Source organism: Parus major, chromosome 1A (assembly GCF_001522545.3).
Source record: "Parus major isolate Abel chromosome 1A, Parus_major1.1, whole genome shotgun sequence".
Lineage (NCBI taxonomy): Eukaryota > Metazoa > Chordata > Aves > Passeriformes > Paridae > Parus > Parus major.
In genome coordinates this window covers 20,691,744-20,763,832 of record NC_031773.1, presented here as the reverse complement: position 1 = coordinate 20,763,832, position 72,089 = coordinate 20,691,744, and the positions used below count along the sequence as shown (strand labels likewise).

The following is a 72,089-nucleotide window of genomic DNA, read 5'->3' as shown; positions in this document are numbered from 1 at the left end:
TTCAAACATATCACATCAGTTTCTATTGTTAAGTTTAGCATTTCAGCACTATGGAACCTGATGAGACAAAATTGCATTTTCAGTGTAAAATCAGATTTAGCTTTTTGAATGATGAACTGGTGAGTGATTGTATTTCATTATGTATATTGCAAAGATAAGAACATGCTCTGCCACATGATAATAACTTCCATGCAACCAGTTTTGGGTAAGTTTTTTGGTTTTATTTTTCCTCCTTGTTCTTTTAATATATGTTTGTGTGTGAGAGGTATTTGGGTCAGAAATTGCCAGGTCCTCTAAGTTTTAAGACCCCAAACTTTGCCAGTGATCTTGAATTTACAAATTTTTTAGGATGTTCCTTTAAAGTGTAATGTTGTTTCCATAACCTTGGACTTTCTGATACTGTGCAGCTGAATATTGTTGTTTGTTTAAGTGCAGTGTGATTAGCTATCCTTGAAAATATCATCTGTGGCAGTTTGATCACATAACAAAATGCCAGGAGCCGAAGGACACAAGAGCTTCCTCTACCCCCACCAGATATACTTACACATTCTGCAGCAGGTATATATTATTTTAGGCTTTGATTTGGGAAAATATTCCTAAGAAAGACAACTGAGAAAGATCTATCTAGTTAAAAGACACTGCCCTGAGGATATCTATGACTTTATATCTTGGCATTTGCAGAAAAAGACATTTAACTGTGTATATTTTCCAGTCATGGCCTTAGATTTATTCCCTCTGGAGTCCATCAACTGAACCAGTGTTAGACACCTAGACTTGGAAGGCCCAGTAATCCCTTTAACAATTTGAGCCTGCCCTTTAATTAGGTTTGCAAACTCCCTGAAATGTGGCATGACTTTAAAACTGCAGAATCCTCAGAGTTTCCAACATGAACATGCTTTCAGTTAAAAAAAAAAGAAAAAAAGATAGGAATGTATTTGTTTGTATACAATTTAAAATTTAGGTTTTACAATTTTGAGCGCAGGGGGTGCTTTTCTATAGGTACAACTTCTGAAGGGTTGATAAACCATTTGCTCTGCATGGGAAATCCATATTTTAATTATTTTTAAAATGTAATTACATGAGTCATAAAATTTATTCAGATATGAACAACATGGTTCTTATGTGATATTTCTGCTCTTTAATTTGCAAAAATTTAAAGAAGTTCAGTGCAGCCTGGAAGATGTCTTTCTTTTGATCTGATGGGTAAAATTACCTGTGGAAATTTCATACAGTGTAAGAATGATCAAACTAGCAATTACTTTTTGTGTTCCTACTTGAAATTTTTGGGAGGATTTTTTTTTTAATGTTACAATTGCCAAAAAGTCTTTAAAGACTAGACTGATAATCAGAAAGCTTTCTGAATGAAATTGAATGCTACAGATTTATGGCTGTTTTCCTTAGACTAATCTAGTAGCAAGTTTGTGAAATATAATACTGTTAAGCAGACTGAGAAATTTACAGCTTGAAAGTCTGTTTGAGAACATCATGAAGTCTAGCAGCTATGTGCACCCTCAAGCCTGCTAGTTTGGCTTGATTTATTCCTCCTTTCTCTCCTGTAGCTGAGTCTCTGGATTCCTGTAACACACAACTTTGCACAGTTATTTAAGTACACAGCAACATACTGAGGGAAAAAGTATAAATTAATAGAGCACCTTGATTAAGCACATTATCATCATCATTTTGCACAGCTTGTATCATCATAGAAGTAGAAAAGTACTTGGAAAAATCTGTTGCCAGGCATAACCTTCTTTCTGCATGGTCCAGTCCTTTGCTTCAGCATCTACCCAATCTGTCCTAAAGTTGTGTGACTCCAGCCACTGTTCCTATCATCCCATGATCACCAGAACAGAGGAGTTGGTTTTAGTTCATATTTATGCCCTCCTATATAGTATATAACTATTTTGATTGACATGTAAAGACCATAATCTTCTCTCTCTGCGACCAGGCATCTACCTCACTGAGTTTTGATGCAAACATTTTTTTTTTTCTGAAGTACTTTTGAGCAAAACACTGACTCAAATGGTGGGCTGTCAGGGCATTTGAGAAGTTTTGCCTAGTTATATAAACCTATGTCATGACTTTTAACTGAATTGTTTTGTTTTTACCAGTTTTCCTATTCTTGTATTGATTGCTGCTGCTCTGCTTTTTATTCCTCTTAATTTCTCCTCAGCAGCATTTTCTACACTTTAATGATAGTCCTCAGTGCTGAAAAAAGCATATATGGAGTATCTCATCATTAAAATATTGAAAAACACTGAATAAAACATATAGACTGCATTTTTATTCATAGAATTCCCATGCTTATTATCTAGGGACGTTACTCAAAATGGTAACATTTAATCAGAAAAGGCAGACAGGTGTCTTATCTGAGTCTGTAGACCCTTCTGTCTAAATTTCACGTCTGGACTGTCATTTTGTTCTACATATTTGTGATACAATTCATGTATTACATGGGCACAAAGAGATGTTGACAGGTACAACTGCTACTTGACAACTTGTCCCAGACATTAATTTCCTTCTGCATTAAAAAGAAATAAAAAAAATGTCACCTGAATATCCTCGGGACTTGCTCTTGCAAAGATTAATCTTTATAGTGGTTGGTCCAGAGAAATGCATGCCAGTCAATCATGGCTCTTAAAATAGTTTGATATAGAATGCATTTAACAAAAAAGTCTTTCCTCCAAGACTGTTTTCTAACCCTCACCCAAATGGCATTCCTTAAGGAACAGCTTTGAAGGAATAAAGTGATCATGTTCAGGAGTGAGGATTCACTGGCAGATCAAAAAAACAATTAAGAAAAAATTGAAAAGTGACCACAAGCAAGCAGGATGTCCTATAGAACTATAATTTGAGATATAGAACTGTATTTCATAAGTATGACTACATACTATTTTATTTCAGGGAACCAAGGGCTTCTCAAGCTTGATTTTTCCAAGCAGGGATTTTTCTGCTAGCTGCTCTTACTCCTGTATTGCAGCATTTTACATATCTGATAGTTTCTATATTTGTCACACCATTTGCAAGCAGCTGTACTTTTTGCACCACGACTTTGAGTTAGCTAACAGTCAGAGACAACTTTAACACAGGATTGCTATGCAAAAAAAGACCAGATATGGTTATTATTAAGCAATTACAGGCCTGGATGTCTCAGCAAATCACCGTGATCACAACCCTGCTCTGTCTATTGATGGCAATCATGCTTCCTCATGCTGTGATCTTGTTAGAGCTCATAAGCAAAGCAGAGTGGGGCTTGTAAGGCTGCAAGATGGCTTTACTTGGAAATATAGCAGAAAAATAACACCAAATGAATTAGGTAATTGAAGAGGTAGCATCTCATACAGTCAGCATTGCCAGTATATAGAATTTGATCCTGAAGCTTCTGGTAGTGGAATTTTTATTGTCTCCTGATTTTCTAGGCTACTAAGGAAAAATAGTTTTAAATTTAATTAAGGAGATTCTAGATAGCAAAAATAGATTTGAAAGATATCCCATGTGTATATGGTAAGATGGCAAATGCCTTCCTATGTTGCCCTTTTAAATACTCTACATTCTTGATGTTTGACTTGCAATCTTTGCATACCTAGGCAGAAATGGAGCACTCCACAGCATTACCCTTATGATGAGACACAGCACCACAGAACTCACCCCATTCTGACTTTAGAACCCCCACCTCTGCCAGGAGTGAAATACCTGACCCTCCTGTGCTTCAGGAGGAGGCTGAGGAACAGACTCTCTGTGCTGAGCGAGTCAAAGGCTGTGTTCTTGTACAATACCAAGTTTTTCTACAACATCAGGGAAAATGTACAATATTTTCATTACCACAGGAAAAGCTATCCCTGCACTGTTTCCCATGCCTGCTGCTTCTTATCCTCACATCATTAGTTCCCTTGTACTAAGTCAACCTCCTGTCAGCTGTACAACAAAGGATTTAAGCTCTGAAGTGGGTTAGAACACATCACATTGGGGAAAAAAAAAAAGAGACAGAAAATCATAATTAAAAGAAGATAAATTAATTTAAAACAGTGGAAAAATCCCAGAAACATTATGGATTTTAAAAATCATCCTCAGAAACTTCTTAAACAGTGATAACAATAACAATTTGTCTTTACTGAAGCTGTGTATAACAGAGTTGCAATGAAAGGAAAAAAAAAAAAAAAAGCAGGAATAACTAAATGCTCCTTGGAACACCCAGGAGTGACCCATCATCTAACTGGGTCTGACATATGGGACCAGAGATTGAAAAAGAGGTTTTCCTGCATAAATTGTGTGTGCACCAGCCGGGAGGCAGTGAGAGTGGGTCGCCTGGTTTACCCGTGCCAGACCTGATGGGCCTGCTGAGAAATGCTTTGCTCTCAGGCAAAGTGCTGGAAGGGTTCTATCAATTTTATTGAATTTATTTTAAAGGTCTTTGAGACATAATTTCTTTCTCTTTTCTGCAAGGCAATTCATTCTGTGGTTGATTGTCAGCACAGCTGAATAGTTTACATTAGCCCTATAGCAATATTAGGGCAAAGGTTTGTCCAAGAACAATGTAGCTACTAGAAATTGAAGGTGCCTTATTGTAAATACTTGGAGGCAGAATAAGTCCCAAAGCAAAAGATTTGGTGAACTAGACAAATCCTTTGTCACTTAACAGTCTGCAGCATTCTTTCATGTAGTTGAAAAAAAACTTCAGAAATCTGGGTAAATACAAGATAGGAAGCCCTCTCCTACAGTTTTGCCTTTTCTATTCCAGATTAAAAGATTGAAGTGTTAGAATGATCACATAAAAGTTTTCTGTTTGGCATGTGGCAGATTGTCCCTTTGCCAAACATAAATACATAAATACATAAAGATCTCTGCAAAGGCTTCATCACATCTTGGCAGTAAAGAAAAACTGAGTCTGAGGTGAGAGATATATGAGATTGTTGCATGCAGTAAAAGAAGCAAATCAGGAAAGGATGTGCTACTTATCAAGATCTTCTGTACTTCCCCTTTGCAATCTAAATTACATTAGATCTTCTCTGGCCCTTGGGCAGACAGACTCTCTAAAGGAATAAAAATGTCAAGCAGAGACCTTAACTTTGCAAAAAAGCTGCAATGATCCAAGAAGTTCTTAACCCAGAGGTGTTTCTTGGAACCTTTCTTCTGGGGATACTTGCTTCCCAAGCTCTTCTGCTGAACAGATGGGATCACAGAAGTATTCTCTTTGCATTTAAAGAAGCATTTAAAGAGGTGATCTGAGTTATTTTTCCTGATTTTGCCGGAATTGGATGATGAAAATTTCACCTTTTATTCCAGCAGAGCTGAAAAACCTCTCAGCTCCAGCTGGTGCATCCTTGCAGGCCTTCAGCTGTCTCTGAAGGGGCAGGTCAGCTCTGAGTTTTGAAGTCAGTTCACAGATTCACCCTAGTTCATTAGCAAATCAGAATAAAACCCTGATTTTGTTAATCAGGGATCATTATCTTGGTTCAAACACTGCACAAAAAAAAGAGATCATCATATAACTGTTAACAGTTTTGTCCTTTGGGCCTGTCCCTTGAGTTCCTGTTTAACACATGCAATTACTTTCCATGTATATAATTGGTTTTGAATCTCCTCGAATGACAGTGAATATTGCTTCCCTCTTAGACCATCAGTTATACTAAAATTAGCTCATCTTAAAACCATTGAAACTCACATGAAAAATATATTTTTAATATAACTGTCATTGCTCACTGCAGCTTGATTTTAATTTGGGGTCTGTAACGATTAAAGCATTTAGCTAATGAGACCATGTCGGAAATTACCAGAATAATGTAATATGCAATGCCTGATTATATTTTTTTTAATGCTTAGGGTTTTTTAAGTACCTTTACAATAAATAAGAAGAAAAGAATAAGACATATTTCACTCATACAAAAAGATCCTAAGGCTGCCTTATCTTTCTTTTGTGTTCATACTGATTACAAAAGCTGCATCAGTCAGGTCTTGGGTGTTTCAGCAGCCAAGCAAACAAGTTTGTGTTTGCAGCTGTGCCAAGCAGAACACTGCCATCTAGTCGTCTGCGAGGTGGTGATTCCCAGTGCCGTGCTGGGACCTGTCCAAGTGTGGGCTGTACTTCTCCAAAAGTCAGTTCTTTGCTCTTACGACTTGGTTTTAAGGAGGACTTTTCCTAAACTGCTTCTATATCAGCAGCAATGAGTTTGTTTCAGATTAATTTTTTTTTTTTCCCACTGTTTGTGGAATACCCCAAACAGAAAGAAAATAGAGCTGAAAAAATAGATCATAGAGTTTTAAATAGGTGATTTGAGTTATAATCAAGCATCATAGTGACCTGGTAACACAAACTAGATTTGCTCCTGTGAGCTTACATAAAATCCAAATTTTTTTCAACCTTATTATGTAAATTACATTCCTTTAGTTAGCAGTTCCCTACAAAGCAATTTATTATCCTAGTATAGAAATTAGGAATACATTACTTATGGAAGTATAGAGCACGAAGTGAACCTAAGTGGTCACTCTTAAAGGCTGGAGTAGAAGTTTCTGTGAGAAAGCCCAAAAGCTGGAATCACTCATGTTGACACGAGTAGAGATATTTATTTTTAATTTTGGAAGATGTAATACATCATAACAAAATTTTATATATCATTTTTAGTAAGGAAGGGACCCTGTGATTAAGTGGCAACACTTCATTTTTTTCTGTCAACTAGAGTTGCAGATGGTAGGAAATAAATGGTCCTTTCATGCTGCAAGATCATATTCAGATTGGAAATCTGTATAGAGATTAATACAAAACCTACAATGCACAAAGTTACTTCTGCTCTCCTTTCATCTGGTTTAAGTTCAGACAGTCTACTGTGACCATCAAATTCAGCAACAATGGAGCTAGGACTCAGATCTGGAAACATTTATATCGCTTCCATCATCACGGTGCCCAGGAACCTGAAGCCTTGGTTCAGACTTGTTTATTCCAACAAACCTGACATAAGAAACAGCAGGTTTGACACAAGGCAGGACAGTGCCATTGCTGGAGATGTCCAATGAGAGCTAGTCTTGTGGGGAAGCAACCCAAAGGCATCCCTGAAAAATCAGAAAGTACAGAGTGGAAGGTGGTATTATGGTAACAGGAGCTGCGAGGTCACTCCTGAGCAGTCAGAGGTCTCCAGAAGCTTCTTCAGTCTTTTCCTCTAGGAAGCTGTGTAACAAGGTGTTACAAGCTGTGTGCATCTACAGTTTACATTGGAGAGTTCAACTGTCCAGCAGAAGATTGAATCCATCCATAGCCCATCAATATCCCTTCATCTTACAAACCTGTGGCCATAGGTCTAATTAGGTCGTGCTTCTTCTGCTCTTTAAAAGCAAGTGGTCTTTTGGTCAGACTGTGATATGTTTTATTGATTTGTTTTCTTGCTGCCATAATATTTGTGGTCATGATCTTGCTAGATATAGTAAATTCAAATAGAAAAGTTTAAGGACCACAGACCTGATTGAGGAAAAAGTACTAAAAATTTCATGAGTATCCATATTCTGTACTGAACTACTGCCCTGTCATGGACTTGCCTCCTGGAAATGCTGCCTCTTCAATTATAGATTAAGTTGAAGGTTTAGCGCTTACAAGAATAGTGCTGTACAAACCTTCTCTGATTTATTCTGAAAGCATCTGTATGCCTTTGATCCCACATGTGTAGACTTAAAGGTGAGGGTTGATCTTGTGCTAAGAACTGGGGGCAAAGCAGGCAGTCCTGGTTTCATTCCCTGCCTGTGGTTCAGACTTCCTATGTAACTCAAGATAGGCCACTAAGCTCTTTGTTCATTATTTCATGCTCTGTAAAACTGGGATACTAATACTTCCTTTCCCTTCATATGCTCTTATTCTTGCCTAATAAGGTAGTTATTATATAATACACTTTCTTGCTGAATGTAGCTGGTGTTGCATTTGTGTGTTAAGTAAATAAGTACATGAAGTACCAAGTCCACTTCAGTATTTGGAACCTGCTCATTTTGAAGTTACTCATGATAGATGTATGCTGGATGAGGAATTGGCATTATATTGTCAGAAATGCTATTTAGCTTTGCTGTGATGTCCTTTCTGGTAGCCTTACCATCTGCAGGTATATAAAAGCAACACCTGTTCAGTGAATTCAAAGTAAGGACAGTTTATGGAGGCAGCCACAGAGAACATTACAGAAACTGTCTAGTTGCCTGTGATATTAAGAAGAACGTCAAGAGATAGAATACTAATCTCATAAGAAACTCCTGCAGCACTGAAAAGCAGACAATAGCACTCAGGGTTTAGAAAAAAGATTGATCTTCTTGACAAAGGACAGACATCATTAAAAATGCTAGAAGTTTGGACCAGAATTCCACTGAAATTTGGGGCATTTCTTTGAGTTTGCACAGACAAAAGTGAAGAAGGAAATTAGCTGTCAGTTTCTAATTTTTTTTAATAGTCTGGTAAATGGATGCCTGTTCCCTTCTTTATCAGAGGGCTTTCTATTTAGCTCATATTTCATTTCTTAATGAATCAGATTCCTCTTGAAGAGACAGAGCTTTATCTTCTGCTATCCTTTGATTCACTTTGCTGGAATTAAATGTTTAGGCTTTACTTGCCCATGAATATGGTATTCTAAGACACATGCATTTTATGCATTCTAATTCCTTATACTTTTATGGGCTTACGTGTTGAAACTTGCTACTCTAGTACAAATCTGTAAACAGTCCCCATGTAGTCTTCTAAGAATTCTTTCCTCCCTTAGTTTTTAATAATTTTTAATGCACTCATTATTAGAAGTTTTCATCTTTGCTGCAGAGATGCATCACATATGAATAGGCACAGGTCTCCATATGCCATGGTCAGGCAGGTCAAAGGGTGTAGATGAGAGCTTCCTAGCAGAATTTATGTTAAGCAGAACAAACTGTGCTGATTGAGTTTTGTCACATTAAAGCCTTATAAACATTACATGTAAATACAGTCTTTGATCATTTAGCTGGCTAATAGCTGTATTATTTTGGCTTTATGGTATAGTTCAACTAAAGGAAGGCTATAGTTCCTCTGCCACTGTTTTTTACCATTCTTTTCTGTAGTATGAAAATTTTTCAATTGCAGGTCTGGAAAAGACACAGAGACCAGACAGCATGCATCATTCAAGGGAGTTCCTCTGACAGAGTCCTTATGATTCTCACATTCCTTCTTTTATTCATCTCAGCCTTGAAATGTTCCGTTTCCAGCTTAGAAACAGAATATGGAAGAAAATTATCAGCTTTCTTTATAAGATGCCGCCCCTCACTGTGTTGCCTGATCTGTATCATTAGACATTGGCTGTAGGAACAATAATTAAAAATAGGGGGCATGATTAATCTCACCTAAGGTCACTGTAAAAGACAGCCACAGTAAATGCAGACAGTGATATAAGACTCAGATTGGTTTCAGGCTTCCGTTGTAGTGCTGGGGCTGGACTTAAAGTATTGGCCAAAGTCCTTTTATTCTCTCTTGAAAAGTGTGTATTTAACCACTTGGGGAATAGTGGCAGAACAGCTTAAAATTAGCCACAGCCTTGGTCTTGGGCAATGATCACAGAGCTGCTGAGTGATTCAGCTTGGCAGGGACTCAGGAGGTCATCTAGTCCTACAGTATGGTTGCAGAAAAACAATGCTTAATTCAGTTATAGTGTTTTAGAACTGCTGCCTAATTCAATACAAGACAAGGGAAAAAAAAAAGAAACATTTAGAAGTTTTTATCTAAAAGCAATGACTTCTGTAATTTTAGTCTAAAATACTAATAATTTGTAAGTACGTTTTTCTCTGTATGCTCTGTATTTGTTGTAAAAACTACGTACCAACAAAACATGGTGACATGGTTAGTGGAATAAATTAAAAACAGGAGCAATTTCTGACATTTAATTATTTCATTTTCTACATGACTGTTGGTTTTTGTGATAATATCACAGTCTATAAGAGGAAGATATCCCCAAGGATTTCTCCATTTTTAAAGTCATGCACATATAATTATTATATTATGAAACACAATTATAGTACCCTCAGGAATTTTCCATTATCTTTACAAACAACCTGACAAGGAAGCAAAGAATGGCAGGAAATAATCCAATTAAAATATTTGCATCTGTTTTGTCTCATTATATAAATTTAAATACAAATCTCTTAACATAAAATAGTAATGCTCTTGCAACAAATTATTTTAGAATGTCCTCCTTAAGACTTCATGTAATAACAAAAACAATTATTCCTCCCTAGGGAGGTGGTCCTCTAAAGACAGAGAGATCATAGAGCTATCTAATAAAACACCAAATTTTATTGCTTGGAAATAGTTTTTTGAAGTTCATCTTCTTAGATATATAAAGTAAGGAGTGCTTATTTTCCTCACATATCTTAATTTACATACACTGAATTTCCTCTGCCATTTTTCTCATCCTGGACCATATGCTGTCTCTGCATCCCTTTACAGTGGTAGTTGTATGTGTAATCTTTTGTACCCTCATTTTCTCCACACTTATCATTGTCATGATAAAAAGACCTCTATGGGGTGATATAACATTGAAGGACCTGTATAGGAGGCAAAAATTCAACATCTGCAGAAATGGAATTCATACTTGGTAGACCTGGGAAATGGAAAGATCTCTCTCTCGTGCCTTTCTCCTGTGCTAATGTGAAGTTACATTGGGTCTCCTGGATTGAGTTGGGCTTGTGCAAATTTCACTGCAGTGTGGATGCAGAGATAGAGGTGGGGGCACACGCACACAGGTGTGATTCTTGGCTGCAGCTGAACCCTGCTGCTGTGCTGTGCTCATCCGTGTGAGATCTTTGAGAGCTCGAGCCTCCTGTGGTCCGTGTGCTTCTGCAATGAGTGCTGAGTGTCCACAAGCAGATTCTGTAGCCTAAGAGTCAGATCTTCTTGACTTCCTCAGCAGCAGGGCCACAGTGGATGTAAGGAAGAGACTTTATGACCCATAGCAAACTCATGGATATGTGGGCAAGTGCAAATCTCTGGAGTGGTGCAGGAGCAATGTTTCACAGTGTCTCCATACAGGTCATGACACTGGAGACAGACAGGAAGAGGAGATCTTGAGGGGTGCACATATTGGGCTAGGGACATCATGCTAGTGGATGCGGCCGAGTGCCCTTGGCAGGCATTGATAAGGTGGGGAGAACCACCCAGCATCATCCTATTTCTTTCTGCCCTACATAACCTGCATAGATGGGTGTGTGTTATCATTTATTCATGAGAGGACTTCTCACCATATTTCAGTAAAAATCACTTCTACTGCAAGGACTGCTGATGGCTAATCAGAACATTTATCTTACTTTGTATTGCCTTGTCTATTCCAGCTCCCCGAGGACTGCTGTTACTGCCACAGGTATTGTGTGAGGTCACTCAGAAAGCATCCTGGGACCCAAAGTGCTGAACAATGGTCTTGTTATTAACAGGGAAAACCACAGGCCCATTCCCAGAAGCTTGTGCTCATTCTTACCTTAATCCACCAAAAACTGTAAGCACATGCATATTTTGAAGAGCATAAAGAACTCTTGAGTTTCTGTCAGACTACCCGCATAGCTCCCATTTAAGTTGGCTTTAAATGTTTTGCTGAATCAAAGTCAGAAGACACTTGTAGGGACTGAACCCATAATGCCCAATGTTTTTCCATTCCTGGTAAGCTGTCCCAGATGTGACAATATCAACTATTGCACAGTTAAAGAAGAACAGCCTCATTGTTGAATAGTTCATACTGAAATACAAGGTAACCTGCAGGTGGGTCACCCATGTGAGAAGTGGGTCATTTTGGAAGGACAGTGATACCTTCCAAGAATGAGACTTCTCATCTTCAGATTACAGCCAAATTACCAGATAGACAAAAATAAGGGCTGAACCACCATCCTTGTCCAGCTGAAAAGATTGCTTCATCCTCTAAGGGTGCCATGAAAGCTGCTTTAATGATGGGCTAATTTAAATTTCTTATGCTTTAGCTAAGATTAGTTCATCTAGTGACATTTAAATTTCATTTGCTTGCAGTAATTTTTGTGCAGATTGTTGCAGATAACAGAAATGGCAGATTATGTAAATAGCATTTTATAAACAGCAGCTTTTTCAAGCCATTGTTCTGAACATCCTACCCAAATTGCCTCGTACATGTCTCTCATTTTAAATATGTGTCTGTGACCACTTTGCTTCAAGAAGCTTTTTTTGTTCACCTGTCTCTGAAAGAGTACATTAGTTAAATTAAAATTGCTGTTGAAAGCCAGTTATTTCATCAAACAACAATAGCAAAAATGTTCCTGTGCAAAGGGCAAAAGATATAACCCAGCCATCTGCTACAGTCAGCAGCAACATCGCCAAGTGTAAGAAAGATCTGATAGTACTTGAAGAGAGATTGCCAAACAACTCAGAGAAAACCATACACATACCTTTATTTTTTATTATGATATTTGGAAGCCTTTTCTAATTATAGAGATGAAGGCTTCAGACATATATTTAAGCTGAATATTCATATAAGTCCTAGCACTAAACTCTGCATCTTTTCACATGTCTCTGATTCATAAAAGGACAGTGCTGACACCAGTAAGCAGTGCTGCTCAGGAGGGACTTGTTGGGGTGGCATAAGAACTTGCTGCCAAGCACAGGGCTTTGCAAGTCCTCCTTGAAAGAACCCAAGGAGGAATTGCTAAGTATGGTTTCTGTTTAGCTACTAAGATTTGAAGTTAAAAGCTTAAAAAAAGTAAAAAAAAAAAAAAAAAAAAAAAAAAAAAAAAAGAAAAAAGAAAAAAGAAAAAAAAAAGGAATAAAAAGAGAGAGAAAAAGCAAAGAAAAAGATGGATTTGCTAAAAAGAGATGATACAAGCTGAAGGCCAAACGTAAATCCTAGTGCTAAACTAAAATAAACTGCTAACTGCTAAAGTCAGAGGGAAAACATGAAGATAAGCAGCATTTCCAGTTGTATTACTGAGGGTAGATAAGGGATTAAATTAAGCCCTGCTTCTCCACTGGTGGTGAGAGTGTCTTAAGCTGATGTGGCTTGTGTGAATGCTTGATGATTGCCTCCCAGCAGCAGCAGATAGCACCAGCCCTGCCAGGCATCAAGACTGCTTTCCTCCAGGAACTACACCCACAAGTTTTGCCAGTGGGTGAGGCTTTTGCAAAACTCTCCATTTTCTGTATTCCTCCCCTCTGTGTCTTCCCTTTCTGGATTTGTGAGTGATTTTCTGAAATAGCAAGATTCAAACAGGAGCCAGAAGGAAATAATTTTTATGTGAAAGGGATTTTGCTGCCCTTTTTGGGGTCCATTAATTATATTCAGCTTGACTTCTTTTTTCTCGATTAGGTCTTTCAATGTCTGATCTAGAGGGAATCAAATGAAAAAAATATTTGAAAAGTGCACAGAAGTAGCTGTAAAGTGTTGTGGAAATTTTTCATAAATAATACAAAGTACATATTGCATAAGTAAGTGATAAGAAAAGGAAGACAAGGTTGCATGAAGGGTGAACATGCAATTAACAGTGAAGTCATTTAAACCCAGTGGTCACTGATGAATATATAAGTATATGCACAAACAACAAAAACTTTTGATTGTGTAATGATTATTAGTAACTATCATTGAGGTATCCCTAAGGAATTTATTATAATCAGACTGTTTAATTTATTAATAACTGTCTTAAAAAATACTATAACTTAAGTACATGTTCATCCCTTTTTCAAGATATTGTCTGCTATGTGCATTGATTATAGCTCAAATATAAACAAACTGTTTCTAGGACATGTACTAAATACAGCATAACTACTCAAATAAATTCTTTTAGATTTATATTTGAGGTAACAGAATTGTGTAACACTTTAATGGCAGGACAACAAATTCAACTATGCATAAAACTGTAAAGCTGTATAATATACAGCTATATAAATAAGACAGACCGATTAAGGGGTCATTGAATTTTTTGGGGGGAGGGCAGGGGGGAGAAGAAAAAAAACATATTGTAGTCTATAAACTGTGACTATCCACTTTACATGGATCTGTAAAGCATGAGCAAAGAAGAAAGCATGAGCATGGAGAGAGAGGGATGGAAAGCATTAGTTTGAGAGGCATTTAATTTTCTCTGCATTCCATTAAGATAGGGGTGTGGATGGAGTACACTCCACAGAAGAAGGAAGTTCAACAGCAGCACTAGGAGCTGCGTCCATGCTGCATTTAGCAGAAAAACTGGCTTTCTACCACTGTGACTGTGAGTCATGGCTGAAAACCCTGGCAGCCCTATGGAAAGTTTTGGTCAAGTCCTGGGGCAGCAAAAGCTCTCAGCACAAATCTCATGAGCTATTTGGGGGCTGCAATTATACATATGCTGCTATTACTGCTTTTATGCTGCCCACTGTCTGGACCTCCCCAGATCCTTGAGAGGACAATATCCACCCTGTTTAGAGAACAACATGTAAGCAGGTACATGCTTTGGACCTTTTTAGGGTGACCAAAGGAGGTAAGCCAGTGACTGGGATTGGGTGGCTGGTTCCTGACTGTGTTGAAGTCATCAATTAATATCCATTACAGCCAAAAGATGGCTTTGACTTTGAGCTACTTTCAGTGTAATAACTAGCTCCCAGTTTTGATCTCATAGGTCCCTACTTTCCTAACATCATTTTCAAGAGGATATTTATCATACAATTTCAGAAAAATGTAGAATTCATTATGAATTCTATTCAGTTACTTAAACAATTTAAATAAATTTCCACTATCATGCCATTTCTTACTGTCATTTTCAGAAAAATATAAAACAAAGTTCAAAATGTTTTTTAAAAGTAACCATGAATACTTATTCATAATTTATTTTCAAAACTTTTCCAAACCTGGGTAGTCTGGGATAGCTATTTTATGTAAATTGCACGATATTTTCTCTCTTTTGATAGAATTTGGAAGAAAAGGGCTGAAGTTGAAAGCTGTATTCAATACCAGAAGCATATTCTGGTACTGAATAATAATATTCTATATTCAGTGTTAATTTGGAGATGCTTTCTGCATTCAACACACATTTCTGAGATTTTGTTAGATTGTTAGATAAACAATTACATATAGATAGATGTAGATATATAGATATCTATGTAGATAGGTAGGTAGATAGATAGATAGATAGATAGATAGATAGATAGATAGATAGATAGATAGATAGATATACAAACACACCGTTTAAAGGTCTTTTGAAATCAAATCTTGTATAGTCCATTCAAACATATCTATGGTCTTCAAAATTTACTTTTTTCCCTCTTTGAGGTTAAGTACAAAACTGCTTGTCTAAAAAACTGCAGAAGATTTCTTTCCTCGCTTACCTCAAAACTCCTTTAATCTTCCTCTCCCCACTTCCTTCTCAATTCTCTTTCAGAAGGCATTTTATTCATTTTCTCAACATGATAAGACTGCAAAAGTCAGCTTGGTGATCTAAATTAGAAGTAGTCTAGGTATCTCACCAAGAGCAAATAAGCAGAGAACTCCAGAGAATAATGCAGCTCTCTAAATAAGGCTGTAAATTAGTTGGTTTACCTAATTAGTTAGTCTAAGTCTTAGCTGGTTCTGTAAGAGCCCTACCCTGGTCACTCCCTGACACCTGTATTAATAAAAAGATTTATGAATATTTATGGAGTAAATTTTCAACTAGAGTATCCCTTTGATGCTTGTGATTTAAAGTTTATTGGCAGGTTTTTATTCATGTCCTGGGCACAACAGAAGTTATATGAAAAATAACTGAGAGCATTATGCAATTTAGGACCTAAAGCATTTTGATCAGAACTAAAATGAATAAAATCTATAAATATTATCATTACTTCATTTTCTGTTGTCTGCATTATTTTATCCACTTTGCCTTCACCAAAATAAATTGTTTTCTATTTCTTAAGTTATGATATTATTATTTCATGGAAAGATGAGATCTGAACTGCAATATCAGCGTACTTTCAAAGTAGAATTGATTATTAGTGAAATAATTGTCTTGGTAATTTGAAACCATTTTGTCTGTAGTCTATGTATATCACTAGTATCACTAAGCTTGCTTGGCAAATTAAAGATTCTCAATTGAAGAGAGACATGGTGATCATGGTAATTTAACCACTTGGTTTACTAGAGCATATAAAAATTTAAAAATTCAGTAAGTAATTTTGGCACTTAATTAGTTATTTTCTCTTTAAGCTACAGTGTCTCTTTTTGAATGACAATTCTAATGCAATGATATCAAATAATGTAAAATCCACTACAATACCTTTGTGGGCTGCATCATTGCTTCTTTCTTGCCACAGTGATTTTCTGAAATGGAATGTGTCTTGTCCCTCTGAAAGTATGATTTAATGATTACTGGGGAAACTTCCATTTGCTTTCAGGTGATTGTATATGCTTTATTTACAAAGTTAAATTTGCTTAAATAACCACACTTATACAGTGTATTATTCCAACCAATTAGCAACCATTTCTGTTCTAGTTAATTCTAATACTATTTAAGTGAACCTGTCACTCCTACACTGTATTATTGTAAGAGATCACCAACATAAGTCTGGCACTCACATCAGTTCCCAAGGCAGAGTAGTGTCATAAGTTTCAGTAAAAAATAAAGTATATGTTACTTGATAGTTTGGGGACAACATTAATTAGCTGTATAAACCTAAAACAAGTCCTTGAAAATTAAAAATTCTTTCCAAGTAGTAGATGTTGACTGCAGCTGCATGAGCTTGGAGCCTGCTCTCCCATTTTGCACTGACACTGGACAGCATCCCACCACTGCACTTGGGATGAGGAGGGGTGTCCCCCTGCACTGGTGAGCTGTGTTTTTCAGCAGAATATGAAAGTACAGTGTAAGTGCCAGCTGCAGCTGAGACACCCTGCCTCCCAGTTACCCTGTAAGCATGTGGCCCTGGGCCAGCCACTGGGCCAGCTGCCACCTCCACAATGGAAGAGGCAATACAGGTATGCAAAAACAGCTGTCATCCTTGAAGTCTATTAGGAATAATTACCAAGTTTTCTCATTCTTTCTGTTGTGAGGGTGCTAAGCTCCCTATTCTTTCAAATAACCACTGAAGCAATGACCCAGGGGCAATGTCCGTGAACCAAAACAGCACTTTCTATGTGCAATGCATCTTAGTTCTGGATCTTCAGGTCTATTGTTCCCACTTCATGTCTCACTAAAAATACATTTTCTGCTAGTTGAATCCAGTGGTAAATGCACAAGGCAAAGTGAACTTACATCTCTATTTTATCTATATGGTCTATCAGGCTGTCCACAAAAGCTATTTGCTTGTATGGTCCCTGTCACACAATGTTGTCAGCAGAAAAAAATTGAAGGCAGAATTTTACTATTGGGAACTATAACATAGTATAATTCAGAAGTCACAATAAAACCTCATGGATGTTCTCTGAAATGTGCTGGTGGTTTATTGCTGTCTAAAGAATGTCAGTTTTCTCCTGTCCCCTGAGTAAGCAGATGGGACTCTGAATACTGAAATAAATGGATTATTTAGCTTTAAAGGAGACTATAGTGAATAAGAGGGTATTACAGCACAGCTTTATAGAGCTCCATGCTAAAGAGAAGGGAGAATGTGGTTGTCCTATGAGAATTTCTGACCTATATGGCCTCTTAGGCACTGCTAATATGAAGATGGGTACCACTCTCTTTTGTTCACCCCTTTCAGAATAAGAATAAGAAAGGCAGCATAACCATGACAAAGCTTTGGTGGTGGTTACAGAGTTAAGGACAGAAATCCTGTTTCCAGGACCGGCTTAGCTAGTCTAACCTCATGGTATCTGCTGGTCTGAATCTTTTATTACCAGCAGGTAAAACTACAATGACTTCCTTTCTCCTCGGCCTCAATATTGTTTGAGAGATGTGGTGGGAAGAAATGCAAACAGAAGAAATCTCGTTTTCATGCTTCTAACATGACACAAGTGCTGTTCCACCAGGTCTGGCTGGTGGAAAGATTGGTGTTGTCTTTAAATGACAATTCTTATCTCTGATATCATAGGGCAGGGTTTTTCTCTCTCTCATTCTCTGACATCACTAATTTCTGAAATGATTTGCCACAGAGGGTAGCAATCCAGGAAGCCTCCCTACTTTCTGATATCGTCTTCAGAACATTCCTTAGATATATCTTTTGTTATGATAATCTACATATTAGATCAGCTAGCTGCTTTTGCTGTGGTTTTATGACAGAAGGAAGAAGCAGCATCTGTTTTCTACTAGGAATGTGCTGTGGTGTCTCTTGACATCTTGCATCATCCCATCAGCAGCCCCACAGGGCAGCCCAGCAAACCCTCTCCAATAAACTGAGGAGCCTGAAAAACATCCAATAGGGAAGCCTGAGCCTGTTTTTCAGGCAGGAGCACCCTGGGGTTTCTCTCTGTCACAGAGCTGGGACAAAGTTGGTGTGTGCCTGGCTCTCTGCTCTGGATGTAGTCAAGAAGCCTGTGATCAGACGAGTGATTGTCGCTTCAAAGACAAGAAAAATGAGAGGATTTTGAATGCGTATTTCTCTATCCATTTTTTTCTTTGTTTTTAAATGATTAATTTATATTGCATAACATGATACATTCTCTTTTTAGTGCAAGGTTAGACCATCTCATTAACAAGCTTACTGCTATGTGGGACTCTAGATCCCCGAGGGTCTTCATCTGCCAATAATCTTAATTGCAATACACTGTAATTGACATCAGATCTATTTTCTGTACTTCTTCCCACTTAGAAAATTCAAAATGCTGGCAAGTTAGCTCTAGTATTTGGTGAATGTAATAATTAAGGAGGAATTGGCAGCCACTTAATTGTCAAAGATTTTTTTTTAATTAAAACTGCAGTTAAGCTTTGGATGAGGCACAAAAACAAAAACTTAACCATAACCAGACCTAGAGTGGAAGATTTGGGTTTAGTTATTGTGCTGAATCAGCAGCTTTTGAGAGACAGGCCATGACAGGTTCCTCTCCAAGGAACCCCTGCTATGAACCTTGTACCCCCTTTCTGGCGTATGTCTCCCTGGTAAACCTTCTTTCACAGTCAAATATTTATCCTGTTCCTAAACTCTGTAGCTTGGAAGGAAAAAAGTGAATAACACTTTCTTTTCCTGTGAATTTTAGTTGCTCTACTTGGCTGTGCCAGCCTCTGCTCAGTTGAACCTTTGTACAAATCATTTGGAGCAGCATGCTGGTTATGATTTAATACTCCTCTTTTCTTCACTGTGAATTCACATATGGTAGCACTGAACACATAGTCCAAAAACCACACACTCAGAAATGGTGTGATAGAGTTACGTACAAGGTCAAACAAATGAGTGGGGTACTTCATGCCATACCTAATTAGACCAGAACTCCTTGCTCTGGAATATTGTGAATGTTTGAAAAGGGTTTAAGATTAGCGTGTGCTGGTCCATGGTAGAAAAGCACAGTGAGAGTTATTAGACATTGGGAAGCTGCCTTTAATGAACTATAGAAAATTCCCATTCTCTCTAATGAAGTTTGGCAGTATATTCTTCTATATACTTTTTCCTAGGCTTTTTCTTTCAGGTACTCTTGCAGGTTCCTCAGGTCCTGGTCATTCCCTGTGGAGTTAGAAAGAGTACAGAAAAAAATAAGGAAGAAGACTGGGAATGATTAGGGAAACAATATTCTGATAAAGGTTTTTTTTTACAAGAAGTCATGGAAGATCACTGCACCAAACTAACTTTGAAGTTTCAAGTGGTAATTTTCACTGATTTCACAGTAACAGATAAAATCCCACACAGGACTGAAGGAGAGGAATGCCAATGAGGAATACACTGGTCAGGACAGGGGAATAAAGAGGAAGTTGACTCAGCACCAGCCATATTCTGATGTTATTCTGAAAAGGGGTGCAAAGGTTTTCTGAGAAGGGAGGGGTTTTTTTCTTTGCAGGTGCATAGAGCAGAAAAAAAAAGAGGATGTTAATGGAATTTTAGGGAATTGTAAACTTCTGCTTAAGGGAAGTTTAAGTTTAATCTACAAGCACTTGTTATTCCTATAGAAAGGTTGGGGTAATAAAAGGGATCTCTACTGGTAGTTTGTGCAGTAGAGGTGCATGTGTGTTTGTATATTTACATGAATTACTTATCTACTGTGACAGCCTATGCCTATATATATATATATATATATATATATATATATATTTGCTTGTGTAAGCACTGTATTGCACTTAATATTCAAAATCAAATGCCATGAGAAAATACCCAAGGTTGACTGGATCTGAGGTGAAACCTGGTGGTTTGTATGGAACATGAGCCATGCAACAGGCTTGAGAGAGAGGCCAAGGCACACGGTGTTGGATGGAAGAGGATCACGTCCCTTACACCATGCCAAGGCCCATCTGATCTGTGAAAAAATAGACTGGATAAGCCTTCAGGGATAAAGTTTAACATCCCTTCCTACATTTCTGTTTTTCAGTGATGACGTTTCTTGGTGTTATTAATAATAAATAATGCCTACTGTGTATTCAAAAGCTTTGTCCTACAGTCTGATTGGGAGACGCTTTCAGTGCAGGGCTTGACAAGGCTGGCAAAATGAGAATAACCTGTCCTTGATAAGGGAGGGTCAGAGAGATAGGGCACAAGAGTCTTGTACAATGGAAAATTCTTGCTAGTTTCTACGGATGAAAAACACTGGCTCTGTAACCATAGAAACATGATGGGCCAAGGATGATGTTGAACTTCCGATGAATTTCTTTTGTTTAGAACAAAATGCTGTTTGGAGGAAGAGATATAGTGCAGATAAGGTGAAGTAATAACAGTATTTTGCTTTCTATACTTCCTTCCCTCTTAGGTTTTGGAATGCTTTATATAGTTCTTATTATTCCACTTTACAGGACAAGAAAGACATAGACAGGGAAGCAAAGATCAGTTCACTGAAGTCACAATGTAGAAATAGAAATAAATTCCGTCTCTTCTCGGGTTAATCAGGGATGAATTAATAGAAATAACTAAAATGCTTTCAAAAAGCTTTTTGAGGTAAAATTTACTTGAAATGTGACATGATTTCCTGTCAAAAAGACAATATACTCAGCCTTACTTTTTGGCTACGTGTGTACAACTGGAGATGTGTTATACACCTCTGAACTACCAGCTCCAATATAGCCAAACTCTGGGCAGCTGCTCTGATTTCTTGCCTAAGCTAAAGGCTTCACTTTCTACTTCTCTGACTTTTTTGCTTGTGATATCCACATATATAGATACATATCCTGCTTCAGTCACACCATTCATAGCATGGAGATATAGCTTGAATCTTTAACTCCATCCATGACAAAAAAAAACGTGCTATAGAATTCAAACATGCAACTTTCCAACAGTATTTTGGGCAGTAATTCCTAAATACTCACTGAAGATTTAGAATAATATTCTGCTCTCCCATAAAAATAATAAAGCCTATTTACTTGAGGGATTTTTGGTATAAATGAGGAAAAAAGTTTTCAATAGAAAAGTGACAAGGTAACAGGAACACACTGAGTTAGTCTGAGTAAGAAGGGGAGATTTGTAGAAAGCTGGTCAGTGCTAAATGTCAGTTGTCCTACATGTTGATGTGAAGCAAAGGTCTCACCAACATGAAAAAATAGATGTCAGCCTTAGTGAACTCTGGAGATCATATACTGCAATTACTGAAAATAAATGAAACACGAATGTGTTGCTTGTAATTATTTGCCAGGAATTTGATCTATATCCAGTTTCTGAAAATACCAGCAGTGCAAAGGTTTATCTTTCTAAACCCATTTCTAACTGCATTCAATCTGTGTAAGAAATTTGTTCTGTGAAAGAAAATGTTGTTCAATGTAAGACTGTCAACAACCCTCCTTCCAAGATGAAAGAATATGTGTATATGTATAAATATTAAGGGTACTCACCAAGCATCCACAGATATGACAGAGGATTTGATAGCAATTAATGATGTGGCAATTACATAAATAAACAACAAGTTTAAATCCCACAGTAAGTAGCCTTTTAGTCAGTGAAGGAACTAATTTTTCATGCATTCATGTTAAAAAGGAGACCTTTTCCTGTTGGAGTCATGCCTACTTGAAAGAGCAACAGTGGATAGTAATTTGTGCTCCTGATGAGTTGAGGCACCCTCTTGGACCTTGGCTCTGGGAAGGCAGCAGACCTTTCCTGGCTGCAGGTGGGTGCCTCAGAGTCCCTTAGCAGAGCCACCCAATACAAGCACTCCATGAGATAAGGGTCAGGTGCCAAAGGCAAGAGAACTTTCAGAGCCAAAACAGAAACATATGGTGAATTTTAGATTCAGTAGCAGCTTACTTCAGATCATTTGATCTCAAGTGCTGGATAGTGACTTATGGCCTATTTAAACACTGTCCTGCAGAAGTGTGGGGTTTTTATCTCATAATTAACCTCTGTGATTTTGCTAGTGCTTTGTCAGATTCTCTTGAGGTGTTATAGTTACTGAAATAATTAATAGCTAAAGAATCAAATAGAACTTCAAACATTTTTTCATATCCTGTCTTTCAGTAGAGATGAGGGGTGTCAGGCCATTTGGATTATATTCAGTGCATTCTGGGCTTTTTTGGCCCTAGTTTCAAACAGCTGGATTCTGCATCTGGGAAGGAATAGATTTATTTTTTTTAAAAAAAAACTACATACACCTCTCACACTCTCTTTGAATTGCTAATGGTGATAGAACTGAGAATTCATTTTATGTTCTGATAGACAAATGGTTAAATCAGCCTATCTACCCCTCATCAGTCTCTGTTTGAGCTGTCCAGTAGCCATGATGCTTTGGCAGTGAGACATGATTTTGAAGGAGACATCTGATCTTGGGGGAATTTTCCTTTGTGCAGACACACACGTGAATCTTCATGTAGAAAAGATAACTGGTTCTGAGTACTGCATGTAGCAAAGAGGCTGATTAATTATTTTGTGATAAAAGAGTTAAATATCTGTAAAGAAAATGTTGTTTATTTTCTCTCAGGCCTGCAAGTGTCACTCTGTCTTTTCTTTATCAGGTAGACTTTATCTAAAAGACAGAGTGAACTGTATTTCCCAGTGTGAGCATGTACTTCCCAATGTACATTACTGTACACATCAGTGTCTTTCCCATGTTCTGTGAATGTGTATTTCCCAGTGTACATCAGAAGTCCACTCTGACCCAGTGTCTTGGCTCACAGGTGATATTCTTCGCTTCTCTACTGCTTTCTAAGAGACTTTGCTTGCTTTTGCAAAATGCTTGGGGTTTTGGCAACAGTTCTTGAAAACAAATTATTTTTTTTTATGAGGAACATAGGTAGTTGATGCCAAATTTCAAACAGATTAGTTAAAATTTAGCTTTTTATAAGAAAATGAATGAGTTTCACCTGAGGAGTGTCACATAAGACAATGTAAATTCTGAGTTTAACTGCAGAACTGGACTTTGAATTGTACTAGAGGAGGGAATTTCCCTTCCTGTGAAGACGCTGCAAGGGTAAAGAAGTAGTTTGTTTGAAAAAATGAGAGTCTTTCAATAATATGAGTAACTGCCCCTTGAAAATGTAAATTAATTTAAGATAGTTTCTATGAGTTTAGAAATGATCAGCAGCAAAATGTGTGTGTCAGTGTGCATGTGTAGGAGGCAGGCAGAAAAGGGGAAATTCACACTTGGAAATGTAGGTATGGAGGGGGCCAAGTAGACTAATGAGTCTGACTTTCCCCCATCTATTTTCTTCATCTTACTATGTGCAAGCACACAAAAAAACCCCAAACTCTAGAACAAATATAAGGCTTCTAGTATAAAAGATATAAAATATCAAAACTGTTGACAGTGCCAAGGAAAGAGTGCAGGGAAGCTCAAGTAGGCTTCCAGTGTCATGCCTCCCATCATCTCTGTTTAGTTGGTATATATCTGTGAGAAATATGAGGAGTTTAGATATATAAATATAAATATTTATATTTATATATATTATTATATATATATATATATATATATAAATACAGCTTAGATATGGGGGCTTTTAAAAAAGATCTGTGTTAAAATATAGACCACATATATATTTGTTAAATACATTCATCCTATACAGTTCCTGTTGGTTAACATCCTGAAAATCAACCTCTACAAAGAGCCATGGTTTATTTAGAAGTTTATAGGATTAATCTCAGCCATGGCACTGTTAATTTTCAACAGAAAATTTCTGCAGAAAGTCTTTTGACCTGCTGACATATTTAACATGAAATTTAAGATGCTTGAAATTCTGTTCAGTTGTCTCCTTGTAGTTTGCAAACATACAAGGAATCATGTCTGGATTATTCAGTATCTGATAGATCCTGCTTCCTCAGGCCCATCAGTGCATTCATTTTCCAGTGCATTGGCTAGTTTCACATAATGTTTCCCAGTAAAAGGAAAACCCATTAAAAATGTTTTTATTTTTTGTAGCAGACTCTTACCTAATTTCAGCAGCCTTGTGCATGCTGCCTGTCTTATTAACCCAATCAGGACGTGCCCATTTCTTTCCTCCTCTTTCCTGTTTTCTTCTCTTAACTGTGAATATTATTAAGGAGAGTGTATTTAGATGGTTCCTTTTTGCTCTGAAATTTTTGAAGTCCAAAAATATTTATGTAAAGTTTATCTGCTATAACTCTTCTCTTGATTTCAGATCTTGGCCTTTAGAATCAATTTGATGTTTAATGCTCTTAAAAAGAGCAGGATTGCTTTCAAAAAGAACAGTATTATGAAACAAGGCAATGGCTTCAAAGCTATTATGACAGCATTCATAATCCAGGGGCAATTTCAGTTTGCATATATTGGAAGCATTTTAGTATACTGAAAGTTGTAACAGAACTCTTTAATTTGTGAATAATGATATGTAGAGCTACATGAAGATCTAATAATTTCTGCAGAGATGAGTAAGTAGTATACACAGCTGTGTTTAACCAGCACCATGGGTTAAGCAAGTACATGAGAGGGATGCTTTGAACCATCATAACAATTGGAGAAAGATACTGTCATCTTGGTCATATCTATTCTCAAAATATAACAAACACACTTGAAAAATTATCTGGTTTTTAGGTGACCAAACGTTAGATTTCTAATTCTAAGCTGGATATCCTATATTGCCTTAATAATTTACATGACAAACATGCAACCAGAGCAATTCAGAGTATTTTGAGACACATCTCTAGTATAAGCTTGATAAATCATCAACAGGACGTGTGTCTTTTAATCCCTTAATTAGAAACAGAGAACAACATTGGTAAAGGCCTAGGCATCTAATGTAGACAGGTCACAAATAAATGTAATAAACATTACCCTTATTGAACAGATTTATGAAGACTACATTTTACATCTAGGTCTCCAATACACAGTACATCCTCCAAATCTAGATCTTCTCAAGATTTTCTGAAGATCAATGAGGGAATTCATCTTTAGCATCTTAGTGTGTGGATGCTTTAAATCACCATCTACCAGAGTATAAGCTTTTAAATTTAGAACCAATGAAAAGTCTTAAATTGTAAAGGCATGAGTGTTGTGTCTCAAATTCCTATTCCTACTCTGTTTGTCCTTTGTCTTGTTTTTAAGAAAAAGTACTGCCAGGATTTTCTTGCAAATTTTCTGGGAAATAAGCTTTTTCATCCCAAGAATGATTTTATGAAATTAAAATAATTTCTTTTCCAAGCTTAGGGTAAACATTTGTCTTTTTGAATGTTTTTAGCACAATAATGATTGTATTTGTTAGTTGCTCTGCATCAATCAAGATATACTGTTCCAATTGACTTTGAATGGTTTTACATATTAGATAATTTTTAACATGTCTTATTATCTTAAATTATGAAGCCAAATATAATTTAAAACTGAGAAACTAGAATTTCTGAAATTGTCAAAAAGGGTCAATACTGTTCCTCTTCTATGTCTCGGTTTCAATGAATTGTTATTTTTTGGAGAATAGAACACATCATTCCCAAAATACTCAATCAGTTTCACTCAATATCTTGTTTTCCAGTACACAGGTGTGTGACATCCATTTCTCAGCCTGGGATGATAAGAAAGCTGTGTCCTACTGCCCTGTCTTTGATATTCCAAACAAAGGCTGTTTGATGGGAACAGACACCATCTCTTTTTGTGGCATAATGTACCCTGTGAGGATGTACTGCCTGCTAATTAAGGGGAGAAAGGAAAATAAAGCAAGAGAACAACAGTAGAAGTTTTCACTGGATGCAGAAATGGAATCACACAGCAGAAATGTGCAGAGATCAAGGATCTTACAGACAGAAAATCTTGCTTTCATAACTTCAGGTTATTGCTTCTCCCATAATGAAACAGGCAGATATGTAAGAGAGACTTGGAGGAGCCTTACATAAAGGATAAATCTAAACAAATCTAGCTAGGCTTAATTAAGTAAACAAGGAGACAGATGTTCTTAAATCTCAGTTTTCCCAAGATTTTCTAGGGAAAGGCTACTTGGGCAGTAAGTTGCACTCATAGCACTGGTAGCCATGGAGTAAATTGTGGTCTCAGGGATATCTAGAATGCATTTTCATGGCCTGACTTGTGTACCTCACTGTATAACCTTCAGTTCTCTAACCAAACCTTAAAGAGAAATTAATGTGATCCCTCATATACTGCTCTGGGAGAAGTTTGCAAGAAATTTAGCAAAACACAGTGATAAAGGCATTTAAAATGAATTTAGAGATATGTAGATGGACTGTATTTAACTTTAGCTGATGCAATAAAAGATTTTCAAGGACTGAAATAATATTTGTTGAGCAGTATCTGTGATCACCCAGGCTGAGAGAAAAAAGATCAAAGCATGACAGGGAAAATATTCTGTGAAGACTCTTACCGTAATTGACTCTGAACAGTCAAAGTGAAGGTCATGCCCCATGCCTTTGCAGTGATGAGTAGGTGACATAAATCTTGGGAAACCAGGCACCAACCCAAAAGGTAGCTTGGTACATTCAGGCTCAGATCTCATTTCAGGGTGAGTATTATTCAGGGAAAAATCTTCTGAACACAAACCTCTCTTGCTAGTTTTTCACAGGGGAACAAAGCCTTCTTTAGCTCAGTAATTTTCTAATTTCCTCCCTCTTATCTCCTTGCAAATTTTAGAAGAGCAAAAACTGCAAAAAAACCTGTAAAACTCCCAAAAAGAAATGCCTTTGCTACTTGTTTCCTGGCTTGTGCAAATTTTGTGGTTTGTTAATCATTAGCAAAGGTTAAGTATGCTTTTGTTACTTAGCAACCATGATTGGTTTTTAAAAGTTTTCTTTCAAAATTTATCTTGTATTTATCCATGTTTTTGTCTGCTCTTTTTCTCATCCCTCTAATTCAAACTCAAGAAGATTTGAAAGCAGCAAGACATCTGGACTTGTGATCTTTGCTCCTACCTGCTTGCAAAAAACATGAAAAATGAGAACTAAAATGCAAACCAGAGCAAGAGAGCCATTTCTCTCCAGTCTACATGAGGATCTTAGCTTGTTTTCAATTTGTGCTGTGAGGGCTTTTAAAATTTATTTTCCTTTTCAGTGTTTGGGTTGTGGTAGGGCTTTGTGCTTTATCAGTTTCAACCCAAAAATGGAAGCCTAAATTTAGTTCTGAAAAGTGTGAATAATTTGGGTACTAGTTAAAATATAAGCCCTGCTGTATTTAGATTATATTCATGTACATTTTAACTTCAAATGAATATTTAACCCAGTGCAATATGAATATAAAGCTTGTAAGCCCAAAGGCTTACCTGTTTTTTTTCCAAGTATGTCAGTTACTCCAATAAAAGATGTTACTTGTCTCCATAACCTTTGTTTTGCTTCCCCATTTTGTCATATTAAGTTTACATTCTGGCTTAGCTAAAATCAAGGGGAACTTTCCTATTGAGTTTCCCAGGGTCAAAATTTCACTCTGTAAGTGAAAAAACAAAGATAATTGTAAAAAAGAGTAAGAACATAGCCTGAAGATATGAAATGCTAAAGCAGCCAGCTATCAGAGCTGCCAAGCTCTTGTTTCTCCCTGGGAGCTGTGGAGCTGTGGAGCAGGCATGTGACCTGAAACTGCTGAGGCCTCTGGCTGCTCAGGAGCTCCATTCTGGGGAGCTGCTAGAGCAGAAGTTACCTGGAGGTCTCTGGCAGCCAGTATAAAGGTGGATTCCACTTATCAGGGCAAACAAACCATCCTGTTTCAACTCTCTGCAGATATGCAGAAAGCTTTGGAACTGTGAGTTTATATTTACAGGATGAGGAATATACAAAGTGAACAACTAGAAGGATAGGAGGAACTTTTGCCAAGCTCTATTGCCCTGTCTATGGGAGAAGGCTTCTGTTCATAATCTCCTAGGAACAAAACCAGAAAATACCTGAGGCTGATGTCATAGGAAGCAATGACGAAAATCAACAAATGTTGGTGTGGGCCCTAATAATTCTGGCTTCAGCATTCCAACCTGTGGATGCTAAATGCAAAAAGCAAGCAGGGAACAGAGCCTGTGTGAAAATAAGTCACACAGGCTTCTTACCCTGGCCTGAGAAAGCATAAGAAAGAATCCAAACAATCCTTGGTAAAGGACAACAATCTTGGCAGGTGTTGTTCAGGAAACAGTCAAGGGGTGGTGTTCTAATTAACCAATGATGGTGATGTGTTGCCTTAATGGCCAATGAGAGTTTTACCTCTTGGACCTTCTCAAACATGTGCATAAAAGAAGATTAAGAATAATAAACTTTGCTCTCTTGGACAATGCAGCTAAGAGAGTAATGTTGTGCCTCTCGCCATTCCTAATATAGTGTGACACCAACCCTAGAAATTGCCTTGAACTCTCTGCTCTGACTTGGCTGAGAGCAAAGGTAGTGTGATTACTCTTCAGAGGGAAAGGTTCTGGACAAAGCTCAGTGCACAAGCACAGAGAAGCAGCAGCATCAGCCTCCAGAAGAGTGCTGACCACAGCCCTTTGGCAGTAGGCAGCAGCAGCATGGATGGTGTGGGAGCCTCTTGGCTTCGCAGAGATGCGCATGCCCTACCTGTGTGCTCTTGAAGAACAACTGCTGTCCTGCATCTCTTCCCAAAGCCTGAGGAGCTTCAGGCAGGTGTCCAGACTTCCCATTCCTCCATGAATTAACCTCCAAGAAAACAGGGAAATGCCTGAGGAAGGTTCTTGCTTAATTCCAGGAGTGCTCTGCAGATATGTCCCAAAAGGGAACAAACCTGCAGCATAAGCCACTCTGATTTCTCCATCATTGTTTATATACCAGTATTAATTGCATGGTCTTTGGGTTATCCAGACTTATCAAACTGACTTCATCCTTCTAATGTGTTTGTGTTGTTCTTCTACACAAAAAATTAAAGCATTTTCTAGATTTGAACACCAGATTAAGTACATTTTCAAGACCCCCAAATTTACTTTCAGAAACAGAAACTGACATTTCCTTAAAAAAATAATAGGAAGGGAGGAGAAAGAAAACCATCCCTGAGCTGACAGAATGCAGCAGTAGGAGGCAAGCATTCAGCTGGCAGTTACTTACTTCCTGGCATGCAATTTTAATTAAGGAGTCAGCATGTCTGCTACAAAAGCCCACAGGAGGCAGTAACTAAAAATGACTGGGAAAATGTCCATGGATAAAAAGGTAGGAGAATTAAATAACGACACTATTTTATAGAAAGCTAATTGAGTATGTTCATCCCTACATTTTTCCAGGTAAGACTTGTTACCAAAGGAAAAGCAGGAACAAATTGCTTTATCACAGTACGCACAGTAATACGTATTTTGCAGTGTTTAGTCAGAGATTCACTACTGATCTTCGATAAATCAAAGACAAAATCTTTTTTTTCTGTTCAGAAGTTGTGTTCTGAGATACCAATTCATATTTTTAAACTAGGCCAGAAATCTTTCTTTCCCTAGACCATAGCTGTAATAATTACCTAGCTAAGTAAATCAGCAAGTAGATTGCTTTAAATCACTTTATAAATACTTTTTTCCCCCGGTATGGTGATCTTTTCATTTTCTCATAGAGCCAATCATTAGGATATAGAGGCTGATTCATATCCTGTACTTTCAACAACCATTATTAATCATCTTTCCAAAGGAGTGCTGTGAAATCCTGCATTGAAATTTCATTGTTGGCTCTTACTTTCTCTACTAGTAAATATTCAAATAGAATGCTAAGGAATAATAAGGAGGAAGCTCATGCATCTGCCTTGTTTTATATCTGTACAGATCAAGCTGAAAGAGCTGGGATTAAAAATAAATTGTGAAGGAAAAACAAATCAGTATGGTACGACTTAAAATTAGAATTATGTGTTCTGCAGAGAAAAGAACTGGTCAGATAATCTCAGTCTTTCCATCTTTCGGCCATTTGAGCTTATTAAGAGCTCTTCAGTGAGCAGGTTCATAGTTTATGCTTATGGCTAAATAAATTGATGGAAGAATAATACAGAATACCATGAAGTCAGATGACAGAATCAAAAAAATTTTCAAACATTTATTTTTAATTTTTATAATTGTCATTTGGTGGGCTCATTATCATAGAATGGTTTGAATTGGAAGGCAAATTAAAGGTCATGTAGTTCCAATTCCTCTGCTGTGGGCCAGGATGCCACCCACTGGATCAGGTTTCCCTGGTCCCCATCCAAACTGGTTTTGAATGCTTCCAGGGATGGGACATGCTCAACTTCTCCTGGCAGCCTAGTGCAGTGTCTCATCACCTTCACAGTGAACAATTTCTTCCTTATGTTCAATCCAAACCTCCTCTCCTACTTCTCTCCACCTTTCATATAAGCCCTCTTACTATGCTGAAATGCCACAACTTCTAAAATTGATGGATAGTTGTTGCTGCTGAAGATGAATAGATCACGCGGACACAGGTCAAGGTGTGGTGAAAGAAAGAGCAGAGTTTATTTCTCCTCCCAGGATTTATAGGCTTCTGACCATGGCCAGGGATTGGATGGTCAGGATAACACTTTCTCCCTGCACTGGCCATGAGAGATGTCCATCACAAGACGTGTAACAGAAAGAATGTACACATATCTATGTTTACAGTTACTGTCCTGGGAAAGTCCTTAGAAAACTATGTTAGCAAGCTCAGAAGCTGAGTTTTCAGGGCATCAGATAGTAGCTTAGCCATCTTCTCTGCCTTTCCCTCAGCACTCATGGACGCATCTTATCAAATTTCATGGACTTGCATGCCTTCAAATTGCTTAGATGGTTTCAGAATGGTATAAATGGTATAAATCTGATAAATTAGATGGTATAAATCTGATTTTATACAGTGGAAGGTTCTTCATTTCCCCAATCCCTGCTCTTACCTTCTGTGACTTGGGCAGCATGGCTGAAGCATTTGCCAGTGAAGACTGAAGCAAAAATTTTGAGTACTTCAGCCTCTTCTGTATCCCAGGTAACCCAGTTTCCCATCTCCTTCTGGACAGGACCTGTATTTTCCCTAGTCTTCCTTTAATCACCTATAGAAGCTTTTTTTTGCCTTTGTCATCCATGATCTGTTTTAATTCTGTCAGGGCTTTAATTTAATCTGATCTCTAGCTGCTTGGACAGTCTCTCTCTATTCCTCCCAGGGTACACGACCCTCTGCAGGCTTCATTTTGGTGTTTGAGTTTGAGCACGAGATCATGGTTTGCCTATGTAGGCCTGCTGGCATTTTTACCCAGCTTTTTCTTTGATGGGATGCATCATTTCTGAACTCTCAGGAGGTGATCCTTGACTATCAGCCAGTTTTCTTGGACCCCTCATCCCTTCAGGACTTTATTCAGTGGTACCAAGGAGATCCCTTTAGAGGCAAGAGTCTGCTCTCCTAAAGCCCAGGGTAGAGAGCTTGCTGTGCAAAAGTGTCAAACTCCCTGCTCTCCTAAGTGTCTTAGGATGGACCTCTGCAGCTGCTTCAGGTGCTGCAGCCCAGGCTGACCTTGGGCTCCATGTACTCCACCAGCCCCTCCCTCCATGCTGGTGAGAAAAAGGTCCAACATAGCACGTCTCCTTGTAGGCCCCTCTAGCACTTGGAAAAGCATTGGTTATGTCCCACTCTGCTGTTCCTTCAACAAATATCACTAAAGTCCTGCATGGGGACCAGGACTTGGGAATGTGAGGCCACTCCTACTTGTCCATAGAGGTCCTCTTCCATTCAGCTTTCCTGGTTGGGCAGTCTGTAGCTCGTAGCAGATTTCACCTACAAAGGAACCTGTCCCTGCTCTCCTTTAATCCTCACTCACAAACTCTCAATTATCTCTTCCATTCCCATGTGGAGCTCAAGGCCCCCCAGCTGCTCACTGATGTGAAGGCAACAGCATCCACTCATTACCCGCAGCTGTCCTTCCTAAAGAGCTGTGTCCTCCCATTCCAGCCCTACAGGCACAGGAGTCACCCCAGCATGTCCTCATGGTGCCAGTAACATTATAGCCCTACTTTGGGTTAAGAACTTATTTCTCACAGAATGTAACATGAGATGAAAGACTGAACAATCAGTAACGATTTTAGGACTCCTTCTGTTGGACTGCCTTTGTGAATCAGGATTGATGGGATAGTGTTTGGAGCAAGCTGAGACCTTGGTGTGAGTTGTATGAGGCCATATACATCTCTGTCTGTTTCTCCACAGCCATGGAGACCATATCTAAAAGATTCTAACATCATTAATTATGATTTTGATGCCTTTCTCATATGAACAGTATTAATGACAAAGTTGTTTTTGTTTTATTTCTTTTCTTTTTTTCCTTAACCTAACCTACAGGAATATATTTTCCTTTTCTTTTGTTGAGAAGAGGATAAAATAGCCTTGATTTTTTTCCTCATAACCTGAAAAATCCAGATGCTGACAGAATAGCCCAAAGATTTCTGTAATTTAAACTAACTGACAATGATCACTTCAGGAGTCATAGACTCCCTGAAAATTGCCATAGTTTACTGACTGTCAGTTGCTTCTTCTACCCATCTTAAGGTACAAAATGCACTAAAGGAATTGCCAAAAGGGATTAATAAAGACCCAGTAACAAGCTCTGTATCACTGTATCACTGTGGCATTCCTAGGAGAGTATTTAGAGCAAAAAAAATATGGAGAAGACAATAACCAGTAAATCTAGAGCTACTAGTTTTTCTTCCAGACCAGAGCCATATTTGATAGTGTTGAGGGGTCGGGGTCTGCACTGCACAGACATCCTCTGCACCTGTGGGGAGCAGCTGTGGGGAACCCTGACATTTGTCACCAGGTTTAATCAGCTGATGTTTCTTGAATGCTTTAGATAAATACCTTGAGGCAATTGGGAGTAGGCTAAGCTTTTAGCTGTTTTACTGTTAAACATCTTGTCCGAAGCATCCTCTAGTGGGTGTCTCTCCTTTGCCTCTAGAAGGAGTCATTTCAGAGGGCAGAAGCTGTGCTTGGTAGGGCAGCTGCTAAGTCAAATGAATCTTCTTCTAGGGGCATCTCTCCCCCCCCCACAACTACAAAGGAACTCCAGGAAAAAGGATTAATTGAAATGCCTCTACTGTAGATGGCTAAAATTCAGGGCAAATAATTTAATGCAGAGAAAATTATCTCTATTCCAATACCAGGATTATAAATGTCTCAAGTCCTACTTAACCCTGTGCTTTAACTTGGTGAACCTCAGATTTTAATTTTGTTTGAGCAGCAGCTCTGGATTTAAAGATAAATTATTTACTTTGTACATATAAAGAAGGGACCAATGTCCAAATGATGTTACAAATCCGCTTTAAATAAACTCAATTAAACCAGTAGCATGCCTATAGGCTCTATAATTTTATATGAAGACATGAAAAAGTTATTTAGATGAAATAAAGCTGCCTTCTGGCAATTTTAATTTTCAACAGAACTGATTTGACTGATCGCTATATTGCAGACAGCATGGTTCCTGGCTGCATGGCAGGGATAACATTTTTTTATGGATGAGCTGTTCTTGATTAATTTATTTGTGATAGAAAGCTCAGGTGGACCCCTGTAACATCAAGGTGTGGTTACACTGCAATGGTCTAAACATGTACTCACATTTCTGTTCATTTATTATGTTTGATTGGTAGCAGCTCATGGAGAATGTTTCCTCCTGCCCATGCAAAAGCTGAGTGATCTCTCCAAGGCCACGTTAGGAGTCTGGGGAAGCCTGGGAGCAGGAAGGCTGTCCCACCAAGTGCATCATTGCTGATAGGCATTCAGCAGGACTTGGAGAGGACTTCCCAATTGCCTGTGTACACTACTTTTTTTCTTTAAGGCAAATCACAAGTATTAATGAAATTGTAAGAAAAACACTCCTTTGTAAACATTAATTAATGGTCTTTTGGACTTTTCTAATGGGAACGCAATCTTGACTTTTAAATTTATAAAATTTAAATTAAATGTGCAAAAGCTATTTTTTTCTATTGCAATTCTGGTATCATCCTTATTTCCCGTTTGATCTGCCACAACATCCTTTTTGAGGACATTCCATGATATTACACAGAACTCCCTGTTTATTTAAAATTTATCTCTCAAGCTCCCTACCATGAAATGTATTGTTTTGGGGGTTATGTAGCACAAATTTATATGTGCCTCTGGATCCAGGTCATTAAATATTTAAATATCAGTTCTGGCTAATTTTGGTTTAGTGAATTGTTTGCATGAAGCGTGTAAGCAGCTCAGTGGTTGGCCAAGACAAAAAAAACAAAACTAAAGACACATGAGGGATAGGAGTAAAAGAAAAGGAAAAACAGGAGAATAATTGCCTCTGACATAATTTTACAGTTTTTAGATAATAATACTTTTTGAAAAAGTATTACCTCATTTTTCCTCTCATTTATGTAACTACACTTTCCATGATCATGGAGAAAAACAGAAAACAACCCTAAAACCCCCTAAGTTAGGTGGTATTGTAGCATAAAAATATCATCATTACTACTGAAAGTGAATATATCTTTTTACAGATATTTAGGTTTGTAATTTTTAAAGTGCTGATCCTGTCAGGCAGCTGGATCCCCTACAGGACAGGTGGAATATAAATAAATAAATATCATGGTGTTTAGAGTAAATCTATTCATAACAGAGAGAAAGAAAAACACTTGGGTAGATTCCCAAATATGATGAGCAAATTAAGATACTCTTGGGTATATCCAACAGATGTTATCTGTAAATTTTATCTATACCAATGCAATATTAAAAGCTCAATGGACTTTATCTTGCCTGGTATCATTGGCCACTACCCAGCAAAGCACTTACACATTGGTGGTTTTAAGGACAGGGTGTCCTGGTTTCAAGCCAGAGTACCCAGCAGAATCATGGAACAAGATAGTGATAAGCAGTTTGACAAGCTTTGCAACAAATACTGTCCTTCTGCTTCACAAAGACATCTCATGCAGTTAATTCCTACATATTACTTTACCAATCTATATTGAAGATACACATAGATTATACTTTTTTCCCCTTTTTTTTTTTCAGTGCTAAATAAATAGCAAAATTGTTGTGCACTATACAGTCTAACAGCTGGATAAACAATTTTTCACTTCTGAATATGTGTTTGATAAAAAGAACAGAATGAAAGGGAGTGCTAATGTGCATTTCTGTTATGGCAATTTTTCATTTCCCTAATTTTACAGAACAGGATTCCTGGAGATGTCGTCTGTGAGTATTTCTTCAGTTCTTCCATCTTGTTAGGAATGCATTACTGGATTTTCACATCTGTCATTTGCTTACTATAAATGCCAGCAGCTACTATTTTTTCCCTTACCTTTTGTGAAGTGAAATTACCCTTTTCTCATCCAGCTTCAACCCAAATGACTAGGATAACAACAGGAACGCACCCTACCCTTCTATATTTTACTACATTCCCAGCAAAACTCACATTTTAGAGTGTCTTCCCTTGAGTGAACAGAGGACAATGAAAGAGCCATGATCTTTCTAATCAGCATCCAGCCCATGGATGACAAGAGCTGTTGGTGTTAAATGTATTTAAGGGAAAATTCGTATGCCTAGAATCTTTAAGGGCAGAAAAGATTGTTGGATTGACTGATTGTTGGATCAGATTGTTGAAGTCACCATTAGGGTTTAAGTTCTGTAAGTCACATTAGTAGTACTTGTATTTAATGACTAACAAATAATGCAATCTTAAATTCCCAGGGATCAATAATTCTTCCTTTGGTAGAAAGACACTGATTTGTCAAAAAACAGGACTATTAAATTAAACTATATTCTGTGAATAAACTGTATTTATTCACAGACCTCTGTCTTAGTTTGCCGCATGTGAGACCCTTTTAGATGTTTATTTTTGCAATGTCCAGGTTCTCTCAGTGCTATGCCTTCAAGGGATGTTTCAAGAAGAGAGTGTCTTAAATAAGTCATAACTCTTTCTTTTGATCTCTGCATGCTAGCACTCCCTGTCTGTGTGGGGGATTTACCCTGATGCCAGCTGGCAAAGGGAAAACAACGTTGACCAAACAGCTATTAGGGCTATTGGAAATTTGGGATTTATTCACCATGTGGCATTTTGGTACAATAGAACATTCCTATTATTTTGTGGACATCTGTACACATCAGCCAAAACCTAATCCTTTCTCCTGAGGGCTCTCTAGACAAATGCTGCCTCTTTGTGCATGTGCTTGAACATTTCTTTCTGGATAAAAGGAGAGTGACAAAACAGGAGAAGATTGTTTTTGTAAAAAGTAGCTGGAAACTAAATTGGCTAGGGAAGAAAGCCACCCATTATGGAAGCTAAAAATTCCTTGCTTTAGATGCTAAAAAGCAGTTTTCTGTAACTGTTTGAGGTTTTATTTAATTTCTTTAGCTATAAGCCATGAGGTCTAGGGATCATGCTTATTTTCACTGGACTCTCTCAGGAAGAGGCTCTTTCACCTATATCTGTTTCTCAGTTTGGGAAATATATGGTATTATGATGTCATTTCAACTTGAGTATGCATAGTTTTAACAGAAGAAGATGGTGAAAATTTCAGCACATTTTCTCCATTTTTTCACCTTGTTCCAATAAAAGTATTAATTCTATTCTGGTTAATATTGAGCAACTCCTTTTGAATGTCAGCAGTCTCCTAGAGGAATGTGAGGGTGTTTTTATTCCATAATCTTCAATAATATTGGTTTAAAAAGCACTTGAAAGTTGAGCTACTGGTTAGAATGAAGAAGCAGAAAAACAGTAAAGAGAAGCCCATGGTCCCTATGTCACAGTCCTCCCTTAGATGCTACACTGAAATTCTATACACAAACTCTTTCCTAGTGAGACCTGAGTGGTGATGATTATGTTGCTACATGAATATCAGTTATTATATTTTTGTAGGTCCATGGAAAGCCTCTTTTGCAAATTTATTTATAGCTGAATATGTAATGTTGCATATTAGCCTCACTTAACTGTAATTAGCTGAGGCAATGCCAATTAAAACTGAAATTACAGAAAGTCTATGTATGGCTATCTAGTATTATCTGTCTTGTGTTTTTCTGACTGCTACATGTAGTCTAGTTAGTGGCATAGGTCATTAAAAAATTCAAGGTCAAATTATATTACCTTTCTTAAAAATAATAAGGGAATCGGTCAGAGGAATTGGAAATATCAGCAAGGCAAAGCTCGAGGACCCTAATAGATTTACTGACCTTTATTTCTGAGATAGGTTAGTATTCATTATGGTGCTGTGATTTTTTCCTTAAATAATTTAGATGCCATTGTTTGCTTCTTAGAGGTACTTCAGCAAGGTTCTATGAAGTCAGCAAAGCCTGAACACATACAGATGCTTCCCAGAAATAAAAGACAAAGTTGCTACTCCATTACATCCTCCACAGATGCCTTTAAATGTTTGAAGGACTTCCAACATGCTCCTGAATATTTAGTTCAATAACGTTGTATATCCTGAAGCACAAAATTATGAAGCACCAAAAAGCCCATTTATGTGTCTCTGCACACTGAAGAGGTTTCTTCTATTTCCATTTTAGCAAGATTTCTTTATTGTGGGTGGCTCAATAAGAAAGAAATCAGATAAAGAAAAGCAATAGTTTATACCATGTGGCTACCATATTTGAAGTAAAAACAAAAGCATCAAATTTAATGTAAAATATTAAACATTAAGTAATCCAGAGAATAATTTCTTTTTTCTCAGCTGAACTGAATGTAAGCACCTTCTGTCTGCTTTAAAAATTAGAGATGAATCACATCCATTGCACTTTTGTGCACCTTTGTGGAGCAGACTCATAAAGGGTACAACATCTGAGCTTCCATGACTTTTTGCACTGGCAGTGTACCAACATTTAGTTATCTGATAATGCACACACTTCTGCTGCCTGACACACACAAGGACACCAAGCTGAGCAGAAGCCATGAGCTAGGACTGCTCACTGGTTCTTGTCTTTCCAGACCCCTTCACAGCCAGTATTCAAAATGCATTTCAAGTAGCAGAGAACATAAAAGATACAACAGAATATGTTTTAACAAACAAATTTGAAGGAATATAGAGTCTAGGCCATAGTTTATGGGATAAGAGGTGAAATTCATTATGTCACCAAGGAGGCAAAATCTTCTTACCTTTCACTTCTGTTTCAATTTTCATACAAAAGTCAGTTGTAACCAAATGCTCAATAAATGAGAATTATAAAGGGTATGGGAAGAAATACAGAATAGGAAAAAGAACAGGTGAAGGACATTTGGATAGGTATGATGTACTCAGACCAGGGATAATTGATTGAATTTTTCCTCTTGAATACTTTAGGAATTTACACAAAACAATTTATGAATAATTATCACTTCTTTGTGAGAAGATAGCAAGGACTGACATGAGTAAAGAATGAGCAACCAAATGTGTCAGGATCACTTGGATACACAGAATGCTATTTTAGTAATCAAATAACCAATTTAAAATATTTAGAGTATAATAACTTGGTAGGAAACAGCCAACACTAGTTTGTCAAAAGCCAATCATGCCAGGAAATGCAATGCCTTCTCTGACTATGCAGCAAGATTGGCCTAGTAGATGAAGAAGCACTAAAAGTAATGTATCTTAGGTTTAGTAGGGCTTTTGTTTCACTCCATTCTCCTAAGTAATTTAGAGTGATATAACCTACAAGAAAATTACACACTGTGGGTATAACACATACATAGTGTGTTCAAAATGTGTGCTTAAAAAACAAGGGTCATTTGCCAAAAACTGTGGAGGCATATACCTAGCAGTTTATCTTGGAGAAAATTTTGGTTCTGGGTTCCTGCAGCATTAGTTTAATCAGTGGTTTAGATAACATGTAACGGAATGATATAATAAAGCCTGCAGGTCATAGAAATGTTTTGTGAGTCGTGGACTCTTTGGAGACAGATTTCAAAACTGTATTGCTAAGTTGGGTAAATATTCTGAAATATCATCAAAGCCCCAACCAACCTGGTCTTGAACATTTCCAGGGATGAGATACCCACAGCTTCTCTGGGCAACCGGTTCCAGTGCCCACACTCTTCATAAAGACTTTCTTCCTTATTTCCTATTTAAATCTCCCCTCCTTCAGCTGAAATCATTGCCCTCTGTCAGCGAGGTTGCTCTAAATCCATTCATCCCCCAGTTTGTATCGATATTGGGGTTTGCTCCATCCAGGTGCAGCACCTTGCTCTTGGCCTTGTTGAACTTGATGAGGATAAAGATTTCATGAAGGTTCCTCATGAAGGATTCCAATGAAATTGACTTCATGAAGGTAAGGACTTCTTACATGGACAGCAGTAGGTTTAAAAAAGTCCAGGGTCTGTAGTGATTCATAAGCAGAGAAAGATGCTTCTCCAAAAGGAATTTAAAAATTACATAACCTGCTTTTTGGGATGTAGAAAAGGCATGTGGGTTACCGAACTCAGAGCTGATGGGGCTTTATCTAGATTTATCAGGAATCCCTGCCTATATATGATTGAATCCTAAGAGGCTCCCACATCTGTGGCACTTGAGATGAGAATATACCGCAAACAGTCCAGAAAAGCACAAACAAATGAACGAAAGTTTAAAAAATAATAATTATAAAATAGTGAAGTGATTCAGAAATTGAAAACTGTCTAATGATGAAGAGCCCATTAGGCAGACATCCCATTGAAAACTTACCTGTGTCAGATAAATACTTTGCTTAAAACATACATGACTTTTTCCATGTCTAATTTTGTCAATATTTCTGGGCATCTGGGAACTCAGGATAGTGAACTTCACAAAGGAAATGCTGCTTCTATGCACAAATAATCACATAACCAGTAGAACTTATCAGACTCATCTACTGGGTAAAGTATAAGTTGTCTCTGTGCTGATCTACCCATGACTGGCCACTGGCATCATGCTCAGGAACTTACAGAAATGTCTTAGTTGTTTCAGTCTAGAGAGCTGAAGTCTGAGTAAGTGACAGAATGGTGGCTCAAAGGGTTAAACACAGACACAAAATAAACCTTTACAGGGAGCATTGATCAATTGGTCACCATGTTACCTCTGGTTCCAGCTGAGACATGGCTAATTTATGTGAAGAAAAATTTAAATTATATGTTACAGATTAGAATCCATATTATAAAGCTTTCTGTGCTACCAGAATCTTCTTTCTTGAAACCCAAGTAGATGAACTTGGCATTCATCTGAATGAAGTTCTTTTTCTCAGTAGTTTGTTTTGGTTTTTTTTTTCTTCTCAGCTGGAGTAGTACCTTCTAAAGTTAATAGCAACATTATCACCTGTACTTGCTAAAATGTTGACCAAATTTAAAATGTTTAATTATTTTTCCATGCTTCTTACATTTACAAGTATTGTTAATACAAGATCCTTCCTGTCTTTGGTATAATCAAAATTACAAAGATTATTTATTGGAGTAATAAGTACCTAGAAAAGCACTTTGCTATTGCTATGCTTTGAGGTAGTAGTATACACAGGAGAATATGGAGAAATGCCCAAACCAGTTCCACATTCCAACTGATATTTAGTTACTTTCACAATTAAGATAGAAGCCAATATAATGCTGGCAATTTATTGCTTGGTCCTACTGAAAGTCATAATTTTATCCTAGGGGAGCACGTATCTTGGGAAACAGTTCTATTTAATTTGCAACCATAACCAAGTGATGTGATTTTATTTATGTATGAATTTTATTTACAAATGGATTTCAGCAGGATGTGGCTCACAACCTTGGGAAATCACACTGCAAGGGCTTACAGCTATTCTTAAAAGTAAAATGAGTGGGATTTCCTATAGCTCTGATCCACTGCTAAAGAGCTCAAACCTTTCATTAATGTTGTCTGTTACCAGTCTCTGAAAATGTTTTTCACTTTCATTTCCTTTGCTGGCTTAAAAGAATACTCACAATTTTGCTAGGGCCCTACACAATACAGCAGCTAGCAATAATTAGTACTATTGTTTTCTTTCAGTATTTCTTGCATTTCTGCTAACACTATATACAAGAAAACAGCCCAATGGCTTCAGATCAGAGATAGCTTGACATTTCCCAGATGTGGACAAGGAGTAAGACCCAAGATGTGCTGAGGGTATATGCATTCTACAGGTTGTTGTAGAAATTGAACCAGGTTGAGGATGCCCCCTTGCACTGTAAGTTTCTTGCATGGGCATCTGCTGTCAGAAGACAACCTTGACAGCAATCCAAGGAGCTGTGCTCCCAGGGGACAGTGAAAATCCATGGCAGAAGGATTAAAATCCATGGGAAGAGGTTGGATTGGGGTCCAACTAACATTCAGCTGCCTTTGGTTGTGACACAGCTTGAGGGAGCATCATAGACATGAGACATATTTGGCTGGACCAAGTTCAGCTGTCTACTACTGTACATTTCCACCTTTACAGGGGAATCAGAGCAGGTGGAAGTTTCCATCTTGGATTAGCTGGGAAGCTATTTAGATTTCCTGTTATTTAGTCCAATCACAGCTGTGTAGCAGAAGCAGAAAACTCCTAAGCTCACGGAAGCTTCATGTAATAACCTTCATTGACCTTGTCAACATCATGTGTAACACAACCTATTTTCTCTTTCTGGTCTGTAAAATCATATTGTAAGTGCAATACAACTTGAGAGTAAGGAGGTAAGTGGCTTCAAGAGGGCACTGAAAGTTCAGCTTTAGTTATAAGGCTTTAGTCATATTTCATTATTACATGAAGAGGACTCCACACCTAAGAATTTCAAGAGTGTTGTTCAGAAATGTCACCCATGAGATACTGCCTAAGCCATGTATTCAATAATTTCTACACTAAAAATATCCAATGTAACTAGGAAAGGGTTAAAGGCTTATTGAAATTGAAAAATTGTTCTTAATGGGTGCAAAACTCCATCTGCTGTCACAGTGAGAACAGGAAAAATTATAGCACTATCTATGCCATCCCTTCTCCTCTGATGAATTATAATAACGTCCAAAGAAAGAACTAGCCACCACATGGTTTTCTATATTATGCAAACTGAACTTTTCAAATCCATGAAGAATGTCAGGAGAAGTTGTCAGTCTTGTACACGGATCATTACCAGTTTTGAAAGGTGAGACTCAGAACTGCAGATTGTAGGTTAGTTTCTTTCTCTCTTCCTTCCTCTTCTTCCTTGCTCCTTTGCTCTTCTCATTTATTTTCTTTTCTTCTTTTCTTCCTTTTATTTCTTTGCAATAATAGACAGAGCTTTTCAAGATAACTCAAGGGGGCAATTGTTCAGAGAAATCATTTAGGAGAGCAGAAAATGCCTTTCCCATTTGTAATGTATTCAAGCAAGTGCTACAAAATACAAGAGACTTTAACAGTTTACTTCTGCAGAGCCAAAAAGCAAAAACAATCAAATGCTTATGGCTTAGTTATTCCAGACTGACTTAGCCTAAAATGCTAATGTTTTTTGCTTTAGTACACCGTAGTACATTTAGTACATTTAGTTGTACATTTAGTACAGCTTGCTTTGCTGTCTATGCTCCTGGTAAGCACAGGTGAAGATGGACATCACATAGCATAAAATACAACATGCAGGATGAAAAAAACCTTACCTCAGTGATGCTCTGAGTTCCATGAAGGTCTTGCCTCTTTGTTGAATTACAGTTTTTAAATCCCACTTATAATAAAAACACTTTCAATTTTGAAGTAAACACCTGACCTGAAAAACCAGCTGTCTTTATTTTAGCATGGGCTTTGAAATTTTTTTCATGATTACTTACCTAAAGTGTTATAGTCAAAGAAAAATCTGTGAATCTGCCTGCCTGCTTAGTCCTGGAAATATTAAATTACTCTCAGATTTTTCAAACTGATTCCTAATTTAGGCATCTACGAATGCTACTATGCCTGTATCTCTCTGTGGGGTATGAGACTGTGGTCCAGCTACAGCAAAACATTCTTATCCTCAGTTTCCCAGGGTGAAAGTGTCTCCCTGTGCCTTGGAGGGGGAACCACTGTGGGACAGCACAGGTGTGACCGTGGTCCCAGCTGCCAGACCTAGAGCTCATTGCCCAGGCTATTTACTTAAAGCTCTATTTTTGGGGCTCAAGGATTTTTCTCTGTTGGCTCTAAGGTCTGTCAGAAGAAGACTTATCCTGGTAACACTGGTCTCTCCTGAGGTGTAAAAGCTGTGGATTCAAATAAGTCAGCATTTGAGGAAGGGTCACAAACAGTTTTGATGCCTCCTGTGTTGTTAGAGGATGTTGGAGGACTAAAATGGAAATTTCTATGGGAAGGAAGCAAGATGCACCAAAATGTCCTGCAGCATTCTTGGACTGATGCCTGGGGATAAGAGTTTCAGGACCATGCTTTTGACTAGAATTTAATTTTGGATGATTTTGGGTGTACCAGCTTGCTGATTCTTTAGATTTCTTGCGGTACCTTTTATCCTGCATCTTGTCCAGATCTTTTGCAAACCTAGGTCAGCAATCTGAAACTTTCATCCAAGTTTCCACATTTGCCACAAATGAAGATGGCAGAATCTGAGGCCCTCCACTGAAAGATGACCAAATGAAATGCTTGAAAGTGACTCTTCCAGCTATCCTTGTGGGTCTGCTCCAGCATCCTGACCTAAAATGGTTGTTCCTGAATCAGAAACCAGGTACTAAAGAGTTATTTTCCATAGGTATATGCCTTGCTTTTGGATCTTATAATTTCTGACTCCTGAAACAAGATTGAAACTGTGATATTTTTATTCTGTGTTTGTAGAGGAACATGGCAGAGAACAGTTTGGTTTTTTTTAACTACAACTGCTCTTCAAAGTTAATAGATCTTTCTCCTTTTTAAATTATTTTAAAAGTGGACCTTTTTCAATATCCAGCAAATTTAAATTATTCTCAGCAGGTATTTTTCTCTGCCATGTATATCAAGTGTGGAGATAAAACAATAAAAAAGGTTTAAGAAATCTCAGGCACTTTTATTGACAAATGGCTTTTCTTTGCAGATCAGAACTTTAGCTCTTGTTAATTTATCACTAACACATGTTGGACTGTACAGAAGTCACAAAATATTTATTTTAAACATAGCAGATTTGTATTTTAAATGAAAGTTGTACAGAAACTGAACATTGTGCAGGTAAAAAAACATACATAGGCTTCTAAGCACAAAAGGCAAAAGTGTTAGGGAATAACACTGATAAGAATTCAGTTCAAGTGATTGTTAAAACCATAAACCATCAAATGAAGTTTGCAGAGACAAAGAACTATGCTGATAACTGAAGTTATCATTTCTGACTAATAGCTGCAAACTGATCTATGTGCAGGCCTGACCACGCTCAGGTGCTCTGGGGCAGTCGGGTGTCACCATCAGAGAAAGTGGCAACCTACTGTGGGCTGCCAAGGGCAGGGCAGGAGAGGGGCAGGACTAGACCTCTGGACATCTAAGGGGTCACTAGAAGCCTTCCAGTCCTGCCAGCAGCTGCACATAACATGCAAGAGTGCACTTGTCACTGTTATTCACATGTGAGGTGGTTTGGTGTCTTCACCTAATCAAAGAGTTGTAAGAGCTGGGATCTTTTTTGCTACACTCTTCTGAGTTGCTGTGCTGCACTGCTCTTCAGTGAGCCCTTGAGCTATAGCCTGGTTGGTTTTAAACAAGCTAGACCCTGGCAGGAAACAAACACAGTCATTTCATTTTAAAAGTACAAAAGGGATTCATGCTTCAAGATTGATCTGATTGCCTCATTGTAAAATACAAAAGTCAAGAAGAATTTTCCATGGTTTGAGGTTTCTCGTAATCTAAAGGCACTTCTTCCAAATAAAGTGAAAATACACTAAATACAGCATAGCCATAGAAAAGGAGAAGACCTGGCACGTACCTCAGTGAAGTACATAACTAAAACTCCTTTTAATTCATCAGGAATGAGATCACAAATAAATAGTAAGTCACAAATATTACTTATATACTATTACAGTAAACTAATTAGACTCATCTGATTCAAAGAAAAAAAAAACTTTTATATGGAAATTATGAACAGAGCAATTTACAAATAGTTAATGCCATTATATATTAATCAACTCTTAAAATAATTGTAGGTGCATTTCCACCATTTGTCCTAAAAAAAATCTGGTCAAAGCAAGGAATATAATAGAAACATATGAAGAGTGTGTTTCTGCTGGTGCTCAGTACAGTGATCTGTGCCTGCAGTCCAAGCTAAATCCACTCCTTGGGTACCCAGATCTCCACACTCTGAAATTCTTTTTCCTCCATTTCAGTGCTCTCAGGTGGGGAGTATAATATCAATATTCATCCCTGCACTGCAGGGTTGTTAATTTGTACTTAAAACATTCCTAAAAGCTTTAAAAATAAGTTAGTAATAATAACAAATAATCTCAAACGTTGCATCTGACCCATCCTTAAACTACTGGAAAACAAGTCAAAAATCCTGCTGAGACCCTATTTTCCTAGTACTACCAACTTGATTGTTCATAACTGGCTTACTTGCAGGATACAGTCTCCAAAAACATCATGCTTAATCATTTACTTTTGTCACTAACTTAGTACATCATGACACAAGTAAGACGCTGATTGCTGAAAGTCAGTTTATATATAAATCTGCATTTCATTTCAACAAATTATAAAAACATGAGGTCCAAGAGATGAGCAACTTTACAAATCACTCCCTTGTCTCTTTGTGTATTATCCACTGCATACACCAATTTTAGTCACAGTAGTTTTTGAAAACACATCCTTCATTAAACAATTCTACTCTTTTTTCTTCTTTAATAAGATACTTAACCATAATTTATGCCCTGAAAAAAGAGTTTAGGGAAATTCTGTGACAGAATGGCATGAGGGTTCAGACATGTCAGGCCTTTGTTGTCATACTGATTCTATGAATAATTCAGAAAATAACGTAAATGAACTGCTGAAAATCAACTGACACAAAACTGTATCACTTGTGATGGTGGACAAGAGTTCTCATAACTGGTGCAAAATGGTTATTTTCTTCCATGAAGATATGCAACTTGAAGAGAGAATACTGGTGTCAAAACCTGATTTAATGGAGAAGTGCTTTCATGGACCCCTGTAGACCTCATCATCATATTCAAGGCTAAGGTTATAACAGCCAATTCTGTACTGGGAAAATTAATAAAAGTCAGGGGCAGCTCAGAAGCAGTTAAGAGATTTCCTTTGGCTAAACAACAGTTGCCACATGATTGTAAGCCTTTTCAGAGCAGACCTGTAAAAATATCACATCCAGTGGGAGTGGTGAACATAAGGCCACAAAGAGAACTGTCTCCCCTTTTTTGTGGTTCATGAAAAAGTAAAAAAAAACCAGTTTTTCAAAGAGAAAATAATCTATCCCAAATAAAAGGGAGAATAATGAGTTTATTATCCTGAAACTAATGTTTGCTTATTTGTTTAAAGATAAAATATTTCGCCACAAGGACAGTAAAGCACTGGAGAACATCAGTCAGGGAAATTGTGCATGTTGGGTTTCATGTTGGAGAGTTTCAAGATGTCTAGACAAATCCCTGAGCAACCTGATCTGAGCAGAGTAATAACCTTGTTTCGAGCAAGACTGGATGCTTCTGAGATCCCTTCCACTTGAAATGCTGTTATTCACTCTTTCCACTGCTCTTGAATAATCGGGAAATTACTGACTAAATTGGAAGGTGATAACTTAAAGAAAGTAAGAGCACTCTTTGCCTGCAGAACCAAAGGCCCGAACAAGCCACGAGCTCCTGCACTGCACATGCTTCTGGGAAAATACCATATAATATAATCCAGGGTTTGTATCTTGGATTAGTTACTGGTATCAGCATTTCCCTCTGGTACCTCACTTCATTGGCCAAGTGTTGTATATCTGTTATTATAACCATTACTGCAGGAGATCAATAAACACTATTTGTATAGTGGCAGCTCTTGACTGCCCAGTGACGGTCATAGTCCTGTTTTGCCACTCTATAAAAAATTGTGATAGCAGCCTCAATCAACTGCTAAAAGTGTGGTGACATGCACCAGTACTTACTTCAATACTTACACAGAACTTAAAGTGCTTCTTTAATAATTCACTGCAGCTGAACCTGCAACTCATAGCTACAGGAAACTAACTACATATGCAACAATGTTATACACTGCATTCTGGCATTACAGAGGTCATGACTGACATCTCTAAATACACACTACCAAAAATAAATGTAAACCATTAATCAAAAACCAAAAGCATTTGTTGTTGTTGTTGTTAGGAAAAATGGGCACTATCTTTAAAAGACAGATTGATGTTTACTACTGTCATACAGGCATCCTAAGGCATGATCCAATCTAAATACATCCAGATTTCATTCAGACTACTAATTACATGCTTTGTGCAAATTTTCATGGATCTTCACAACAGGTAAGACTATAGTCTTTACGGTGAAAAACGTGTAACAACCAAATAGAACATCATTTGAAGATATCTTTGAACTCCAGCTTACATTCTGACCACATTGCACTGTTTTGTGTTTAGAACATTACAATATTAACACAGTCTAGTAACCTTAAACTGCCACCTATCCTGCAGATATCATGAGCCTTCTGGTGAAGATGTACTTGACTGACTGTTAAATCTTCATCTCTGACTTATGGTTTCATTCCTGAAGGGGATATATTTACTTTTGGCAGAGAGGTATGATGATAATTTAGTCTCCATTTGTACAGATCAGCTCAGATCTATCAACATATGTCTATCCAGAAAAATAGATATTTTTTAATTTTTTTTAACAAGAGCAACAACATATTTTAGTGAGGTCCTGGGAGGATGTAGGCTAAACATATGCTTAAGAATGCATTCTCCTTCCAGGTTACAAGGTGCTTAATAGATAAAGTGCTGTGTAAGTGGCCATGCCGCTCTTCTCCATTTTTTACTGGTCTGTAAACTATGGGTTCAAGACAGTCCCCTCCCTGATCTTTTGTTTTTGATCAACACAGTTCCAAACAGAGCTTGAATATAGAAAACCAGCATGCTCTCTGACAACCCCCAAATAAGTAATAACAAGGATTTGTATTTGAAGTAATAAAATCTAAATTTTGTTATTTTGCTACCCTGAGAATGGGGGGGAATTGCCAGTGATAATGGCTATGCACATTTATTTTTACCTTCATAACATGAAGATATAAAAATTCAGACTAGCTGAACTAGATTAGAAACCTGATCTAACTATGATCTTTAGAAAGTCTAGCACTCTTCCTGATTAGACTCTCAGACTGGATCATCAGTCTCTGGGACTGTGAGATACAGCATTTATAGTAATGTAGATCCTTATCATTGTGGTGACTGAAAGCATTTTAAGTGACTCACCACATGTGAGAAAAAAAAGAAACTGTTTTTTGTTGGTTTTTTTTTTACAGCCCAGTGCCATTTGTAGTTGGAATGTTGGGTGCCCAGCTTGGGTAAGTATAGAGATCAAATATAGGCACTATCCACGTCATAATTGCAAGCATAACTACAGCAACTCCGATGATGTTAATGCCCAAGCCAGCTTTCACCTAAAGAAGAGGAAAAAGAAAGCAGAAATGTGCATCAAGTCACTGAAGAAAATTTTTTAAATGCCAAAAATCCCCTTTAGGACTTTTGCTTAAAACTCACCATGTCCATAATAGTTAAATGACCATATGAAAACACAATGGCATTGGCTGGGTTTGCTACAGGAAGCAGGAATGCAAAGGAAGTACACAAGGTAGCAGGTATCAAAATGAAAAGTGGATTCACATGAATGGCTTCAGCCTACCAAGAAATTAAAGAAAATACAGCTGTCAAAGGATGTATTTGTCAAATTAAATACAGAAATACAAACTTTCTATATTAACACAAATGAAATGTGAATGGAACTGCCAGTTTAAACAATGAGAAATCACCTTTTTGGGAAAATAATTTTTTTAAGAACAGTACACAGGCATGAAAAGCAAAAGCACTGCAAGAAAGATGATAAAGCTGAATTTGTATATAATACATTCTTGACGATCCAGATAAAGGGATCACATGTACCCTCAGTAAAGTTGTGAATGACACTCTGTTGGGTGGGAGTGTTGATCTGCTGGAGGGTAGGAAGGCTCTGTAGAGGGATCTGGACAGGCTGGATGGATAAGGTTCAACAGGACCAAATGCTAGGTCCTGCCCTAGGGTCACAACAACAGCAGGCAGTGCCAGAGGCTGGGGGCAGACAGGCGGCAAAGATGCCTGGTGGAAGAGGACCTGACCTGACAGCAGCTGAACTTGAGCCAGGGTGTGCCCAGGTGGCCAAGAAGGCCAGTGCCATCCTGGCCTGTATCAGCAATGGTGTGGCCAGCAGGGCCAGGGCAGGGATTGTCCCCTGTACTGGGCACTGCTGTGGCCACACCTCGAGTGCTTTGTCCAGCTCTGGGCCCTTCGCTACAAGAAGGACATTGAGGTGCTGGAGTGTGTCCAGAGAAGGGCAATGGAACTGGGGAAGGGTCAGGAGCACAAGTCTTTATGAAGAGCAGCTGAAGGAGCTGGGGGTGGTCAGCCTGGGGAAAAGGCATCTCAGGGGAGACCTTATCACTCTCTACAACTCCCTGAAAAGGAGGTGGTGGGAGTTGGTCTCTTCTCCCAGGCTAACAATAGGACAAGGGGAAATGGCTTCAAGCTGCACCAAGGGAGGTTCAGGTTGGACATCAGGAAGAATTTCTTTAGTGAAAGGGTTAAACATTGGAATGGACTCCACATGGAAGTGGTGGAGTCATCATCTGTGGAAGCTTCCAAAAAACAATTGGACAGAGCAGTTAGTGTCATGGTTATTTGGCAAAGTGACTGTAAGTCAAAGGTTGGACACGATGCTCTCAAAAATCTTTTCCAGCCTAAATGATTCTGTAATTCTGTGAAAAGAGGAGTACCATTTATTTGAAAGAAAGAGAAAAGGCATTAGTATGTGTCAAGGCTGGCCAAGAGGAAAAGCTACAGACTGGAAGACAATCAGGAAGTTTTGAAGAAGAAAGAATTGGATGTTTTGATAAAGAGAGTGAGAAGAAAGAACAGAATTGATCTAGAGACAGAAGAAAAGTGAATTACATACAAAGTACATCTCTTAGCCCTCTCTTCTCTTTGTGACAACATGCAGTGTTAACCATTTTTGCTTAAGATGCAGTCCTGAAGAAGCCCTAAGAGAAGTGTCCTTTTAAGAGCTTCAAACATTCACAAATAGTAACGACAGCATCAATTTTCACATGTTGAACTGAACTGGAGTTTTCTGAGGTAATTTTCTTCACAGTAGCTTGTATGCTTTGGAATTGTGCTGAACACAGTGTTGACAATATAGGGATGTTTTCCTTCTGGCTGGGCAGTACTTACACAGAGCAAAGTGTGAGCAGAACTTTTCTCACTGCCACCTTGATGAGGAGGCTGGGGTGGAATTGGTAGGAAACACAGTCAGGACAGCTGACCCCAGCTGACCAAGGGATATTCAGCAGTATATGACATCATGCTCAGTACATGTAGCAGGGTGAGTTTGGAGTGGTGGCATTTCTTTCCTCAAGTAACTGCCATGTTTGATAGGGCCCTGCTCTCCTGGAGATGGCTGAACAGCAGCCTGCCCAGGGAAGCAGTGAATTAATTACTTGTTTTGCTTTGCTTACATGTGGGGCTTTTGCTTTCCCTGTTAAGTTGTCTTCATCTGAACCTATGAGTTTTGTAGCTTTTCCCTTTCTAGTTCTGTTCAGGACTCCACTGGTGTGGGAGTGAGCAAGCAGCTGGCTGTGGCTTGATTGCCATCTGGGTTTAAATCATGAAATGAACTTTTATCTAATTTTGCTAATTTTTCAGCATCTCTTGTTAGAAAGACCTAAAGCAACCAAATATCCAGTGCATAATATAGGACAGCAAAAAATGTGCATGAGGTATTCTATTGAGACTTTATAAAACTCTTCACTGAGCAGCTCCATTATTACATGGGTGATAGAGGAGATGTGGATTAAAAATAAGCTTGTTATACTCACCAAAGGAGAAAGTATGGGCAAAAAGATCGTAATAGTAGCTGGGTTGCTGGCTACTTCTGTTACTGAAGTGACAATAAGGCAGGATATCAGGATTACCAGCCACAAGGGTAATGATCCTAGAGGGGTCAATTTACTTGCTACCCACTCAGAAAGTTTTGAAACCTGTGTAAGGAATGTGAGAACATGATTATGTTTAGCAAGTCACTGAAAGGAAAATGTAAAAAATGGTATATAAAAAATGGTATATAACAGGACTTTACTCATCTTCTAATTGTGAAGTATTTAGGTAAAAGAGAAAAATCCGAAATATTTTCCATATTTCTGCCACATGTTTTTAAGACCATTTTTCTAATTCGATGGTACCATATAGGAGCCCATGCAAACTATATTCCATTTATTTATATTTGCATCACTGAGGTGGTTAGAGGAACCTTAATCACAAAATGGTAATATGTGTATATCAGATGTGTATTCATATCCAGAGTCTAGATCCAAAGCCGCTTGTTTTACTGGAGTATTCATGAGGGTCCACATGGGAATTATCTCAGTGACATTAAGGCTTTGGAAACAGTGTCTTCACAACTCCTGCGCCCATCAGATTTATAGTAAGAAACAGTAGTCATCATTGTGCATAGTCTTGGAAGACATAGGAAACTTATTTTTCTCTAAACCTGCTTTCTGAACATCTTGAACATTTGTCACATTTATCCTGTTCAATACTGCAATAGAATAACTTGCTAAAATAAGAGAATAACTGTGAATTCACTGTATGTCTGAGTTGCTCCTGATGCGCGTTATTTATTCAGTATCTTCTATAAATTGTATTACCTCGCAGCCGTCTGCCAGTGCAAACCCGCCACCAACAAGAATAGCTATTTCCCAGGGCATGCATGACTGAAATTCCTTCCAAGTAATCAGGGGAGTGTAATCAAAAACAGCTAGAAAAAATAAAATTAAAAAAAAATATAGCCCCCCCCAACCAACATTTAAAAGCATATTGACAAGCTCTTGAAATAATCTTCCTGAGGAAGTACTTGGAAATAATTCAAACACAAAACCTTCATCATTGTAACATGAACAAAGTCTGACAGAAACAACCTGTGCTTCCAGGGACAGATCTTTAACTGGGGAAAACTGTCACACCTTGTAGATGTTAGAGCTGTGATGGTTTCCACCAGTGGAGCACTGGTCCCTTTCCCCTCCTTCCCTGTGTGGAAGACAGCTGTGGGATATCAGTGAGTTGAATCAGTAAAACTGTGTTATTCAGACAGATTGCTGAGAAAATGTAGTTTCACTTAGACTCCGTTAGGTTCTGGCCTTGTATTCTCTGTGAACCCCTAGATCCCATTGCTTTCAGCAGCACACCTGAACACAAAGAGGACAAGCCAGCAATGTACTTAAAACAAAAATTCTGGAGAGGAAAAATTACATAATGAATTAATGTACAGTTTTGAGTTTTATAGGGTACCCTAATCAAGCAGTAACATTTTCAAAACATAAGCCTATCCCTGCCCCATGCAGTCCCATTCCAAAGCCCATTGCAGTCAGTGGGAAGATGGTTTCCATTGGTGTCCATGGGCTGCAGGCAGCAGTTTCCTGCACAGCACTAGCTCCTGCTGCTCACATTGTATAATTGTTGGCACTGACTTCCAGGCCAGGGATGCTTTATACCCCAGTGCTTTATATCCTCTATAAAGACTTCAGCATTAGTATTTAACAACGTTCCTCTAAACAGTGCAGCAAGTTACATTTACAGTAGCATCTTAGATACCTTATTGTAGTAAAATTAACATCAAAATATACTCAACTGTTTTCTCCATTCGATGTCCTAGGCAAAGTTTTTGCTGGAATAATAAAGAACAGGAGGCCTATTGCTAAGGCAGCTGTTGAATCCGTAATATAGCTTTTATACCTGAGGAGAAGTTAACAAGAAAAAAACACATAAATATATATAGTCAGAAGAAGGAGGGAAGTAGAGAGGAAGAGGATAGGAGAGCAGAAAAGTGCACAGTCTGCTGTGGTCTGACCATAACCCTTTTTCCTCATCCCTTGCAACACTGGCTATGGTGGAAAGAGGTAGAGGAGTAAGGAATGAAGGAGTCAGGCTGAGCCTGGAAAAAAGAGGATGGGGGAAAAGTGTTTAAATTTTTGTCTTTTTTCTCTCACCATCCAACTCTATTTTTAATTTGCGGTTAAATTAATTTTTCCCATATCAAGTCTGCCCATAATGGTAACTGATAAGCAATCAGTTATCCCTGTCTTTATCCTGACCCACAAGCTTTTTGACCTTATTTTCTCCCCTGTCCTGTTGAGGAGAGGCAGTGAGAAAGTGGCTGGGAGGGAACCCCGCAGACAGTCAAGGTCAGCTCCTCATATCTATAGAAAATTTGCTGCAGGCCTTTTAAATTCATAAATAAACATCTTGGGTAAGCATGTGTTATTTTGCCACACAGAAATAGGGTGAGGGAGAGGGATATTCAGGAGCAGCTGATGCTTAAATAACATTTTAATGATAAATTTGATAATTTTATATTTAATAATAATAATTTTAATATGTTCTGCAATGGATTCAGTTTAAGAGGCCTTAAAGAGCACAGTGCATACCCACAAAGGGCAATGCTTTTGTCGCTGAGCTTTATTATCATCCTCCTATGGCTGTTATTACTGGGGTCACAGTCACAAGGGTCATGTTTGGTTTTGGTCATTTCCAGTGCCTAAGAACTGTTTGCACTGCTGGTTCTTAAACTGCTTCAATATCCTTCTAACTTGTAAAAAGTAGCCCCAAGATCAGGCAAGGTGCAAAGCTGAGCTGTAAGGCCATAACACGTCCAAGCCTGTTACACTGGTGACATATCCCAGTCTGTCTCATTTCAGTCAAGGTAGTGATTAAAATTAATAGAAATTTTACTGAAGAAAGCTAAGCAAACACTTTCTTAACCTTGGTATTTTTTTTCTATTTTCTGCAAGTTCTCCTGTAAGATTTTCTGAACCAATACACCAATATATTTGTTCTTTCAGCCCCAGACCATATGCTTTCTAAATATTCAGCTACAGTAAGTCCAATAATAACTTCCCATCAGATCTTCCCAGCAGCTTAATGTTTTGTACTGAACCAGAGCTTTTCACCAAAGGGAAAAATGTTTCTCTCAGTTATATACTACAAATATCTAATCTGATGTATCCCTTTGCTTTCTTAGGTGAAATTAAAAAAAAACCAAACCCTTAATACACATAGCTGACTTACACCAAAACCAGCATAATTTTAGCTAACACTGTCACAAAATGAAGATGCCATAGAAGTTGAAGTTTTGATATTTTTTGATATTTTCTGTCTCCTGCTTCCTAGTGTCTGCCTGCATAGAAAAAAAATTTTGAAAAAATGTTACTGTATTTTTATGGTATATTAAGGTTCTGCCTGTATATCATCTTTAGGACCAGATGTACCAGGTCTAGAGACCCAAAATATCTTCCCCTTGGATCCTAGCCTAAATTCTTTTAAAACTTGCTAGAAGTTTTGAAGGAAAGTGAGATCTATGTACAGAAACAATCCATACTGACACTTTCCTCTAGGCAGCTCCATTTTCATGGGATGGTTGAGTTTGAAAGGGGCCTCTGGAGGTTTTCTGGTCTGACCCCCTTTGCTCAGGCAGAGTCAGAGCCAGCAGCCCAGGACTGTGTTCAGACAGTTTTTTAATATCTTCAAGGATGGAAAATCCAAAACCTCTCTGGGTCACCATCACAGGTAAAAAACATTTCCTGATGCTCAGGAGGGATCCTGTAAGTTTGATTTTGTGCCTCTTGTCTCTCATCCTGTCACTGAGCCCCACTAAAAAAAGCCTGACTCTTTGCTCCCTCTCACATAGTTTTAAACATTGTCAAGGTGACCCTGCAGCCCCTTCCTGCAGGGATTGTCCTTCTCCAGATGCAGGACTTTGCAATTACTCCAGCTGAACCAGGGAGTGCAGCTTTTTGCTCACAAACTTTGTATTCCTGATGCAAAACATCATTCTCACAAAACCTGCTTGGGACACACACAACATCCTGCCATCAGTCAAACTGTTATGAGGACACACACATGATTCCATTCCATACAGAAGCTTTTCAATCATTATCAAATTTTGAGACAAATATTTTTAAAAGCCTATTTATCCAAGTTGTAATACATATGCATACATAGCATATACAACATCTAGCTGCTTGTAAGAGTGCAAATCTGATTGTGCTATAAGGAAGCAAAAAACCTGTTGATTCATGAGACCTCACAATGACTCCAGCTGAGACCATTGTAGAGAACATGGCTATGGAGAAAAATACATAGTGGTCTTGTATTAGAAGTAAAGAAAGCAATAAATCATGAAGAAAAAATACAGTATATTCAGGCAATAATCTGAGGAAGAGTGAGGGAAGCCCAGCTTGCCCACATCAGCTGTAATCATCTGCAGCTCAGTGCTGAACTTTCTGTTTCTTATGAGGCTCATAAACCCAAAGGCCAAAGGCCAACCTGGAACTCCTCTAATTGAAGCCAATATCCTAAAGCCTGGAATCAGACCAGGACATAGAAGGAAACTGCTGTAGCAGAAATGATGTTTGATCCAGTGGTGTCAACAGATGGGAAGGAAACATGCATTTTTACCCTGTGCTTCTCTCTATAATGTTATACAATACTTATTAAAATATCCTGTCATCTCTCACAGAAGGACATTACAGGTGCAGGGCAGGACAGCAAAGGAAGGTTTAGTCTTTAAAAAATATCTAATTTTTTCTTAAGAAAAATTAATTAGTAGAGGTAATGTATTTTTGAAAGGCATCTAATAAAGCTGGAAATGATGGGCTCTACTCAATACTGCTACAGTAGAAATTGGATTAAAAATTTGCTGACAGTATAAAATGTAGCTCTTAAAAAGTATGAAAGTAATATAATTAAATAGCGGTACTTCTGCTGGGATTTCAAAAATATCGGTGTTTGCGTATTAAAGGGGTATTCAGTAATGTGAGGATGCACACAAGGGTCTGAGCATATGAGCATGGGTGGTGACAGTGATGGGAAATTTTGTTTGAAGCAAAGATTTAAGCATTTTGTTTAGTTCATCAAGTAAAGCTTATAAGGTGAAAAAAATCATAAGATACATATACTTTTAAAGCACAGAAGAGTTTTTGATCCAACAGAGAAAGATAAAAATAGATAGCTGGAAGCTATATTCAGACAGAAAGCAATATGTTAGTTTGTCATTTTTTGGTTTGACAACAGACATGACTATCAAGAAAGTTAGCAAATTTCAAAATCTGAAGAACCTGGACTTTGCCACCCTAACATCAAGTCTGGTTTCTTTCTGGAAATTCAGATTTTGATAGAATAAATTCCAAGTGGGTTTAGCACATGGAACAATATAACACTTTTGATCTTCAGCATGTTAGAATAAAAGATCAGACAGCCCTCTCTGGCTTAAGACCCTGAGGGTGGCACAATTCCCACCTCATAGGACCCACTCACTAGTCTAGGAGTGACATTGTGGCTTTTTTGTAGGGTAAGAGCTCTTTTCAGGTGGCAGAACTTCCCTTAGGCCTTATTGAGATTGTAGGATAAAACTTGCTTTGGTAAGCAAGTTCTATCAGATTTCTGTAAGGGTGAAGAATATTTCCTTAGAGTTGTTTCTTGTACCATAAAATTTAAGAAGTTGTGCACATCCCTATCTCTGTACTTAAATCCAAAACACTGAGCAATTTTTTTATGCAGGTGTCTTAGGGAACAAGTATGTAAGAGATGTAATCCACAGTTCAGTGCACTGCTACAAGCCTTTTGGACATCACAGCAAGAGAAATACTGTTCCTGAGATCTGAAGGGTTTTCCCATTTCTTTCTTGCCTCTTGTTTAGTTTGGATTTATTTCTATGTATATGCCTTGCCCACAGCTGTACCTGTGCTGACCCTATGCTCCATTCATGTATCTTCACTGAGAATTTTTTGTTGCTCAGAAAGTGTTAACCTAACTTCTTGGTTTTATACCTGTTAATATAATTGATTAATAAATTAAAACTATCTACAAATAGGGTGTGAATAGTAAGAGACACTTTCTTTCCTCCTAAAGTATGAAAGGAAATTTATTTCTCTTCGGGTTGGCTCACAATATAATTCGGCCTAATGTGATATGACACATGCTTGCAGTTCTTTCCAAGGACAGCATTAGAGAGCATCCACAAAGTAACATCCCTGTGCTGAACCTGTAACCCTGCTCATTTCTGAGGGTGTTATTTCCTATTAATGAACAAAATCCTCAGACAAAGATAACCATTTTCAGATAGAAACATGTGGCTCTCTGGATGGAAAAATTTGAACCATAAGTCCCATATTTGAAAGGTTGTTTTCTGTGTGTTTCTTTCAGTTTAATATGTAGCTCTTTAAACAATGCTGGGTGAGCCCTGGGTGTTCATAGGAAGCAGGAAGAGAAGCCAACCCAGCCTGATTGCTTAGCTAGATGATTGCTTAATTAGGTCACCACTCCAAAACCCTTTCAAGAGTATATTGTTTCATATCTGGCCATGATCATCAGCTCTGCTGTTGTTGTAAGGGAAAAACAAGTGTTCTTTTTTAATTTTTTCTGATTATTTAAAGTAAATAGTATTAAAACAATCTTCGGTTTTAATACACTTTTTAATGGTATTTTTTTTAAACAAAATAATTTTGTGTTACAATTTAAATCTTTGAAGTGCTACAATTATTCCTTGTGACACCCCCTCCCAGACTTTCTGGAAGAGCACTGGGAAGGTGTCTAAGTGGTGGAAATTTATTTAAAGAGAGAAGGCATGATGTATGTGTGTTCACATGTAATTTATCACAAACACACAGAAAAACAAAATGAAAAATTACCCTCCTAGTCTAGGCCTATTACTGGCCTTTGGGATAGCCAGTAATGAGTGTTAAATCCATAAGGACCTAGAAAGCATTAAGTCTTACTTGTCCCAATAATGCAACTACTTCCCACCACTCCAGAGCAAAACTCAAAACTTTATCACAGAAAAACAGAACTGAAATGACAGCAATTACAGCAAGAGAAAAGAAGACATCACAGTAATACAAGTTCCTCTAAGACTAACTGATTACTTAGGAAAAGAAATCCAGGTGATCCTGGAGAATTTGCAGCAGAAGGAAAAAAAAAAACCACAATAGTTCTTGACCTTTTGGTGTTTAGTTGAACTATGACTTTAAGGAAGTTATGCATGGATGGACAGTAACTTATATGATTAATTTCAGCTGTCAAAGCAGGGGGATGCTGCTCTGTACACATATAAGTGTGCTGTCACTAAGGGCAGTAGATCAAAAAATTCTAACCAGATTTATTCTTTACATTTAACATTTGATGAGGAAGTGGGGTACTGTGGCATCACTTGTTATGCATTTTCCCTCACCATATTCAGCCTAAAATCTAGTAATAATCCCTCTTAAGTGACACTTTATCCTATAACAGGTTTAACACACTTCAGGTACTGCTCACATACATGTGTGACGTTGCTTTGGAGTTTATCTTCTGTATACACTACAAAGGTTGGAAACAAGTTCGGCCCAGCAAATTTCTGAAATATTGAAAGTACTTTAATTTTTGAAAATTGTTAAGAAAAGAAGATATGTAGTTAAGGCACAGTACAGTTCTTGGCTTATCAAAAGAGATCACTTACTTTGGGAAAAGTGAAGACCATCCTGGGATGAAGCCAGGATCTCTGGTGAACCACAGGAGGGTCATTAGAATGAACAGGACAAGTGTAACAGTTTCTGGGTAGCTATAGCAGAAGTAGAATGAATTATAAATTTTTCTGAATTAATACTTGGATTTACCTGCTCTTGTTTGCAGATTTATAGTTTGAAATACCTAATTGGTCCAAGTTTCTTGTACTCCTCCTGAATCACCTTTGATGAGGCCTCTTCTCTAGCTGTTTTCTTCTTGCCACACCTAAACATGTTTTTAAAACTGGAATATAAAGCAGCAATATTGAATGATGAGTTAATAGTGTACACAGAAAAAGTATCCAACCTTTCCAGTTACCAATAGTACTTGATAAATGAAAAATCTTCATTTTACAATGCAGCATCTCCCATTTAGTTATCACACATCAAACTGAGCATACTGGAATTAATTGACAATGTCCAGTGGGAGACTGACAGAGGCAGCAACAAAATGTGTCCTGTTATTGACCAGCTCATTTGGCCAGGAAGGATGAAATTTGAATCATGTGAACTGATTGAAAGAATCATATATATAACTCTATTTAATGAGAGTCTCTTTAAATCTATGGCTTTGCTTTTGTTTGCTTTGAATTGAAAAAGTTTTTATCAAAGTATTGGTCAACAGAATATTTGCTACAAGCCAGGTTTTTATTCTTGGATAAGACTCTTACACAATGTTATAAAGAACATTATTAAAAAAAAAAAAAGAAAAATTAAACTATAAATGTTCACATATAGAATAGTAAGCATGGGATGATTCTGTCTGCTTAAAACTAATCTCACTTTTCATCTTGCACCATAAGTAGCCATGTAAGTTTGGAAAGCTGGTGTCCCAATCTCTCCAGATGTTAGCAAACCCATGGAAAAAAAGAATCATCCCGAAAGAAGTATTGTTCTCTCCAAAATCATAAAAGCCCAAGCTCTGTGGAGAAACAGAGACCCTACCATACCATATAAATTTAGGAAAAGCAGAAGTTTCCTACCTCACATTTACAAATACAGTAATCCAGTTTATAACAGACATTGTTCAAGTATTCACACAAATGCCTCACTCCATCTATTCCTATGACCCTTCCAGTCAAAAAAATTGTATATAATTTCAGTATTCCTCTGTCTTACACACATGCACTGGTTAATAATAATGTGTGTATATTATAAAGAAGTGAGTACACTCATTTGTGTTGTGGACTTTTCACACTGGGCTGAATAGTCCAGGATCCTTGTTTTAGGAAATTCTTGTCCCATCCAGAGACTGAGCCATACTAATCAAGGCTGCAAAATCACTGTTGCTGCATCTTCTTCCTACTGAGCCTATTAAACTAAGATGCAACATTTACTCATGGTACAAATTATCTTTTATATCAATAACCTTTAGTTTTATTGATTATACCATTCACTTACTCAAACCCAAGAAAAAGCCACTGGAGCCAGACCCAGGATAGCAGCAAGATAATAACTGCAATGGGGATGGAAAGGATAAACCAGGATCCAAAATTGATGCACTGGCAACCTGGGTAACGTCTGGATGAAAGAAAAAAAAAACAAAAACAAAAAAAAGTTTAGATCACCTTTGCAAAGGAATGAAGACTTGTGAGAATTGCCAGAAAGCACTGGGGAGGGAAAGTATTTCTGGCTGGCAGCAGCAGACTTCAGCATGAGGTGGCCTGTGGTATCATCCTGCCTCACCCTCCCATCCTGTTCCTGGTCATCATGACCACTACAGGAACCAGCTGAACCAGTTATTTGAGCAATGGATCATCAACTGACACTGACTGAGGTGTGTCTAAAGTGAGTTCAGTGAGCAAGGGAGGGCCCTGCACAGTCTAAGGGATGTTAGGACTATAAAGAAACAGAACTTGAAAGAAAGGATTTTTTTTGACGAGAATTTCACACAAGAAAATATACTCAAATGAAAAAGCTCCAATGAATGTAGAAGATAACAGTAGAAGCAACACTGAAACTTGTATTGTTTAGATTTCCATAAGTGATTAAAAACTGATAAAAATCAAAATTATTACTACTAATTTCCATAAATGTTCATTGGCCAGGTGGATGATCTCTCCACCCACCTTGTCTCTTTGAGGCTGTCTCAAGCTACTGTTTGTAAATGTGGGTCACTCAAGCAGAGATCTCCCTTCCATGTGCATTTAAGAAAAGGAGAAAGGCTTTGGGCCTCTGAAAGAAATTCCTTTACTGTTGAATTTGATTGATGCCAGATAGGCAAAAAGGCAGAGTAAAAACAGCTTGTTTTCCAATTTACTTTGTGAACAGAAGTTACTCTTTCTTTGAGTTCCTCTAGCTCTACTGAGAGAGCTTGTAATGGTAGAAGTGAGAAAATTCAGGTCTGCATGAGCACCTCTCCTTCTTGATGCAAAAATCAGATGGAAGGGAAAGAAAAATATCCAGACAGAGGACATCTTAATAGCTATTTCTAATTATTAGCCAGTCTTTTGTATTACAGATCTTGCTAGAAGGAAAATAATTGTGATGATTCCATAGAGTGCTTAAAGCTTTAATGCTTATTATAAATGCTTTCTCCAGTATTGTGCAAATTTTAGGTTTGATCTATATTTACTATGATGCTTATATATATTGCAAATAAAGTGCTAGCAGGGACCAAACTTAAAACCCTGCCCTTTTTTTGGAGTGACGCTCCAAGCTGCGACTGCACATAATGATGGGACAATGAAACTCCCAATATGACAATACAGAACATAGAAAGCATTGTGCTGTTACATCATTTGTTGATTACATGGCTGTGTACCTTTTATTACATGGTTAGCCACATCAATTTTTGAAATTAAAAATTCCAAGATAAGAAAGTTTTGACATCAGTGTAGGAATGATCTAACATTGCATCACTTGCTAAAGTGTTCATGATCTTTCCTGAAATATGTGCAATAATTTTTTACTGAGCAACAAAATGAGCTCTTGAAAACTTTATTCTAAAGAATCAGTTCCATTACAAAATGTTAGTTTATTGTACAATAAGGTTCTACAATACATATTGTAGAACAATACAATATTGTACAAAGGTTCTACAATAAGTTTGTACAGGGATGAATATTTGTGTAAGCATTTCTCGTAATCTGAATATTGAAGTTAGGTATTCTTTATCTCCATAGCAAATATTCCTCAGTTAGAATGGATGATCAGTTTAAATGTTTTTTTTAATAAAATAATCTATTACACTGTTCTAGTTGGATTATCTGCTAATGTGGGATTACCTGCTACAGGTCATGACTGAAGCAAGGATGGACAGGACACACTGATTTCTTTCCTAGACCTATTTCCTCTGGAAAATGAAAAAGTGTGCTTGATTTTAATAATTCTCCTTCTACAGTGATTTAGTGTCAATAGCGGTAAACTTTCTGCAGGCAAACACTACAAATGCTATTAATAACTGATCTTCAACTATTTTGTCATGTGCAGTACAAAACAGTGGATGGAAGGCAAAAAAGGATTTTGGTTTATTTTCAAGATTGGAGTAGGACTATTACTATTCAAATGGTAATTTGCAGAAATAAAAAAAAAAATTATCAGCAGCAAGTATTGGATTTCAAGGGGTTTGGAATGAAACATCCCAATTTTCTTTTCAAAGAAGTTCTACTTAAATAAGAAAATGAATATTAAAATACACTTTAGAAAACCTTAAAACATTGTTCCATTGAATGCAAAATTTCAGTCTGCTTTGAAATTATTTGCTTTTTTGTTGATTAATTGACCTATATTTCTCATTTCAACAGTGCTTAGCCTTCTGAAAGTTTCCTGATGCTGTTTGCTAAGCATACTGAACTTATTTTCTGTTGCACTTATAAATGAATAACATATCTTTAGATAGTGCCTGTTCTATTCATGCTAAGTACTGCTTTCCTCCTCAGAAAGGAGCTACCCAAACAGTAAAGTACTACTTAACCAAACAATGGTCATCTTGTTCCATGTGTTGGCAGATCACTTATGGACTTTCTCCGTCTAAGATAAATACATATATGCAATTTCTTTTTATCTCCTTAACAGACAATTAAGAAAAGCAATAGAATCAAATAATATCAAATCAAAGGGCAAGGTTTCTAATGTGTCTTAGGGGAGCCATGTGAGAGCTCAAGAAAGAAAGTTAAAATTCTGAACTAAGAAGAAAACAAGTAATATAATACAGTCTCTTACGAATTGAAGTGCTCAGTAAAAATCAGATTAGTCGATGTTCCTGTGATTGTTGTCAGTCCTCCAATGGTAGCAGAATAAGCCACACATAAGCACATCACTTTGAAAATCCCACTGTATTTGTCCTTTCTGCTTTTTCTCTCTGCTTCAGTAGGTGGTAGGTTCTGCTTAGAAAGTATATACACCAATTAATGTATAAGAAGGGCTCATCATCAAGCACAAAAATATAACTTGAGGGTATCTCAGAAGAGCCAGAAAGTTTACTGTCAATATATTTATCTGCAGTGTGGTTTGGTTCACAGTTACACTGGTAATGCAATTATTCATGTAAAGGAAAAGGAGACAGAGTCATATCCTGAAGTCCTTTCTCTCCTGATCTGCCTCAGTCTTTACAGAACTGCCTCTGTGTAGATTGATGCATATACACACACCTCGTATATAGTTTGTACTCAGGTGAGGTTCCTTAAACTTGTGTAAAATGGAAGGACAAAATCAGTAATGAAATAGCTATACAAGCAAAGTGTGTACATGTGTGTGACTACAGGTGTAATTCTTATTCACTTCATTGCAACCTGTGCCATTTTAGGTGTGCCATAGAATTCAGATTTAGGTTAAAACTAAGTTTCACTGCATGATAAAAGGACACTTTAAGTACCTGTTCATTTCCTTTTTCATTTTCCTTTTCAACTGTGCATGCAGTACTGCCCACATTGTTGTTATATCTGGAAAAACAAAGGCATGTATTGTAAAAAACAGATATTCTATTTAGATGAATTCTTAGGACAGAATTAATAACAATTACCCGTTAACTTGTTTTTCTTTCTCTTTCCAATCTGGGTTTTCATATTCTCCTATATTTTCTGTAAGACAGTGATGCAAAGACAGAAGAGCATTTAAGGGAGTAAAACTGAAAAGACTCCATCAGCATGTCTCATCCCATGCACTCACTTCACATCATCCCATCAATACATTTGCCAATTACCAATTTCAGAAACAGTTGATATGTACCCTAGTCCTTCATGACTCCTGTTCCTCAGAATCTGAATCTTCTAAAGAGGAGAAATATTTCTAATTTACAATCCCACTGTGTAGGTAATCAGTCTAGATTCAGTTGTTCTTCCAACATTACCCTATAGCTTAAAGAGCTCCTTTTTTGTGCTAACATTTAAGCCTTAGGGTATCTATAACCTGGAGTCATATTTCTTTCCAGCCAGATTATGAGGCTGATAAGCCAGCCCCTTCCCTTGTCCCCTCCTCTCATCCAGCTGCCACCTTCTGCACCTGTCCAGTTTTAACTAATCTTTGTGACCATGAGAGAGCTCACACAACTAATCCAAGAGAAGTCTCACAGTGAAGCACTTGATGATACAAGTACTTCTCTGGCCATTTAATTGTGCTTGCTGTGTCAATTACTGCTGAGTGAGGGTGGCAAAGACAGAACTGCAGCGTGTGCCTACCGTCCAGCTCCAGTGCTGGGTTGGTGGAGCCATTAGAGCAGGACATCTCCAGCTCATCAGCTTCTGCTTCAGCTCTGATGATCTGCTGGGCTACAGCTTCTACGATTGGCATCACCATGGCAGCAGCAGAGGTGTTGCTCAGCCACATTGACAAGAAAGCACAGCTAACCATGAAACCCAGCATAAGCCTGGAATAGGAGAGAAGAGTCTATGACTGCTAGTTACATCTCCTATCATGAGTCTATTTCATATAAATAACTTTGTCAACAGAAAGGCTGAAACACTGAAAATTTAAAGCTTGTGATTTTGAGAACATTTTTGAATTAAAATTGTCTCAATCTAAGATACTGAAATTATCATATTTTAAGGTTCAAATATGTTATAAAGTGAAGCAGAAGCAATAATATTTATCTACAGAATTCTACTATATTTGAACAACTTTTGAAGAAAGAGCACCATGCATGTGTCAAATTCAAATGAGAGTCAAAATGGCTACACTGCTGAAGTTATTAATCTTGTATTGTACAGTCTAAGTCAAAACCCTGGAATTATCACTTAGATTCTAGACATACCAATTCAGTTGTTATAGGAAGAAATATTAAAAATGCAGAAGTGGTACAAAACTTAGTTCTTATTCAGAGCAGCAAGACAAGTGTGGGCATTGTTTGGGCTTCAATAAATGTCATCTTTAATATTAAATGGGAAAGCGAAGGTCATTACAATTCTTTAATCTGGTTTTGGCTCAGATTTTTCTAAGTTTACAAGTAATAATGCAATACACTGAATTGCATCAATGACTGAAAAATCAAACGTTCCAGGTCATTCCTGGTGAAGCTGGATTGTAAATTATGAATACAGGTCACAATGTTGTTTTTAACACATTTCTTGGGGTGGGAAATGTGAACAGCCCTCTTGACTCCCTGTTCCCAGGCGCTGTTACTGACATTAAACACCTGCCACACATCATCACAGCAAGAGAACTCAGTGGAGGGATGGTGGTGTTGCACCTTTCTCTCAGAAGACATCTGCACAATTTGTAAAGTTCTTCGCCCAGCCTTGATCAGAAGCTTCAGAAAAAATGTCAGTTTTACTTAGTACATGAAGCCAATATAGAAATTATATAAAAATCATATAAACATTATTTGATGATGTAAAAAACCCCATCAAAATATCCCTCATAGCCTTTAATTTCAGCTAAAAGCAAAAACATTTCAAACTGGATTTTTTTCTCTGTAGGGGAACCTTGTCTTTCTCTATGCACTTTTAATTGTATAGTGATGAAGTGATCTATAGACCAGTAAGTCACAGACCTTACTCAACACAAATTGTCATCAGTAGTGTAAAACCCATTAATGGCAGTTTTCCATTAGGTCCTCAGACAGGAGTTGAGGAAGAATTGTGTTTCTTCTGCAGAAAATATGGGTCAGAATATGCACACTGAAGATGAATTTTCACACTAGAAAAATGCCATTTTAGTAGAACTTGCAAGAGGATTTATTAAGGCATTCACTAATGTATTTCAAAAGTATTCATCATGAATTTCCAGTGTTAGATGGACTGATGGTCGGGTATAATGGATGGTCAGTTGACCATTTGGTACAATGTGGTGAGCTCTACTGAGAAACTCTAAAAGTGATTACAAAATAATAAAATATATCCTATCCTGTTCAGCCCTAGTTTTCCTGCATTATTTTCTCTGTGGTATTGGTAAAAAATTATCATGTATGGAATCTTGGATAATTATTTCATTATATCCAACTATAAAGTCACTCTTTGCTTTGCAGTGCACAATCAGTATTTTATTATCCTTTCTAGCCCTTCCAGGTTGCATAGATGTATTCACCTTTCTCTGCCACTCTGCAGACTTTACTGCATAGCTCAAATAACAGAAAGCCATGATCACAGGATAATCTGGGCTGTGAAAAAACCCTTAAGACCATCAAGTCCAACCATAAACATAACACTGCCAAGTCCACCACTAAACTATGTTCTTAAGTGCCACATCTACACATCCTCAAATACCACATGGATCATGACTCAATCACTTCCCTTGGCATCCAGTTTCAATGCCAGACCAACCATTCACTGAAGAAATTTTTCCTTTTATTCAATTTAATCCTCCTCTGGCACAGCTTGAAGCCATTTCCTCTTGTCCTTTCACTTCTCACCTGGGAGAAGAGGCTGACATTCCCTTGGCTACAGCTTCCTTTCAGGGAGTCATATGGTCACCCCTGAGATGCTTTTTCTACAGACTAAAGAACCCCACTCCCTCAGCTCCTCCTCATAAAACTCATGCCTCACACCCTTCAAGAGCTTCATTGTTCTCTGGACTTGCACCAGCACCTCCTTCCAGTAGTGAGGGGCCTAGAGCTGAACACAGGATTTTTCCCAAAGAGAAAGCTACCAGCTATCAAAAGAGGCAAAACTAAATCAAAATACCTGTGATATTTAAAATAAGGTCAGTCAAATTACTGAGGAATAGAAATAATTCAGCATTCTCATGAAGTGTCATTAATTAAATCACTTAAGAGGCACCTTATTTTTTAGACCTGGGGTTTCTGATATTCTGAACATTTGCTTCCTTTCTGCTTCCTGGCAAGGAGTCATGAGCATGATTTATTCTGTGCTCTGTAGATCTTATGTGCAGCCTTACTGGTACACTGGCAGATGACTGTCAGCTAAACATTTTCTGCAAGTTTGTAAAGCAAGCAAAGAACAATTCTTTCACTTCCTAAGATATATGTTGAGAGCGAGTAAGCAGAGATTGTGATTTCTTTTCCCTTAGTACCCCATCCAGTTGAAAAAGTGCCCATCCTTTGATATTTTTTCATATGTAGACAAAGGAAAACAGCTTAAGTAAAGACATTATGTTAATGTGTTTTTCCTTCCCCACCACCCGCTTAGCTTTATGATTTTGTTTCCCCCTCACTGTGTATTTCAACTAGTTTTGTATTTTTGGGAATGTCCAGAATTATGAGAACACTATTAGAATAAAAAAATTTGGCACAGAAGAGATTTTATGTTGTAGGCATTGGGTGGGAATGTTCCAATGACCATCAAGAAACAGGACCCCTATATTATTCACAAACTAATCATACTTTTTGTTCAAAAGGATCATTATTATGAACAGAAGTACTGCAAGGAACTTTCAATTAGAATTTCAACAAAATATTAAAATGTCACCTATAAACCATACATATAAAGTTAAATATCTACTTTGTTCAAGTAGAAATAAAAGGCTGGATTTCTGCTGTAGAAAAAGCAGTAGGCAATTATTTCTGGAACACATAGCTTTCCACAAGTATTATTGTCCTTCAAGACATTGTTTAGCACATACCATGCAGGGTTGACACCCACCAGCATCACCATTTTTAAAGCCACTCTTTTGTGAAGATTCCATTTTTCTATTGATGTTGCCAAACAAATTACTCCAATCAGCAGCAGATGAAAGTCTTTAAAATAAGCAGATGCTACCTAAACCAAAATTAAAAACCCAAAAAAATCAAGAAGGAAAACAAATACATTTTTAAAAAAATTAAATGGTGAATTTCTTTTAGCATTTGACAATACCATTTTAATGAAAAAATTCAGTAAGATTATATTATGAAATAAATAAAGAGACTTTTTTTTTCTTAAAATGAAACTGTTAAAATTAAGTTCATTGAAACTGTTCAATTAATTTAACCATGTGATTCAAGAATAAATGCACTAAAGTGAATATGGTTAAAACAAAATAAAAAATAAAGCTTAGAATAGAACAACCCAAAATCATCAGTCACATCTCCCATACATATTAAATCAGCAATTAAATATTTTTGTTACTTTTTTATCTATCCAACAGGTAAAATAAAAACTTTAAGCATAGACTTAAATTATGATTATCTGTGATTTCATCCCTTTGGCATGAAGATGAATACTCAGCAGTTTGCACATGGGGTCATTATTGTGACATTTTGCCTCTGTTAAGGATATTTCATAACTATCTGGCATTTTCCCATCAACTGGCATCTAAACAATGATCCACTGTCTAGAAGAAATAATTAAAGAAGTTATTAAAGAAATGATTAAAGAAACATGAACAAGTCTTGAAGACAAAGCATGCAAGCAAGTCTTGAGGCAGAACTATTGTGATTGACACTCAGAAATCCATGGATTTGCCTGACATGTTTCAACATTATGTGTTTCATTCTTTGGAGTTTTGATTCCTGAAATGCACAGTATAAAAGAGAGAAAAATAAAGATTACCTGCTTGGATCCCATTATACCAAACAACGGGAACATAAAGGCAGGAAGCAAAGCTGAAACAGCCAGTGGCAAAGCTTCTGTGAGCCAAAAGATGGCAATTACAAACAATGTGTATGCACATTCTGCTTCCTAGAGTACAAAAGACACCAATAAAAAACATGAGTTGATCATCCAGGAGAAAGAACATCACAATTCAAAAAGTACAGCTCCATCATTAGAGAGATTCCTCACACCTGGAAAAAGTATGAGTCAAAGCACCTGAATTTAGGTTAGTTATTGTGTGCTAATAACAATCCTGCTGAGATATGAAACACACTCAGTAAAAGAAGTGTAGAGATTATTTTCTAAGAGATAGTAAAATTATTTAAATGCTATCACTCAGGAAAGGTGGGAAAAAGTCAGCTGCCTATTCCTTCAAGGACAATTAATCATCTAGGTCATTCTGGAGCATTCTCAGGCCACGAATTCCAATAAATCAAAGGCATTCTGCCTCTGTCAGCAAACCTTTAAGACTGCAGTAGTACTCACAGACAATAACTTGTCAAATTTTTTCTCTCCTGAAGTTTTGTCATCAGTAGCAATTAGGCAAGGATATTATCTAACAAAAAAGGTATGATGCAAGCCTGATAAGAAACACAGCTTTTGTTTTTAAGGCTTGTAATTTTAGTGAGTATCTTTTGTTTCAACTCCTTAAAATCAGGAATTTTTTTTTTTCCTTTTTTTCTTTTTCTCCCAGGAGAATAATTTCCAACGTTGCCTTAAAATGCAGCACCAGACAAATATATTAACGTGAAGTAAACTTAGTTTCTTCCAGAGTATTGGAAATATCTTTTGTGTAGTTTTTAATTTATATTTCTGCTTTTAAGTAATGGTTTGGAACCCTTAGTGCCATTGTTTAGAGTATGAAATTACTCAACATCAGCAGAGATTGTTTGTACTGGGAAAGGAACAGCTTAATGATGTGGCTCTTGGAACCTTAGACTGGAAAACAGCAATATTAAACCTAAGTCAGTGAGATGTGGCTATCATTTATTTTGGGGAAGACATTTTTGTTATGTATGAAACAATTTGAAAATATTCATTCACCTAGCAAATGTTCATTTTACTGAAGTGAGACATTAAGAATTTCCCATGAGTTTCCTCTCAGAAAGGTAACTGAAATACTGCAACAGTGCTGTGAGAGTGTGAAGCACATTGCTCTGTAACCACCATCAAACTGTGGTGCAAGGACTTCTGAACCAAATTTTCATGTATTGTCATACATGGTGTGTATAATGCACACATGATAACACATCTCAGAATTCCAGCTCATTCATCAGAGCTGTACCAAAAGAGTCACTAATGACATTGTTAGATAGCTGTTTCATCAGCTTGGAGTTGTCACAAGAGTTAGTGAGTGCCAGAATTTACTTCAAGTAAAATAAAACTATGGTGTCCTGTCATAGATATTGCTCTATTTAGGAACCAGAGGGAATTAGTCAGATCACTGATTTCAGTAATTTCCTATCAGACAGCACAAAATGTGATGAGCTTAAAATCCTTCATTAAACAAGAAGTAATTGCAGCTCTTTTCCTGAAAATTCATCTCCATTGTCAATCATACAGAGCTGTTTAAAAGAGTCCAGAAAATAATAATGAGAACAATATTTTCAATGTAGCCCAGATGTTGTTAAAAAGCAAATATGTGATTCAGAGCTTCATGCATCCAGTACAGAATTTTACATTGAAGCTGTCTTCTCTATGTTTCTGTGATAATACATTTTGTTGACAAAAAAAATAATCACAATGCAAACATTATTATTCATTTAAGGTCCCTTCCAACTCAAACTATCTGTGATTATGTTAATCTGAAAAGGTCTGGAAATCTCAGTCTTTACATGCAGGTGCAAAATGATTATCTCTCCAAGCAGGTCACTTACTTTGGTTTTGATGATAAGTGGAAGTGGAAGTAAAAGCAGTGGGGTGAGGACAATGAGCAGGAACCTTCGGTAAACCAGGAGGTATCTAAGAATCTTCATGGTTGATGGCTGTTAGATGAACTTTCCTGAAGAAACTGCCAAAAAACATGTCTGACTTTAAATAGCTGACTCTGATTAATATTTTTCCAAGCTATCACCTTTAGCCATTGCTAAAGCAGGCCAGTAAAGCGAGTTAAAATTAAATCTGGGTCTTTATTGTTTTAGTGAGTTTATTAACAGTAGGTTGATAAGATAAGTGTTCTCCTTAAACCAAGGCTAGATGTCAGCCCTCTCAGGACTTTCTCTCCCTGCCCTTCCTTGTAACAAGTTTATGTAATTACAACAGGTTTTGGACACCTAGAAAAATAAAAACTTCATGTGCTCTCCCAGTCACTGTTGACTTCCATAGGAAGTCAGAACATACAGCAGACATAGAATATAACTTCAAAGCCAGTTAGGGCATTTGTGTGAAATTATAAGCAAGATAATTTTATTAAACAGAATAAAAAATTCTTCCTCATCTTCTCCATCTGTGTAGATATTCAAAACTTCATAGGACAAGATCCTGAGCAACCAGACCTGAACTTTGTTCTGCTTTGAGTAAAAGGTTTGAACTAGATGACTTGCAGAAGTCCCTTCCAGCCTCAGCCTTTCTGTTGTTTTCATCTGTCTAGAATCTAAAGTATATGAGAAAAACAGGGACTTTTTTCTGTCTTTCTGGGCAGGGAATAGCTAATTTTCTCTTCTCATGCAGAAAAAGGATAAGGTTGTTTTATGTGCATCATATAAAGTTTTGATGAAGTCTAAGAGTAGGAGACTTTTTAAGACAAAAGTCAAAAATAAATAAATCTTTTTCCCTGAACTCTCCTCTTTTTCAATAAAAAGAAAACCTGGTGCTGTCTTTGTAATACAACAAAATAACATCAAATAAGGAACAGGAAAAGATAGGAAAGAAACTTGTATGCTATCTGTGGCTGAAGATTAAAAGGGGGAAGAGCACATTGTTTTGTGCTCGGGATCTTACATGAAGCAGAAAATCGGAAGAGGAGACAGATGAAGGAGTGTTTGAGCTTCCATAAGAACCACCCAAAGGACAGGTAATAAAGGTAGATTTTTGTTATCCATATAACCTTTTGATTACAAGAATCCCATGTGTCAGGGTGCAGGCAAAGCAAGTGATCAGATTGTCAGTGCTGAGGACACACTTCTGGTTTCAGGGAGGTAGGACTTTGGCTTTGGGAAAGCAGTGTCTCATATCTAACTGTCAGAAAGAAATTGACTGAAAACCCAAAGGTGGGAAATAAACTGGAGGAAGTATAATGAAATAACAGCCTTGCTACTGGGGAACTGGGAAAACAGCTTTGACACAACCTA

General features: G+C 37.5%; 1 protein-coding gene across 2 annotated transcripts; it reads right to left on the bottom strand.

Moving 5' to 3' along the window:
- Positions 1-44,236: 44,236 nt before the first annotated feature.
- SLC13A1 (solute carrier family 13 member 1) lies at positions 44,237-70,972 on the bottom strand. 2 transcript variants are annotated; one of them, XM_033514686.1, is made up of 15 exons: positions 70,677-70,972; positions 68,758-68,886; positions 67,850-67,986; positions 64,513-64,700; positions 63,858-63,915; positions 63,711-63,777; positions 63,059-63,222; positions 60,296-60,415; positions 59,040-59,138; positions 58,849-58,950; positions 52,987-53,090; positions 52,007-52,116; positions 51,179-51,340; positions 48,816-48,953; positions 44,237-48,715 (listed from the first exon to the last, which is right to left on the bottom strand). In XM_033514686.1, the coding sequence occupies exons 1-15, from the start codon at positions 70,773-70,775 to the stop codon at positions 48,572-48,574; spliced, it is 1,821 nt and encodes a 606-aa protein (XP_033370577.1). In that variant the 5' UTR covers positions 70,776-70,972; the 3' UTR covers positions 44,237-48,571. The 2 variants fall into 2 exon arrangements, with proteins under 2 accessions (XP_033370577.1, XP_033370578.1); XM_033514687.1 differs by having other exon boundaries at positions 63,059-63,219; positions 70,677-70,968.
- Between the last annotated feature and the right edge of the window lie 1,117 nt (positions 70,973-72,089).

Excerpts from the sequence above, each read along its gene's own strand:
- SLC13A1 (XM_033514686.1), bottom strand. The coding sequence starts at position 70,775 with ATGAAGATTCTTAGATACCTCCTGGTTTACCGAAGGTTCCTGCTCATT. Across the intron at positions 63,223-63,710 it reads ATGAAAAAGGAAATGAACAG|CAGAACCTACCACCTACTGA; the intron begins GTACTTAAAGTG and ends ATACTTTCTAAG. Across the intron at positions 59,139-60,295 it reads TGGCTTTTTCTTGGGTTTGA|TTTTAAAAACATGTTTAGGT; the intron begins GTAAGTGAATGG and ends TTTATATTCCAG.